The 71,493-nt window shown below is 47.9% G+C and overlaps 1 protein-coding gene across 3 annotated transcripts; it reads left to right on the top strand.

Annotated features, from left to right (window-relative positions):
* Positions 1-26,799: 26,799 nt before the first annotated feature.
* Positions 26,800-49,287, top strand: MARCO (macrophage receptor with collagenous structure). Of its 3 annotated transcripts, none has more exons than XM_043525699.1 (18): positions 26,800-27,030; positions 28,208-28,309; positions 29,672-29,902; positions 30,834-30,869; positions 33,716-33,787; positions 33,883-33,915; positions 34,595-34,669; positions 34,754-34,798; positions 36,003-36,047; positions 36,402-36,500; positions 37,515-37,604; positions 37,746-37,784; positions 40,119-40,190; positions 40,288-40,341; positions 41,143-41,250; positions 44,632-44,667; positions 45,762-45,944; positions 48,058-49,182. In XM_043525699.1, the coding sequence occupies exons 1-18, from the start codon at positions 26,916-26,918 to the stop codon at positions 48,186-48,188; spliced, it is 1,566 nt and encodes a 521-aa protein (XP_043381634.1). In that variant the 5' UTR covers positions 26,800-26,915; the 3' UTR covers positions 48,189-49,182. The 3 variants fall into 3 exon arrangements, with proteins under 3 accessions (XP_043381634.1, XP_043381632.1, XP_043381633.1); XM_043525697.1 differs by having other exon boundaries at positions 26,811-27,030; positions 37,515-37,622; positions 48,058-49,287; XM_043525698.1 differs by having other exon boundaries at positions 26,818-27,030; positions 37,740-37,784.
* The last annotated feature ends 22,206 nt before the right edge of the window (positions 49,288-71,493 follow it).

The following is a 71,493-nucleotide window of genomic DNA, read 5'->3' as shown; positions in this document are numbered from 1 at the left end:
GCAGGGGCAAGGTTGGAACAAGGTAGGAGTGGGAGCTATTGCAGCTGTGGGCGAATGGTTTGAACAGCCGCTGAGCTGCTGCTGCTGGATTTAAGAGCCGGTCTGCTGACTCTTCCCACCAGTCAGGTGGTGTAGCTAATCAGGCAGCTTACTACAGGCCAGCTGTGTTTGTTGGGTTGCCCAGAGACTGACTCTGCTGCAGGCCCTAATTCCTGACAGGTATCTCTGGGTGACCTCCTAGAGTGTGGCTGGTGGGACTGCCCACCTCTTGTCTCCCCTGCCTTGTGCTCCAGGAGGTGAAGGACACCCTGTCTCCTCCCTCTCTTGAATATCTCCTCTGAGGAGGAAACTCAATAAGGAGGTTTTCTACTATTGTGGAGCCATTGTCTGTTCCCGGGTCATTCCATGTCTCCAGGCAGAGGTCCTCCGGACAGTGTCCATGGATTCTTTGGGCTCCTTAGCAGAGCAGTGACCATTGTCCAGGGGTCTCTGCTCAGTGTCCCCATCACATTCCCTTGTTTCACACCTTGGATCCCATTTCTGTTTTATCACTGGTTGACCCCTTGTTTAGCTGATTCATCGCTCTGTGGGCCTCCCGCATTTGAAGGAGTGAGTCTTTTTTTGTGGTGGACCCCATCCACCCATCCAAGATTTCAGATAGGCTGGTGAAAGCATTACGGCACAGGTCCTGCATCCCTGAAGTCAACAGGAGCTCTGCATCAGTGCCCTCATTCAGCAGAGCACTTGAGTATGGAGCTAAATTTAAGCATTGAGTAATCCCATCCCGATTCAGCAAAACACTTCAGCGCATGCTTAACCTTAATTGTCTGAACTGACTTCAGTGCGACATAAGCACCCTGCTTCAGTGCTTTGTGGAATAGGGATGGGATTATTAAAGTGCATAAAATTAAGCACTTGTTTAAGTGCTTTGCTGAGTGGAAGTTCAAGGGCCCAAGAGTTGAGATGCAGATCACCTCCAGAAGGATGCTGAGTGGGAGCAAAGGCAGCTCAGTGGCTCGCAGGATTGGGCCCTAAAAGAGGAAGAAAAGAAAATGCCCTAAGATGCACATTGAAATGATTTGTCATTGAGTATATTTGTGGACAAATTCAATGTTGTCAGTAATTTTCATCCTGACTCAACTGCTCACAATTGTTACCCTGCGTTACTCAAGTTGTTTATCTATGGGGCAGCATTTTGCTGGAGAAGTGAATGGAATTGCATTGCAGTCACATAGAGCAGCTAGTTAATCAGACCACAGATGTCCAGTCAGTTTGAAGTCACCAAAGATAATAGGGGTAACAGTTGGGCAAAAGCAGCAAAGCCATGTGCATTTTCACATTGGTAAAGTGGTACCTTTTTTATTTTAAGACTGTGATAGAAAAATTACAGTCAGCATCAGTAAAGAAAGTGTGCCCGACCTGGCATTTTATTTCTAGATAGCTTAGGAGATGAAAGCATTCACCTGTGACTGGTTTATTACTGTCCCCAGCCACCCCAAAATGAAACATCACATACAGCAGTTTCTTCTTTATTGCTTTACTATTGCACTCACTTGTGTGTTGTGAAATGCTGGAACTAACGTCAGCGGCAAGGGCTGGGTTTTCCTTGCCATGCAGCTACAAAGCCAGCCTGTAAAGTTTATTGACTCGGGAAACTTAAAGACACTTTAACGGAGCTCTCCCCAGTCCCCACACATACTGTGTATTGCCGCAGAGAAGGAACAGTTTTCATGGATGTGTTGGTCATAAAGTCCTAAATGACCTGGGTCCTGCCTGCCTTAGAGACCAACTCTCTTCCCATGACATATTGCCTCAGTAGCCAGCGGGGGTGCTCTTGCTAGATCTCCTTTGTTATCAAAGAGACCAGGGCTGCCATAAGGGGTTCTCTGTGACAACTTTGGATGCTACCCGCTGCATCCAAAATAGCCCACATTTGACCTTCCAGGAATGCTGTTAAATTCTTTGACCCAGGCTTTTGAGGAAGGATGAGGGTAAGTTCCTGCGAAGGACGGGGGCTAAAGGGCTTCTCCATTTTGATTAATCGGCTGTCTGAGGTAAATTGGCTTATTGACTGCTGCTTGCTAGTGGGGTTCGTTTATCTGTATAATAGTATTTATTCCCACTGCGTGCTTATGGTTGGTGTTATAAGTTTAATTATCGTTAGGATGCTCAGAGCTTCTCTATGGACTTTTATTAAATCTACAGTAAATTAGATAAATAAATGCATATGCATCCTCCACTAAAATTAAGCTTCTACAACTGAGTCTGACTCGATGTGCTCCCACTTTACTAGAAAACATTTTGAACTCTTTAATTTTCTTAAAGTAAAAAAGACATCAGGAGGTAAATTTTCTAAGAACCAAGCATGGAGTTATGTGACAAATGCACTCAGCATTCATAGGATTTATGTGGATAACTCCCTCCATGCTACAGTGGGAAATCCAGCCCGGAAAGCATATTTCCTTTCAAATGCCACTCTAATCCTATTTTCAGCCTTTATTTTATTAACTCCATATTATTTATTGTGCCGCATCCCTGCTGGAGTAGAAGCTATATGATATCTACATTTGACCATACTGTAAGGGTGTCTTTACCCCCAGTCTTGTTTTTATTTCCTTTTCTCTGAGGAAATCACTTCAGTTTTATTAGCTCTCTGCTGATCAGTATTGGTGTTATTGCATTGCAGTAGCATCCATAGTCCCCAAGCAGGGTCCGAGCCTTTGTACTATAGACTGTACAAACACGCTGTAAGAGACAGGATGTGTGCTCTAAAGGCCCGCACATACACAGTGCAATGTCACTGCACACCTGCAACATCTCCACACAGACATCACGGCACTGAGCAGGCCCATTGTGACGCTGTGTCTTTTTCATGCAGTAGAGATACAATGCTCCGCAAACCATCCTAGACTGATGAATGGCACCTTCCTTCCCACGCTTACAGATTTTATAGAGAATTATTAGCTTGTGATTTACATCTCTTTGATTTATATGATAGAAAATTATGGGATTGGATAGTTCAGGGGCCTGAAGGCTTTTACCTCGGCCATTTCAAAACCAGCCCAAGTGGTCCACAGTGGCTGAAAGGTCTTACTAGTGTTTAGTGTATCATTTGCAGTGAATCATTTATTCAGTGAATTCAGCCTCTTTTTCAGCTCACGGAATACCCTCAAGCTGATAGCAAGCTGTTATTTGAAGATTTTGGGAGTATGTTTTTACTCCAGTAATTGGTGAGAAACAGTTCCCCGTGAGTTTTCAGATACCTGAGACCTGTAATATAAGATGAGCTGCTTAGTTGTGACTGGCCACGTACGTCACATGATATTACTTCTGTTCCCTGGCTGGGTGAGATTCAGGGCCTATAATAAGGACTGAAGAAGCCATGATGGTTTTGAATCTCTCGGGGAAAGGCAGCAGTTTAGGGAGACAGAACTGATAAGCCAGATTGGGGAATTTCAGCAATTTTTAAACCTTTTTCTGTCTGGATTCCTTCTCCCGCTGGCCCCTAAGGAATTCCCCAGCACACAAGCCAGCTGCATAGGATGTTCACTGAGGCCAGGATTTATGCAATAGTATAAGTGCCCTAAAGATAAGAGGCCACACAGTGTGGATTAGCCAGGTAACATGCGAATACTGTGGGCAGGTATCAGGGCCAGTGCAAATGGCACCATGCTCTCCACTCAGCACTCTCAGCCTGAACACGGCTGCTCAGAAACAACCTGGGCTAGGGCACCATGGTACCCTACTGTGTCCTGAGGGCAAGGACAGGCGGTGACATGCTCCCCTTTTAGATGGATCCCAGGCAAAGAAGAGACATGCAGGGGTGGGGAAAAGGTGTAAATATTGTCCTACCTCCTCTGTGCTGCACCGGCCAACAGAATTGGCTGGATGTAGAAGGACAGCACATGCCGCATCCCCTTAAAAGGAGGAGCAGCAGCTGGACTCCTTGTGCCTTCCCAGTGTGTTGCTTCTCCATCCTGCCTCCAGCTCAGGACAGCGTCTTGATGGCACAACAGAGCCCTTTGTCTGGGGGAGGAAGAATGGGACAATGGGAGAGTGAGCTAGTGACTAACAAGACCAAGCTGCTCCAGGTTTTTGATGTCACCTGATAATTCTCCTCTTGTTATTGGACTAAATCTTTCTATTGGCATGTAGCCTTCAAGTGCTGCCTGCTGGCAAGCGCCCAGGCCCCACGTCCAGGCCTGTTTCCAGAACATTGATTGGGAGTCATTAGAGAGACAAAAGAGTGGCTGATGGACGTTGATGAGAGGGGAAGAGAAAATTATCTCATGTCTGGCCTGGGAAGAATTATAACTGAGTTTGCTTCTGAAGGATAAGAAAACGGGTTTGCAAAAGGAAAAAGATAGTTATGTGCTGAATATAGCTGAGGTAATGCCAAATGCTAATTGAGACTTAACTGCCACAGCCTGTCTCTACAGGAGTATATCTACAACATCTCTATTTACAGCGGGGCACCAATTCTTTGATACATGCCACCAGAATAGCTGCCAGGCACAAACAGATCACATTAGATTGGGCAAATAGGCGACTTTTATTCTCTGCTATATTAAGCAGAGGTGAGCGGGACACTGGGTTTTCCAGTTTGTGAGAAATGCTGTGATTCTGAAAAACCGTTCATTCTAAAATGGAACAAAACTAAAAAAAAATAAATTGAAATGTCCCACAAAGTCAAATTCTCAATATTTGTTTGTTTGGGGGGTCACTCAAAATGTTTTGTTTTGATCAAATTAAAACATTTTGTTTCAATTTCACCCTTTAAAAATGTTTTTACATAAAGGAAAACCAATGAGTTTCATTTAAAAAAACTCAAAACTTCATTCTGAAAATGTCAAAATAGGATATTTCAATATTCCTGAAATGCTTTGAGTCATTTTTTTCTAAACAAAATGTTGTCAATCTGCAAGTTTTTCTAAATGTATGAATTTCAGTGAAAAGCAATTTGACAAAATTTTTCCAACCTACTCTAATAAGAAACATTTCATTATTGCGTAATATAAACTCTGTGCCAGCCTAGAGCCACTGTTGTACTATTTGACTAGACACGTTTGTTTCTACTTATTTTTTATTTTATTAATCTTGTCCTAGTTTCTGTAAAATTGCCAGTAAAATATAGTTTTGTTTAAGAGCACTTACACCGGGTCCCAAAATCATTTGGGACATTTATGGGCCCGTGTCTGAAAGAGAGGAACTGAACCTGGACATGAGGAGTAGGCTTGGGTATTGTAAGGATGTGTTTAATTACAGTGAGTTATTCAGCAACTAGTTGTCTGTGGGCGCTTTCCAAGCAAAGTGTACTCTGTTTTAAACCAAAGAGATAAAACTAGAACATGAGCTCTACGGAACTGCTTTAAGAGTGTCCACAGAAGGGTTTGCACTGCTTTAACAAAACCAGTTTAAAAATCAGTGGAAACCTAGACAAATCTTCAGATTAGACTCAGTACTAATCCCCATTAGGAGGTCTTGAGTCACTGGATAGCTCTCGAGAGCAAATGGACAGCAAAAGGGACCATGGAGGTGTGGCATTAAAGCATTTAAGTGGCCTCTAATCTAGTGTCTCAGGTTGTGTGTGCAATCGAGGTACACAAAATGAGTGCACACTTTTGAAAATTTGAGTGCAAATCTTTATAATGGGCTGAGCTAAAACCCTAGTTCTAATGTCTCACTCAGCCTTCCCCAGAATGCATGAGCGTTTGAAATCTAGATCAGGGTCTAAGTTTTGTGACTTGAGCCTTACATATGGTGTTTTTGGGGGGGAAGTATATCTCCTGTGAGTGATTTGGCTTTACTGTCCATACAGAAAGAAAGTCTTTTATTCTCTGTGTTTAGACAGCCAGTCTGACATTGACTATATGTCTGGCACATACATTTATTGACATGTTGACATCTCTTTTTATTTTGCCTGCAGTAGGGCTACTCCAACAGTCTGAAATCACTATAACAGAACATTTAAATGCTCTAAGTTATAGAAGGGGGAAGGCAGATCAAAATCACTTTTTTCCCCGAAAGTGGGACCACATCTTACAGGATTATCTGATTTCTCATCTCTACACATTTCTTGGCAGAGATTCACTCCAAGCAAATCTCAATCTATCCACTGAAAATCAATCCATTTGTAATGGGAATAGCATGATTTCATAAGCAGATTCTTCCAAGCCTGAGATTTAAAGGCATTATTGCAGCCAAAGTCCTGTAATGATTAACACCCGTTGCGCTGGTCATACTCCCTCAACTACACACCAGTGAAAACTGCTTACTGGCCTGCTAGGCTTCTCTGCAATTTAATTAAAATAATTAACGAAGCACAAAACAGCAGATAATGGGCATACATGATAGTTGTCTGTCTAATAATTGATCATTAATACATACTTACAGCCTGGCCCTGAATTCCTTGCAAACCCACTTGGGGTGTGGATGCAAAAGTGGTAAGAGTTGAGCTTTTGGCATTGTATCCAATTGACTGCATTGATCCAGATATTCCATTTATTAGGGGCGGGACTTGCGTGTATGTTGAACTTCAAGCACACGAGTGCTCCTATTGATTGCAGTGTTTAAATGCTTGGCTGGCTCAGGGAGTTCACTGTGGTGCAGAGGGTGCTGGCCCCTCTGCACCATTTAGGTGCTACAATGGGCTGACTGAGGGGATGTAGACAGAGCAAGTGCAAACAAGATGCCTCTTGCACCCAATGCGGACTGCAAATGAGGACTATGCAATGGTGCTGAATAGGCTGGTGTGGAGATGACTTTGCAGGGGGTCAGGGAAGAGCTCGCAGGAACCACCACAGCTACGTGAATCTAGTGGCCCAATCCCCCTCGTCACACATAAGGGATGCAGAGAGCAAGCCACCAGGGACACCCGGTTCAGGAGAGTGTGAATTCTGCCCCCACACTGAGTCCCTTGCACCAAGCCAGAGCACTTGGGGTTTGTGTGCGAAGAGGTGACTTACACTTAAAGGAGTTCTGCTTCACCAAGGAACTGATCTAAAGTCCACTGAAGACAGTGGAAAGTCTCCCATTGACATCCATGGACTTTGGATCAGGCCCTGAATCCTTGGGGCTGCACGTGATTTGGAAAGGTTAAACACTGTGCAGTGCAGGTGTTTACATCTGCTAAGCTAATTTAAACACAATGGTGAATATAAATCAGCTACTTCCATGTCGGATTTCTCAATCCCATCAAAAGCACTGTACTGAATCACAAATATCAGACTCCAGTTAATAAAGGTAAATAATGACAGTCAGATCTTATTATTTTATGGGGCTAGAGTTAAATATTTGACCAATAATGAAAACATGATTCCCCACCCCAATTTCTTTAATGTGTCTTTTTAAGTCTTGTTTTCTTTGTTAGAACAGAGGGACTTTATTTGGGTTCTTTTTTAAGCTGTCAGCCCCTGTGTGTTGAACCACGTTTTTACTTTATTTATTTCTGAATTACTTCAGTACTCGGAGCTGCAGCCCTGGACCTGGGCCCCATTATGTGAGGTGCTGTCCAAACACAGCACAAAAAGATGGTCCCTGCTCCAGAGATCTTACCATCTAAATTATAATCAACTCAGCAACGAACATAGGTTGGCTTGGCCAAAGGTGCCTAAGGGAATTATAACCAATGGGTGTTGGGCACCTGCCTTCCTTGGGTACTTTTGAACGTCCCAGCCTTCAGGGCTCTACATAAGTTCCTCTATTTAAGATTGGCTTTATTTCCATTCACAGAAATCAAGTTTTATACAGAGGGATGTAATTATAGAAGGTGCAGGGCTGCATTGCAAATTATCTTTCATTCATTGCTGGCAGGTTAATCAGAACAACAGGAATCTGACAGAGAGAAAGGTGCAGGATGGGGGAATTATACATTGATTAGCTAGCTGCAGGCAGAAAATGGAAGATACCAGCTGGCAAAGATAGGCCCAGGTGGAAATGTCCAAGTCTGACTAGTACAATTAATTACCTTTCTCTAGCTAGTTACCGGACCTGCTAGTCGCAAGATTCAGCATAATTCATTCAGTTGAGAAAGGTCAGCAAGAAAATCAAAATGTGTATATTGAAATGTGTGACAGAGTGTTGCGAACCAGCTACTGAACTCTCCACTGTAAATCCAGGAAGTCCCGCACCCCTCCTCTGACTGAGGGAAGGAGTGGCTAAGTGCTAGATCAGCCTGAGCTGGGGAGAGCCAAAGAGCCTGTTAACTGCAAGAATAGAAGAGGCATGCAGGCGGGAAGTGGCAGGACAAGGGTGCAACTAGGGCCTTGGGGAGATCTCTGCCCTCTGTGATGATTGTCTGACTCTGTAAGTAGAATTGCTGCCCGGAACTGTAAGAGGGTGGTGACTGATAAAACACAAATAAAGTACACAGCAGTGGCTACAAATCAGAGGTGTCAGCGCCTTTGGTGCAGTAAGTCAGGAGGAGCAGAGGGCCCAGGCCCTATTACAACATGTCATTTAGTTGCCAACTCCCCGCCCCGCAACCCCACGGTACAAATTCCTTCCTGCTGTTAAATCAGCTGAGCCAGTGTCTATCCTGCTTAGAGGGGCACCAGAGTATATGCTTTACAGCACATTATATATTTTTGCTTCCTTTTCTGGGTTGAAAGGAAGGAGCCGTCATGAGTGCTCTGAAAGAAGCTGCTGTGTGCGGATGCCATACGTGATTTACTTCTTTATTAGAAAAGCGAGAGGCTTTGTGAATGCTTGTCTACTCCACCAGCTCAGGCACTTAGAATGCTTTCTGCCCACACACACAAGTGGTCCAGACAGCTCCCTAGCATGCACAGTGCTGCTAGATCTAGAGTAGCTCTGAGTGAGTCTTGTTAATGTCAGAATGTCCACTTCTAACCATTTCAGTGCTGGGGCCAAGAGAAAGCCCCAATGTTGCAGCAGCACCTGCTGAATTGGTTCTCCTGGTGCTGACCGTTCAGCAAGCACTTTAGACTAGAGCCCTCTGGATTCTGTGCCCTCCCCTGGAAGCAGTTCTCCAGCAAGTTCCTTCCCCAGACATAATGCTCTGCTGCCACCTCAGGTAACTACAGCTCGCATCTTTCTGTGAGGATGCTGTGGTGGTGTGCAAGCTACCTGAAACTTTCAGATTCCCAGCTGTGTTTCTATAACCAAGCTCTTCTACAGTCATGTTGCCAGCTGGCCCTAAATGGATGCTCGGGCTCTTCTGAGGACCTGGGGTGATGAGATGAAGTGAGATGAGCTCAAGGATCTTGAACACTGATGTTTTTAAAAGTATGCAGGCATGTAGCTGAGAGCAGAGTAAATTGAACTACCAAGCAGTGCTAGCTCTAAATCAAGAGCCTCAAAGTGATGGATGATGACTGGATGTCTGGGGTAGGATGTTGCATCTGCCTCTTCTGCACATTCTGAGCCCTAAGGCAACCATTTGGAGTGACACCTGGTAGTGTGATGGTGTGTCTGGAGGAAAGGAGGAGGCTTGCTGCTTTGAGCAGGACAAGGACGGGGAGCTCCTAGGCTCTGTGAACCTGGCCTTGAACTCTGTCACCAACAGGGACGGAGAAGAAGGATCTTCCACATAAGGTACAGTGCTGTCCGTGTAGTGATTTCACAGTGAGTGTCTTGAATCAGCTCTATACCCCACAGAGATCAAAATAGGTTTCTTCCCTCATTCAGATGTTCTTTTCCATAGGCCTACAGTACAGCCTTTCCCCACCAGTCACTGGCTGTGCTCCCCCTGCTCCCAAAGTGGCACTTGACCAGTGAGGGTTGCTAACCAACAGGCACCCAGGTTGGTCCTGATTGAGACAACATTCTCTGATGGAACTCCTTCTGCCACATCTTCCAGTCTCAACAGCCTTTCCACTGACTTGCCAGCATTTCCATCACAAACTGGGCTCCCTGAGCACAGCTCGAAGGTGTGCTTCGTATTGGGGTAAGTGCAGAAAATGGTCAATCCCCAGAGGCAGGGTGTCCTCCAGTGTTGATCTGATCTCCCAGAATTCTATTCTGGTCCCATAGAATGTTGCAGGATCTCCCATAAACCCCCAATTCAGGAAGCTGCGTCAGGAATAGAGGGTGAGGTATCTCAACTGACCCACAAGGCATTTGTCCTGGAGCATTTGGAGAGCATGCAGCGACTGGCTGGCTGTGCTGAACTGTGTTACACAAATTAGACTGGTTAGTGTGGAGCAGACCGTACTACCATACTAAGTGGTGCCATAGTCTAAATGCTTATATGTAACATTTAACCTAGGCACAATGTAGTCTTCTACTGGGAGATTTCTGACAGTAGAAGGCTCTTCAGTCTAGAAGACAAAGGCATTAACAAGATCAAATGGGCTGGAAGATGAAACTGAACAAACTCAGATGGACCTTTATAGTGTTGTATTTAAAACCCCATATAACTCCAATGGCCTGATTTCAGTAAGTTGTGAAGAGCAATTCAATGAATGAAAATGTGCTAAGATTTCTTCCAGCAACGGATTATTACAGAGTTGCAAGAAAAGTGCAAGTTAACATGTTGTAACCGGGCAATGACTCACCAGCGGCGCCTCCTGCTGGTCATCTCTGGGAATTAGCGTTCCAGCCTCCGGAGTGCCCTCTTCAGGCCGGTGTCTCGCCTTGCTGCTGGCTCCCGTGTCCCTCCCAGGACACCAGTGCCCCTTTCACTGGGTGCTGCCCCCTGGCAGTACCCCACAGTTTTGGGTCTCCCCCTTCCAGGGGAACCCCCCACCCACTATCCCTACCTCGCCTCAGTCATAGGCTCCTGCCAGTCACCAGCTAGCCCCCGCACACTGGGGCAGACTGCAGTACGAGCCACTCATCACAGGCAAGGTTGGGTTTGGACCTGCTGCCTCTATCTAACCTTGGGCTGTCCCCTGCAATGCCAGTACCTATTGGACCTAATACTAGGCCGCAGCCTAGGACTTTCCTGGCTGGAGCTCCCCAGCCCCTTCCCCAATCTAGGTATTCTGCTTAGGTCCCTACAGCCAGGTCCCTCCCTCTCAGAAGCTAGAGAGAGTGCTTTTCTGCTCCTGGCTTCCCTGGCTTTTATAAGGCCCGCTGGGTCGGGCCCCCAGCTGCGGCTGCTCTGCCAATCAGCCCAGCTCTTCCCCTGCCCCAGCCCTCTCCCAGGGCTATCTTAAACCCCTCTGGGCCCGAGCGGGTGTCCACCCCACTACACATGTACAAAAGTGTGTGCTGACACTGGTAAAGTCACACTGAGCATTACCATTTCTCAGCAATTAGATTGAGCAAGATCTGTCCAGAATGTCTGTCATTGCCAAAAAACAAAAAATGTTCTGCCAGATGAGAAAGGAGAACTGAAAGGTCATGTAAAGCAGATTGAAACTGCCAGCTTTTGAGATGACCAGTGACACCATGATCCTATAAGTATCAGACCCCTACAGGAGCAGAATGGGAGAATGCCCCATGACCTGCAAGGGGAAAGAGCAGGAAAAACCATTAGCATTGATGGCAGGATAGGAAATTCAAGGCACGGTCCTCAGATGTGCCCATTATCTGATGGGTGCAGCTGAGAAGGGGAGCCACTTTCATTTCCCCAGTCCTGAAGCTGGATTGGTCCTTGGCCTAGGTTACAGCTCGCTGCTTTAAGTTATACCCCTGTTGCAAATGGTCCCAAGTCAGTCAAGGCTGGGGATCGCTGGCAGCGAGAAGCTGCATGAATGCACAGCTTTGAGGAATGCTAGTGTTTTCAGGTTCCAGTCAAGCCAAGGGTGAGCCTTCTTTCTGAGAGGGAGTCAGCCTGAACCAGCTTGCGTATCGCCAGATGCCTGAGATGTAAGGCCAAGCCTCACTGTAAAAATGGAAGGTGCATTTTCAGACAATAAAAGGCAGCTACGTGCTTTGTTCAGAATGAGAGCTGAACCCAGAGTATTATTAGCCTGTTTGAGTGTGCTTGTGGCATACACATAAGAGTGATCTGGTTTCTGCTAAATGGGTGAAGGGGCATAATTTGGGGGACAGTTTGAATTGTGGCACTGGTTTTTGCTCTCAGTAGGAAGCCACAAGACAGTGGGGTCTGAGGCATGTTCTTTGAATTCCCAGCAGTCAGTAACCGTGCACACTCGGTTTTTTATACTGTCCTTTGTACATAGGTGTAAAGCATTTACTATGTATGGACCATGGCCTGCCACTGGATGAAATATTTCAACTTTGTTCATGCACATATCTGCTCCATCTGCTTGCCAGACAAGTGACGTGGGACTGGGGTGGCCAGAGGTTCCTGGTGGTTCAAGTTGAAATGTTTGCCAGCAGCATTCAGGATGTGGAAGTGAGGCTGGTGGCTCTCGAGAGCAGCACTTCAGGCCAGGATCCTTACGAGGACAAGTTGGTGTGTGGTGCCATCCATGAAGCAGAAGACCATGGGTTAGATTCTTATCTTAGTCACATCAGTGTAAATCCGGAAGTCTGATTTAGGAACCTGACACTTGCGGGTCTTCCTGAATAATCCAATAGTGCTTAGGGCAAACTGCTGAGCTTCTTTATGAAATGCAAAGGGGCAGCAGTTCGAACAGCCAAGTTAAACATGACACAGTTAGGGATCAGCTTACTTCTCCTCTCCAGCTCAGACCTCCTGTGTGCGGAGCACCATGAAGATGCATCATGCCAGCTGTAATTATGTTGTTTCCACTAGACCATTAGAAGCGCTAGCCCATTTTGAATGTGGCTGATTTTTATAGAGCTTATGGTTTTGTATATCTCATGATCCTATTTCCAACTTGGCTTTTAGACCCGGGAAATGTTTGGGCTCAGATATTACTTGTGTAGGGAACAAGTGTGCGTTCAGATGGGGGGGACCAGATGATGTATAGGATCTTTAGAGAACAATGTTGCTTGTCAGAGGTACCTCTTTTCTTACAGAGCATGTTTTTTCTCTTTGAGGATGGCCCTCTTAGGCCACCTGGACCATTTTACTGGGCCAAGGGGGCCTCCCTGGTGTTAATTCACCTCAAAGAGCAGGTCTGAGTCTCTAAAATACTTTGCAGGTGGTTCCTTGAATTCATGATGCAGCTGGGCCTAGAGATGGGTTGGAGAGGAGCAGGTTCTGGTGGCACACAAATTAACGTAATTCACCACAGAAAAGAAATCTGGTTTCAATCTCTACACAACAAAGCTAGGGAGGAGAAATGTCAGCCCTCCAGCATCTGTGCTTTTATTGCTTTAGCACAAGTGCTTCTTCATGGGTCCCAGGGGAGTCGCCAGCTGCATGCTGCTGCCCACAGCTGTGGAACCTGTATGCACACACGCAAACTTTCAGGATGTGCCTTGTTCCATTTCTCGTGTTGCACAGCAGTGGCAGGCTCGCTCTCTGTCTCCCATACACACACACACCTCCCTCCTGCAGCTGCTGACACCACTAATGGACTCCATGCTGACTCCTGGCTCCCTTTGGGGAATAAGAGAATCTGCATCCTGGGCAGGGGAAGAAGAGACGAGCAAAGCAATGTGTTCATTTCATAGCTATTCCCCTGAGAAAAGTAAAGCTGGTGGTCTCAAAGGGAAGCAGGGAGAGTGGTGCCAGTCCATAATCAGCCCAAGGATATTCAACGCAAACGATCCCTCCCTTGGGCATTGAGACGTTCTTTGGAGTAAGGTATTGCATTGTAAAGGGGCCTTGCCTGCTGCAAATATCTCCTGCTGACACACCTCCCCAATTCCAGGGAAGTTGCCAGGCCTTATTATAAAAAATGGGCCCAAACAGGAAAATTTGGATCTGGATTTTGAAAACTCAGAGTCTGAAGATATTTGAGTCCAAGTGTTTTGTGTTAACACAAGGGCCAGCACTGACACACTGGTGTTCAGATCCAGGGCTTTGGCTCAGCCTAGTCTTTTCAGTCTCCCCGCATGTGAATGTCTCTGCAGGGCCTTTAATGATTTCTTTCCCTCCTATCTGGACCCTTCTTTTTCTGCTGTATTGCTTTTGAGATGGGGTACCCAGAACTGAACACAGTAGACAGTGTAGTCTAGTGAACGTGGTGTTCAACTGGGAGCCCCGAGACCTGATTGATAGTATTCCTAGCTCTGACAGTGACTGGCTGTGGACCATGGACAAATCACTTAGGACCCGATTCAATGCCCATTGTACTCAACAGGCTCCCAGTGACTTCACTGGACATTGCATTGGGCCCCTAGTCTCTCAGTTACTCATGTGCCTACATGCTTTCAGGATCAGGCCCCATGTTTGTAAAATTGAAGACCTGACACATGTAAGAACTGTTTGATACTCATTTCAATAAAGAAAAATTTTTTTAAAAAGGGAGCGAGACAGGAAACACACTAATTAGGTGAATCAGAGGATAAATAAGCCAATTTATCAACAATCTTGTAGCTACACTATTGAAGTTCAGGCTGAAAGTCTGTTTGCTGTAAAGTTATTAGCATCCAATCAGTTATCCAGTCAGCTCCATCACCTCCTATTTTCTATAAAACTCTCATTTCCCACTCTTATGGCCTTCTGTGTTTTAGGACAGGTTTGCACTAGAAACCTTTGCCGATAAAACAGGGTCACTTAGGCAAACTTTTTGCACCATTTTTATACCAGCCAAAGCTCTAGTGTAGACACCACTATATTGGCATAAAAGTACTTTTGTTGGTGTAGCTTATTTCACTCAGGGAACCAGTGTAAACCATACTGGTAAAATAACTTTTTTTTTTTTTCTGGTATAAACTGAGATTACACTAGGATAGTTTGCAAGTATAGCAAGAGTAGCAAACCTTTTCTGGTGTAGATGGGCCTTAGCTCCCAATCCTGACTGGAAGTTGAAAGTCAGAAGGCAAAGGAGTTAAAAGTAAACCCAATACCCCCCCCCGCCCCCCACCCCCCACACTAGAGCACATCATTTGCGTAAAACTAAGGCCAGATTCAGCCCCCTTTGCTATCTTACCTTAGGGTGTTATACTGCCATCCATCACCATAGTATCTTAGCATTTCTCACTTTGAGTTGCACCTTATTCTTCGAGTAATTGCACTGAAACGAATGAGATTACTCAGTGAGAGGAGCAGAATATTGTGTGTAAATATTGTAAAGCCAGTGCCAGGGTCTGACTTTTGAAAAGGCCTGGAAGCAAATCACACTTAAGCTTTTCAGGTTTCTGGATGCAATTATCCTGGTCAGAAAGCTGTGCGGAAGCTGTAGTGCGGGGGCACCTTGCTTATCGAGCGTCTTAGAGAAGTTTAAAGAAGAGTTGGTTGTCAGACCAAAGCCTAGCAGAGCAGTGCATTAACAGGGAAATGCAGGCATGGGGTTGCTGTCAGGAAGCAGGTAACATTACTGAACTAGAGGGGCTCACACTTTGTGGCTTCCATTAGGCCAAACTCATTGCACGCACCAGGGGCTCCTTGCATTCCTCCATTCCCTGCCCCCTTCCCCCCCCAAGTTCCAGGTGTACCACCCTTCCAAGTCCCTCTATTTCAGGGACCCCCCTGCAATCCCCTCTCACTCCTCTCCATGCCAGGGGTTCTGTATCCTCCTCTCCCACATCCACCACATGCAGTGCCGGGTTTACAATGGCTCCAGTGGCTCCATGGAGCCGGGCCCATGCTCAGAAGGGGCCCCGGCTTGCTCCACTTGGACTGCACCCCAAGACCCCACTGGATCCCCCCGCCCACCCCTTGCTCCTCTCAGCCCCCTGGCCGGACCCCAGTGCACCTCTGGCTCCAGGCAGTCTCTGCTTCCCGCCACCTGAGAGGCCCCACCTGTCTCTCTGGAGCTGAGCCACCTGGGACTGGTGCAGAAGCCTGGCCAGTCTCAGCCAAGTGTGTGTGTGAGGGGGAGACAGTGTGGGGGGCTTGGCTGGGCCCCTCCAGGCAACAGCATCTTGAGTGACCCCAGCCGGGGCAGGTTCTGGCCACTCCCGGGGGACCGGAGCGATTCCCGGCCCTGGGACCAGCCTTGGCTGCGCTGCTGGCTCAGCCTGGCAAACAGAGTTGCCTCCCAGCAGGGCCAGTGAAATGCAGCCGGGAGGCAGGGCTTGTGGGAGTGGGTCTGTGGGGACTCTGGGAGGGTGATGGGCTGTGAAGGGGTGGGGAGGATCTGTGTGTGTTGGGGCACTAGGAATTGGGTGTTCTGTGGGGGATGCTGGGCAGTTGTGGTGGTGGGGCTGTGGGCCAGGATGGTGTTGTGCAGGGTGCTGTGCATTTGTGGGTGGGTCTGGGCGGGTGCTGGGCATAGTGGATCCCGGGGGCCTCCAGCCATAGGGAGTCGGGGGATGTTGGGCTGGGGGGGCGGTGTGGTATGGCATGGGCCTGCCCCTTCAGGGAAGGGACACACTGGCAGCACAGGGCTGGGAAGGCCACTGTGCGTCTGGCAACTCCTGGTTTGTAAATAGTGCCCTCGCATTGGGCAGCGCGGGAGTTATACTTTTAGCCTTCACAACATCTCCTGGCACTGAGTTCCACAGTGTGCATTGTGCATTGTGCGAAGAAGTACTTCCTTCCATTTGTTTTCAACCAGCTGTCTATTAATTTCATTGTCTGACCCCTGTTCTTGTGTCATGTGAAGGGGAAATAACACTTCCCTATTCACTTTCTCCACCCCAGTCATAATTTATAAACCTCTACCATATCCCACCTTAGTTGTCTCTTTTCCAAGATGAACGGTCTCAGTGGGTTTAATCTCTCCTCATATGGAAGCTATTCCATACACCTAATCATTTTTGTTGTCCTTTTCTGTACTTTTTCAAATTCTAATATATCTTTTTTGAGATGGGGCAACCAGAACTGCACCCATTATTCAAAGTGCGGGTGTACCAAGGATTTATATAGTGGCATTATGATATTTTCTGTCTTATTGTCTCACCCTTTGCATCCAATGAAGTGAGCTGTAGCTCACGAAAGCTTATGCTCAAATAAATTTGCTAGTCTCTAAGGTGCCACTTTCTAAGGAGAAAAGTCCTCCTTTTCTTTTTTGTGGATACAGACTAACATGGCTGCTACTCTGAAACCTTTCCTAATGGTTCCTAATATTCTGTTCGTGTTTTTTGACTGTCGCTGAAAATTGAGCCAATGTTTTCAGAGAACTATCCACAATGACCCCAACATCTCTTTCTTAAGTGGTAACAGATAATTTAGACCCCATCATTTTGTATGTATAGTTGGGATTGCATTTTCCAGTGTACATTACTTTGCACTTATCAACTCTGAATTTCATCTGCCATTTGTTGCCCAGTCACCCGATTTTGTCACATCTCTTTGTAACTCTTTGAATTCTGCTTTGGGCTTAACTATCTTGAGTAATTTTGTATTGTCCACCAACTTTGCCACCTCACTCTTTATGCCCTTTTCCAGATCATGTATGAATACATTGAACAGCACTGGCCCCAGTACAGATCCTTTGGGGAAGCTGCTATTTACCTCTCTCCACTGTGAAAACTGACCATTTATTCCTACCCTTTATTTCCCCCTATCTTTTAAACAGTTACTGACCCATGAGAGAACCTTCCCTCTTCTCCTATGACTGCTTACTTTGCTTAAGAGCCTTTGGTGTGGGACCTTTATCAATGGCTTTCTGGAAGTCCAAGTACACTATATCAACTGGATCACCCTTGTCAACATATTTGTTTACACCCTCAAAGAATTCTAATAGACTGGAGAAACATGATTTCCCTTTACAAAGGCTCTTATATATGTGTAAAGAAGTTCATTCCCTTCTGTTGTAAACTCCTCCTTGAGGGGCTATACAGGCAAATGTCACATTGGACACCTCAGGAGCAGGGCAGCTGAGTGGGGCTGTGGTTGGCTAGTTCTGAGTGAGAGCTTGACTTTGTGACCCTTCGTTCTGACATGAGCTGGGAGAATCTTAATGGTAGGCCAGCTGGCAAATATCTGAAGCCAACAATAGTGATTTGGTGAGATGGCTGAAGTAGGGAGCCCAACTACATGGGCCCAGTGTTCCCTCTAATTTTTCCCACCCGTATGCGGAAAGAATTTTGTTATGTGCACCAATATGGAGGTGCTGTGTGATACATCACCTTCACATTGGTGCACATAACAAAATTCATGTGGTGGGTGTGGGGCCGAGGGGTTCGGAGTGTGGGAGGGGGCTCAGAGCTGGGGCAGAGAGTTGGGTGCCGGGGGTGAGGGCTCCGGCTGTGGGTGCGGGCTGTGGGGTGGGGCCTGGGATGAGGGGTTTGGGGTGCAGGAGGGTGCTCTGGGGCTATGGCAGGGAGAGAGGACTCCTCCCAGCTCTCCCTGGGCTGGGGGGGAGAGGTGCCTTGCCCCCGCCGTGGGAGCTCTGGGGCTGCAGGATTGGCGCCCTTCACCCGGCCCCCAGCAGGAACACTCCGGAGTCAGGCCGCACCACACCACCCCGGCCGTGCCTGGGCCTGAACCTGCTGCGGCTGGGTGCGAGGACTGCTCCGGCCGTGCCGTGCCTGGGCCCAGTTCGGCTGCGGGAGGTCTGGGCCGCAGGCTCACTGACTTGGGGCCTGGGGGAGGGGCACCCTGGAAGGAGCCTCCAGAGGTCATCAAGTCCAGCCCCCTGTGCTGAGGCAGGGCAAAGAAAACCTAGACCATCTCTCATAGATGTTGTCTAACCTGCTCTTAAAAACCTCCAGTGATGGGGATTCCACAACCTCCCTTGGAAATCCATTCCAGGACTTAACTATCCTTATAGTTAGAAAGTTTCCCCTAATATTTAACCTAAATTTCTCTTACTGCCAATTAAGCTGATTACTTCTTGCCTTAGCTTCAGTGGACATGGGGAACAAGTGATCACAGTCCTGTTTATAACAACTCTTAACATATCAGGTCCCTCCTCAGTCGTCTTTTCTCAAGACTAAACGTGCCCAGTTTTTTTAACCTTCCCTCATAGGTCATTTGTGTTGCTCTCCTCTGGACTGTTGCCATATCTGTCTCTGTCCACATCTTTCTTAAAGTGACACAGTGTTCCAGCTGAGGCCTCATCAGGACCTAGAAGAGTTGGACAATTACCTCCCATGTCTTACATATGATCTTCTTCAGGCATCCCAGAGTGATATTAGCCTTTTTTGCAACTGCATCATGTTGACTCATATTCAATTTGTGATTCACTCTAACCCCCAGATCCTTTTCAACAGTACTACCACCTAGCCAGTTATTCTCCATTTTGCAGTTGTGCATTTGATTTTGTTTCCTAAATGAAATACTTCGCACTTGTCTTTATTTAATGTAATCTTATTAATTTTAGACTAGTTCTACCGTTGGTCTAGGACATTTTGAATTCTAATCCTGTCCTCCAAAGTGCTTGCATCCCTCCCAGCTTGGTGTCATCAGCAAATGTTATTCACATACTCTCCGCTCCATTATCGAATCCATTAATGAAAATGTTGAATAGTACCGGACCCCGGACTGACCCCTGCAGCACCCCACTAGATACATCCTCCTAGTCTGACAATGAGCCATTGATAACTACTCTTTGAGTACGCTCTTTCAACCAGTTATGTACCCATCTTATGATAGTTTCATCTAGACCACATTTCCCTAGTTTGCTTATGAGAATGTCATGTGGGTGAAGTCCCTGGAGTCAGTCCGTTCAGATCAGTAAAACTTCACTGGCATGACAAGCTACGCAAGTGCTGACAAAGTATAAGGACTTTCTCAGGCCTGTCAGGTGTTGGTATGACCCACCAAGGATAAAGGCGGGCTGTCAGCTCCTTCTGAGAGGGTGGCTTCCCTGCTTGTCTGGCTACACTGACCCCTGGCTGGAATGAAAATGATGTCCAGCTGGTGGAGGTGGCAGGTGGTGAATGAGAACAGCAGCAGTTGCTGGCGCTGAGAGAGAGCCCCTGTCTTTAAGGCCTCCCTGTTCTTCTGGAAGGGATGTGCCCAAGGATTGAAGATGGTGAGCATCACAAATGGGTCCCTTTGCTTACCGTAAATGAAAGGAATCACGGGTGTAGCCATTCATCCTCCTCCTGCCCATACAATGTGCTGGAAGCTGCTCTTCTATTAATAATCACATTGCTTTAGCAAGCCCTCCACCCAGCCGCACACCCTGCTTCGGAATTCATGTTTTCCCCTTATTTAGTAACCCTGTTGCACAATCAAAGTCAATCAGTTGGTACAGCCAGAGATAGCACAGCAGGATCCAAAGCATCACAGAAGGAGAGGAGCCAGCAGCTACAGTGAATGTGCAGCAGAGGCTAAGGAAGCAAATCCAATAAATGATCGCTCGTTCATCCTTACTGTGATCGAAATGTATATTAGAACCCGGTGAAAGATTCTTCATGAAACATTTTGTCATTTGTTTTGGTTTACACCCTGTTAGAATCATGTCATGAAATTTCCAAATTTTGATGACTTATATTGTAAAAGCTACTTTATAGACAAACTCGCATCCGAGAAAACCACTTTTGCCAGAAAATTGGCACTTATGAGTGATGGAACGGGGCCGGGTGCCTGCTTCCGAAAGTCACACACGCTAGTGAGTTGGTATACTGGATTAAACACAGGTGGTGTTGAATTGTAGTCTCTATATATCCATGGCATTTTCCTGGTTTGCATTACTGCAGTATCTGAGCACCTTACAATCTTTAATATGTTTATTCTCACAACCAGAGTGACCAGATCGCAAGAATAAAATACCAGGACACATGGGGAGGGGGGTATTCCCAACTGGAGCTGTGGGGAAGAGGGGGGCGCACAGCCCTAGGAAGCTGTGAGGGGGGTGTACAGTCCCTTCTGCAGCCCTCGCCACAAGCCATGGGATGGGCTCATGGCCCTAACTCCAACCCCCTGGCAGAAGCCACAGGGCAGGGGCACGGGGCCCAAAGGCAGCAATTAGGGGGGCAGGGGAGGGCAGGAGCCTCCCTCCACCCTCCCCCAGAGTTTCGTACAGGAGGTGTAGAAGCTCCCAAGTGGAGCTCTTAACTACAACCCAGCATCAGTGTGAAATGTAAGTTCTGCGGAGGAGAGGTGCTCCTGGGGCAGGGAGTCAGTATTTGGTTTACAAACAGAGGCAGAGTGATTAAGATAAAAAAGGGCTGGTGATTAAATTAAAGATATGGAAGTTTAGCCTGTAAAAGAGGAATCCCTCTGTGGAGGGGGGAGAGGGAGGAGGGGTTGTTTTAGGGCATGGCTACACTTGCAGATGTAGAGTGCTGGGAGTTAAACCAGCCTTCGGAGACCGCAGCAGGGAAAACACTGTGCCGATTGTTTACTCTCTCAGCTGGAAGAGCGCTGGTGTGGAAACATTAGCAGCTCTTGCAATGCCACAGAGAGCAGTGCATTGTGGTAGCTATCCCAGCATTCAAGTGGCTGCAACGTGCTTTTTCAAATGCAGGGGTGGGGTGGAGTGTGACAGGGAGGGTGTTGTGTGTATGTGTGGGGGGGGAGAGAATGGGTTTTTGGGGGGCTGAGAGTGTGTCAGCGTGGTGTCTTGTAAGCTCAGACCTGCCTCCCCTCCGCCTCGCTCTCACATACTCAGAGCAAGCAACATTCCACACTAATGGTTGCTTTGTCCTGGAGCAGATAAGCAGCCGGCTGTCAGAAACGGAGCTTTGAAAGGGGATATCCGCGTTCCTACAGCCGATTCCAAAACAATGACAAGAGTGGCCACTCGGCTTAAGGGGATTATGGGACATTTCCGGAGGCCAATCAAAGCGCAGTAATGCAACACCTCATTCACACTGACACTGGGGCATTTCAGCTGAGACGCAACGAGCGTTATGCTTCTTGTGGAGGTGGATTACCAGGAGTGCTCCAGCTGCAGAGTCCAGGCGCTCTGAGTGCCTTGCCAGTGTGGACGGGTCAGAAGTTAGGGTGCCTGGGGCTGCTTTAATGCGTTCTGACTTGCAAGTGTAGCCAAGCCCTAAGAGAGAACACAGGAGACTCAGGAAAAAATACAGCAAAGCCCTGAGCCTAGGTTACATTCAGAAAAGGGCGAGATTTGGAGATATAGGTGAAAAGAAGGGGGTCAAACCCAGGGCAGGGCTAGCAGTGTATAGAGAAGTTCCCACTGTGGTACTTATGTGGCCCCATCACCATAGTATATGAGACTGCACCTCACAATGTCTTACCTGTTTCTCCTCCCAGGAGTACTGCAAAATCTCATCAGGTAGTTGGGAATCCTGTAGTAATGTCTATCTTCTAGTCCCATTTTTGACTTAAATGTGCTTATGTTTTAAAACATATTGTTAAATAGCTTGTTATCCGATAATGAGTTGTAATGCTCTTGAATAATGGAAGGCGTAAGCATTTACCATTCGTTTGCTTTCAGGATCCACTTTTGTAATGCTGATTCGATGAGACCTGTTGTAATTTGAATTTGAAAAATAGGAAGTTTTGTGATTCTCAGCAGACGCAGCCTTTAGCAAATCACTTTCTTATTATGTTTCTCTTTCACTGTCATCGCAATTGCAAGGTTTGATCAGCATTCTCCTTCATATAAAGATCCGTTTGTGCCCTGTGGCCCTTCTCTTAATGTCATTTCTTATTTAAGTAATTACTTAAACGCCTGATGCTGCTCCCATCAGGCTAAACTTTCACAAAGTAATGTACTAATGCATTAGTACTAGCAGAGATGATGTGGACTTCCTTGGAGTGGTTTGGGTGAAGTTCAGTATGTAATTAGAATGCCTCAGCAGTTTCATATTTGCTGATAAGAGTTGTCCTTTTGTAGGTAACCAGGAGCCCTGTTTACCTAACTTAGCTCTCAACACAGATCCACCTGGTCTACACAAAATAATTTTACACTGATGCTGCTACCATCAGTTCACTGGTGGGGGACTGACTCTAAATAAGGCTTCCACAGCTGGACACATTTTTATCACCATGTTAATTAACCCTCGGTTCTGCATTGTAGAGGGGAGGGAGGAAAGGGAGCAAAGAGCCTGCCCCAGTGTATCACAAAGGAAGGAAGCAGCCACTCTATAGCACAGCCTGGAAGACTACACAGACCCCTCATAAATGCAACTGGGTGGTGGATCTGGGAGGTTGGGAGGACAGAGCCAGACAGCAGCAGCTCTTCTTGCCATGGGACTTGACAGATGATCAGTATGAGAGTGACTGCTGGCCTGACAACCATTAACTCCTCTGCATCTTCCCCTTCAGAGCAAAGATGGAGAGCAAGCAAGGTAGACACCCACGAGGAGATGTCAGAGAAACAGACCCAGATTTTTGTCTGGGTAGAAGAAGACAGGTCTGGAGTAGAGAGAGAAATCTGTGAGTTGTCAGCACAGAGTTTGTATGCCCTGCATTGTTTCTGTGAGGAACTTTCATTTCCCTGCCATAAAAGTGACAGAGCAGACTGATCGAGCTGGGAGAGGAGGATGGAAATGCAGCACATCTGGGGCCAGGGCCATGTTACAGTTCCACCCGCAACTCTGCAGGGCCAGTGGGGCCATGTGCTTCCCCGCTCAACCCATGAAGAGCCCAGTGCAGAGTCCTGGGGAAGGACCAGGATGGCTGAGACTGCCATAGAGGCCTCTTAGTCCCACATTCTGCGCGAGAAGGGGTGAGATCTTTGTATGGAGAGGAGTCTCCACCTATGGACCTAGAGGGTATGTTCCAGCCCTGAGCTGAATGGGTGTAAATCCAGGGGGACTTCACTGAAGACAATGAAGCTGCCCCAGTGTGAAAGAGGTGTAAATGAGGGGACATTCAGGTTGTGTCTGCACATACATGCGTGGGTGTAAATATACATTACCAGGGCAACAATGAAAGAACAAAAGGAAAAGTACCTCGTAAAGTCAGGTGGAAGTCACTGCCTTGCTTATTGGTCTTTCAGAAATAACATTCACACTGGAGAATTGCACCTCAAACCCTAGATTGCTGGAGTAAATTGACTGGGCGTGTCAAACCTGGGACCTGATTCCCTGCACCATTATACCACTTGCACACCAGGGTAACTGTTGGAATTAAAGTCACATGCACTGGTGTGTCTGAGAGGATAAATTGGGCCCCAAAGCTCTTTTTTGGGGTGGGAAGCACAAAAATCTATTGGTTCGGTTTCACCCCGATCTTTAAAAAATACAGGTCATTGAAAACTGCAGTAACAAGCTGCTGCTGATTCTTTTAAGTGAAATGTGTTTGCCTGCATGCATGTTTATAAGACTTTTCAATGTGAATTAGCCACCAGTCCACATGGCTTTCCTAAAAACCTCTTTGGCAACAAAAAGTGCACGCATGTTTATCATATGGCTTCACACAGCAAACACTGATACCATCCAACTGAAGCAAGTTAATCACTAACCTTTTTCTCTGTACAATGTTCTGCTATTCTCCACATTAGAACTATGGAGGGGCATCCTTTCCAGTGGTGTGATGCCCAGCTAAGGCACAGATTTGCAGGGACAGGGCTGAGCTGCAAAATTTAGGTCTGGATTTCAAACTCCCTTCAAATTTTAGGGGGAGTGGCTCTGTGCTTTTGTTTAGGCCCATTATAAAGACACATGCTTGCAGCAAAATTTGGATTCTGAATATCCACCCCTCCAAAGTCTGGTGGAGTTAGTATCTGGGGTTCTGGCCCATGCATAGCTGAGGTTTAGTCAAGTAATTTTAAAAGTTTACTATTTACATAACAATTTCAGCCAGTTGGATCCCAGATATAATAAGAATCATTGCACCTACCAATGAAATCCATTCCTGTGAGCTACAAGGGCAACAGCTGAGAGCCAGCCAGCACATGGCGCCATCTCCAACAGTAAAAGGAGGGGCAAAGTGTGGGCAAACCCCTTCTCTTAGGCAAAGTCCCATGAGCTCTTTCATGTCCATGCAGAGCAGAGAGGACCTTGGCTTTTATGGACTTAATATCAGAGGGGTAGTTGTGTTAGCCTGTATCCACAAAAACAACGAGGAGTCCGGTGGCATCTTAAAGACAAACAGATTTATTTGGGCATAAGCTTTTGTGGGTAAAAAACCCACTTCTTCAGATGCATGGAGTGAAAATTACAGATACAGGCATAAATATGTATTGGCACATGAAGAGAAGGGAGTTTGAAGAGAAGGGAGTTACAGTAACTCCCTTCTCTTCATGTGCCAATATATAGTTATGCCTGTATCTGTAATTTTCACTCCATGCCTCTGAAGAAATGGGTTTTTTACCCACAAAAGCTTATGCCTAAATATATCTGTTCGTCTTTAAGATGCCACCAGACTCCTCATTGTTTTTATGGACTTATCACATACACACCAAGTAAACTGTCTGGTGTTCAGTTTTTCTACTTCTGAAAAGAGGCAGCTTGTTCTAATACCTGAGCCTGGCTGAGGATGCCAGGAGCTGGCAGCATGTTCTAATCCCTGGCCTGGCTGAGGATGCCAGGAGCTGGCAGCATGTTCTAATCCCTGGCCTGGCTGAGGATGCCAGGAGCTGGCAGCATTTCTAATACCTGGCCTGGCTCTCCCAATGACCTTCATATGCAAACTCAGCCAAGTTATTTCACTGGGCCAAAATCAATCCTGGAGTAAGTGGCAGCCCTTTAAGTTTCGGGGCCAAAATGTCAAATTCAGTGGTGATGAGAACAGCGGTGAAGTGACGTGAAGGTGTAAGTGGTCCAAGCAATGGGGGTAAGTGGTAAAGTGACATGATTTGAACCAATCTGCCATTCAGTGGTTTTGGCAAATGAATTCAATTTCCTTGCTGAGGAGGGGGAATGCATGTAGCAAGAAAAAGCAACGAAGGCCATGTCTACATTTACAGTAGCACTTGGAGTACAGACACTGCAAGCCCCAGTAGCACTAGTAGTGTAGATGGTGAGGCAGTGCTTCCTTAGATATATACCCTACCGGCTCTCCATGTGCCCAGGCTCGATACGTGCCCAAGCAGTGCCTCCCATGGCTACACTGTTAATTTTAGACTGTAGACTGCTATTTTTAGCAGCGTAGCGCCCTGCTGCCAGAGCCTTTCCCCGCCATGATGAAAGGTTCTGGCAGTGGGGAAAGGCTCTGGCAGGTCCCCACTGCTGGAGCCTTTCCCACCTGCAGGGAGGAGCTGCCTGCCCGCTACCAGAGCCTTTCACCACCTCATGTAGCTACACACCATAGTGTAGATGCAGCCTGCTTTTCACTGCAGCATGTAGCTACATGTACCCTATATGCTCCTGCAAGTGTAGACAAGGCCTAAAAGGAGGGTGTAAGAGAAATCGGCCCTGCCAGCTTTTTGTACGTACTCCTTTTACTTGAAATCCACCCCAGTGATCTTCAGGTCCCCTGCTCTGACCTGCTTTGTTTTAGGGTATGTCTACACTGAAAATAAATACACTCGAGTTAAAATAGCAGTGAAGACACAGCAACTCAGCTTTTAACTCAGGTTAGCAGCTTGCGTTCAACCCCAATCTCCTCTATAGGCTTATAGTCCAGCGTCTAACCTTGAAGGAGTTAAAAGGTGAATTGTGATTTCTTCACTGCTATTTTAACCTGAGTTAGCTAACCCAAGGTCAGAACACATCTTTTATTTGCAGTGTAGACATACCCTTACATGTTCCTGTTAGTGCCTTCCCCCAGTCACTCTCATTTTGCGCACTTACTAAATGTAATTTCAGTGCAAGCTACACTATTGTGTTAACATTCAACATTTAGCCTTCTGTCCCTAAGGAACGATCCTGAAGTCTGTGTTCAACCAAACATCATATGGATTTCAGTGGGAGTTTTACCTGCATACGGGCTGGCCACTTTGGCTTCAAATGCTGCAAAGTGCTAAGCAACTCTTAGCGGTGTTGAGCATTCATTATTCTTATTGAGTTCACCTTGCAGGATCAAACTGCAGGGTCTATCCAGATTGTGTTCTAATATAAGCACAAGGGAGAAGCTAAACATCTTAGTTATAGGATTTTTGAGGAACTGATCAAATTACCACATCAAAAGTATCTGGCAAGTCTAGAAAAATCGAGTTAATCAGAATGCACAGCAGATGGCATAAATTCAGCAGATGAAGTGGAAAGTTCCATATTTCCTCAGTGTCTGTAATCGGACAGGACTCTAGGTTAACTATAAAAAATTCACCATGGAAAATCCAAAGAGTTACGCTGAAGATGAAATTTCGAGTGATAGCAAAATGTTCACCATGTCAGACAAGATTAGGTTTGCTTCATCTGCTACCACCACATTTGAACTACATGGTAAAGTACTTTATTGCTTAATTAAATTGATTGATAAGTGTTTAGGCTGATCTATGAAGAAAATAGCTGATCTATTTGCATTTCATATGCAATGCCTTTTTACTGTGACTTTTGCTCCTAAATGTATCTGAACATTAATGAAGAGATGTATCTGGGACACATCTCTTCCAGCCAAAAATGCTGAGGAGATAATCTCGGGCAAACACTAACCATTTTTTCTTCCAGTGGTTTTTAAATAACCTAAATACATTTCCATTGTGTAAAATTTCAATGCCTAAAATATTTCAGATATTCAAATCACCAAAAGCTGACTGAAAATGTAAATTTATGAATTGCAATATAAAAACACTGTTGCTGACTCAAAACAGTTCTATTGTAACATTAATGAAGATGATGCTCTTTTTAATCGTTATGACTCAGCATCATACACTTTGCAAAACTCAATTAAGGGCACCTGGCATGGGCCACTGTCAGAAGACAAGATCCTGGGCTAGATGGACCTTTGGTCTAACCCAGTATGGCCGTTCTTATGTTCTAAGTTTGCCTTGACTTACAGCCTGTACAGTCCTAGCACTCACTGCATGAAACTCTTGTTTCACTAAGAGTTTGTAGATTTTTGACAGGATCATGTGCTTCTGGATCTTTCAGTGTGTGCATATGGGGACAGAAGAGCTGTTTTGAAGAACAATTCTTTGAAAGTTTGATTTTTAAAAAAAAAAATATTGTAGCTTCTAAGTGAAAGCTTTCGAATTATAGCCCTTTCACAGGAATTCCTCCCCTTTTAGTACCAACAGAGTGCTCCTACTGTAACTCTGTGTACAGTGCCTTCTATCACAGGAATCTTCCTGATCTTATGTTCTTATGCTGCCAGAGCCTTTCCCCACCACAGTGAAAGACTTTAGCAGCGGGGAAAGACTCCAGGAGCTCCTCACTGCCAGACCCTTTTCCTGCTACTTCCCCGGTGCCGGAGCTTTTCACTGTTGCATGTAGCTACACAGCGTAGTGTGCACGCAGCTTGCTTTTCCCAGCAGAGTGTAGCTACATGTACCCCACATACCCCTGCAAGTGTAGATAAGGCACGGGTTTCAAGAATGTTACAAATACTTTATTTGCACAGAATTGGCCAAAGAAATGTGTGATTTGAAAGGATGTTTGTCTTGTTTCTGCTGGACTTTAGAACCGCAAAGCAAGAAGAAGCCTTCTGCATGCTGTGTTTGGACTGCACTGGCAATCTACTTAATGACGCTAACTATAGGCCTGGGACTATTGGCGCTAAAAGGTAATTTTCCTAAATAACCATTTACTGTAGCCTTGAAATCCTTGTAATGGTTGGCAACGTGTTTGTGCCTGATGCTTTTGCAATACGCCATCCTAGAGGGCTTCATGCCTCAATAGGATGAGCCTACTGTACATGCCAGGGGCTCTTTGCATCCCTCCAGTCGCTGCCTCAGCAAGCTCCTGTGTGTCACCCTTCCACCCCTCTATTTCAGGGACTCCCTGCAACCCCCGTTCCCCTCTCCCCTTTGCCAGGAGCTCTGTGGGTTCCCCATTTCCCTCTTCCTCAAGTGTCCCCCATTCTCCCATCATGCCAGGGGCTCTGTGTGCCCCCATACCACTATTCCTCATTCTCCTCTTCATTCTCCCCTTCCCCACTATGGCAAGGGCTCCGTGTGCCCCCCATTCCCTCTGTCAGGGGGCTCTTTGAGTCCCTCATGCGTCCCTCCTCCACCATTGTCTCACATTCCAGAGTGCTTTGTGTGTCCCCCATTCCTCACTTCCCCCTCCTTCCCACCATTCTCATATCTTTTCTTTCTGCCTGGGAGAGTCCCCCTTCGCTCAGCCAGTTAAGATACTGTGATGCTCGGTGCATTATAAATAGACATCCTGGTAGAGTATTTAAACATTATCCAGCTAAGATCCAAGAGCAATCAATATCACTCCTATAAATGGTTGTTATGCCCATCTGTCACTCAGGGCTGGTTCTGAAAGCTTACACACAGAAAGGGTGGGGAGAGTTTTGTGCACGCTCTCTCCTCATGCCAGGAAGCTGATCTCAGTGTTCCAGGGGTGTGAGAGATGCGTGCCATGAAGAGCAGAGGAGGATAAGTACGCTTTCCTTCAGTTCCTCAGAGAAACTTTTGGAGGACAAGTACATGATCCTGAGCACTCTAAGAATTAAGGCTCCCTCTGTTAGAAACTGTTTTTTTCCCCAGATGCATATTAGATATGTTGCTGTCATATCTGGTCACGTAGCCAGGCATATGTGGCACCTGGATACAATAATGAAGGGCATACTAAAAATGCCTGCATAAGTAGATGAGAGCCAATGGCTATGTCTACACTATAAATTAGGGGTGTATTCCCCTGCTTAATGTACTCTCATTGAGCTAGCGTGAGTATAAATAGCAGTGTAGCCAGATTAGCATGGCTGAGGCATGCCCAGTACGGAGGCATGGCTGAGCTGTGCCCAGTACAAATGCCCCGGTTTCAGGTAACATTCTACCTGTCATGCAGGAAAGAAGTGTCTGTTTTACAGGAACTCAGGGCCAGTCAATAGAAATTGCCCTATATAGCCGGAATTTCCCAGGATGATAGAAGGAGCTTGAGAATATTTATTCCATGATGCCTTCCATTTTCCCAGTGTTTAACATGCAGGAGGAAATACGCAAAATCCAAAGAGAAGACAGCTCATATATACCAGAGGAACTGGTCAGCCCCTTCTACAATGAAACTCTTCCAGAAAGCACCTTTTATAGAAAGAACACTAGAGGTGAAGAAACATTGATTGGAAGCTTAGAAGAGGAAATCAACACCATTAGGGTCAGCAACCACAATTTATTGATGAGGATGAACAATATCACACTGGCTGCAGGTATCTCTCTGCTTCACCTTATCTTTTTGACTGTCATATTTTGTACATAATCTGAAAGCCTGATGGTGCTGTACAAGGAGTACAAGAATCAAAGCCTTCTTTAAATAGAAAATGCACAATTCAGTGGTCCCTGTGGGAAACTCCAGCTTTCTTCTCTAAGATTGAAGGGTGGTGGCCAGATCCTCAGCTCATCTAAATGGTGTAGCTTCATTAACTTGACACATTATTATGGATGGTCCGGTGGTTAGGGCACTAGCCTTAGGACATGAGAGACCTGGATTCAGTTCAGTGCTCTGCCACAGCCTTTCTGCATGATCTTGGGCAAGTCACTTAGCCTCTGTGTGCCTCAGTTCCCCATGTGTAAAATGGGGGTGACAGTCCCGCCCTGCCTCCCAGAGGATGTGGTGAAGATAAATACGTTAAAGATTGCAAAGTGCAGTGCTTTGAAATCTACCAAGGAAAAGCACGATGTGAGAGATAGCCACTGCTATGAAAATATAATAAATACTTAAGGAGCAACCAGGAACAGGGCTCCATTGTATAAACACAGAGTAGTAAACAGTGGCTGCCACAGAAAATGAATGGAGTTATGATGATCTGTACCAGCTGAGGATCTGGCCCGAAGAATTGGATAAGATTGTGCATAGGGTGGCAGTATGGAGCCCAGGCTGGCATATCCCTTCGGGGTCCCACTTTATTGCAGCTAGAGTTTATTTCCTGGGCTGGAATGGGCGTGGGCTCCCTGTACCCAGTCCCCCCACCCAGGACACCCACACAATGTTGCTCAGACTTTTTTCAGGCCTCTCTAGGACTTCTAGTCTTCCTGCAGGGAGGATGACATTTTCAACTCAGAGCTAAATTTGTTAACATACTGTTCAGTCAATGATTGAGTGCTGACTGTTTAAAAATGCACATCAAATATCTATTTCAGGGCAACTTGGAATCAAAGGAGAACCTGGTCCTCCAGGTAAGTAAATATTTAAGCAATGAACAGCTTCCCCTCTCTTTCATTCCCCCTCCCTTCCCCTGTTCTGTACAGAATCGGAAGTTAGATTTTGGAACCCTATTCAATAAGTCATTTGGGCCCCACTCCTGCAAAGACGTAATTCTACCCTGCATAATTTTACGCACGTGAGTGGTCCCATTGAAGTCAAGCTCCTCCCACACCCCCTTGCATGGCCTGCTGGGAGTCTGGCTTTGGTGCAGGGTGTAGTCCCTGTTCTCTGGATACTCCCCATTCTGAGTAAGTGGGTGGGGAGAAGCAGGGAGCTAGTAGAATCACAACTCCGTCTCCCCTCTCCGCTGCTGCTCACTAGCCAGGGTAGCTGGGGAGAAGTAAGTTGTATTTTATCAAGAGCTTTATCAGTAACTTACTTTCCCCCTTGAATCTGGATGGGACCAAGGGAGGAACTGATGGGAACCGGGTGGGAGCCACAACTGCAGAGAAGTTTCACAGCACCTTTTACTCAGGGTTGAGCCTACAGGCTCAATCTAGTCCACAACGAGTAATACAATATGTCAGTTTTCCTACATGATTAAGGTGTGATCCTACAAAGTGCTGAGCAGCTCCCACATGGCACTAGGGGCCTCAGCCTTTCATAGGATTGCACCCCAAATTGTGGCACTTGTTCTTGCAATAGAATAGCTGCGTAAGGTCCTCGTGCATTTCCCATTGAAAACAATGGAAATACATCCACTGACTTCAGTGGGAGTTGGATTGGGCCCACTGACTTGATGGTGGTGGTGGGGGGTTTGCACATGCTCAGGATCAAGCCCTAAAACTCCCCAGATGTGAAGGTTACTTCTCCTAGATGGATTCACATGCCATTTTAAGAGACACCCAGCTTCCCTTTTCTGACACTGACTTTCTGTTCCTCAATCTCCCCAAGACTTATACTTCAAACTGGTGTCCAACTAGTGCAGGGGTCGGCAACCTATGGCACGTGTGCCAAAGACGGCCTGCGAGCCGATTTTGAATGGCACGCTGCTGCCTGCCGGGTCCCAGCCGCCGGCCCCGCTCAGCACGCTGCCGAACCCAGGCTAGGACCCCGGCAGGCAGCAGCGTGCCATTAAAAATCCTGCCTGCCCCAGTCCGCTCTTCTCCACCCCCCCCCCCCGTGGGGGCAGGGTGAAGAAGCTTAGTCCCCTCCCTCGCCTTTTCCCCCAGCATGCTGGGTTCCTGCCCCTCCTCCTCTCCCTCCCAGCGGCCAATCAGCTGATGGCCCCTGTGAGGGAGGGGGAGAAGCGGAGCCGCAGTGTGCTCGCTGCTCCGGGGGGGAGGTGGAGAAGAGGTGGGGACAGGGCCTTGGGGAAGGGGGTGGAATCAGGGCATATCCCCTCCAGCCCCCTGCCGTGAGCCGCTCTGGGCAGGGGGCTGGGACCACCCCCACGACCCTAGCCCACACCCCCAGCCCTCTGCCCTGACCCCTGCACGCCCCCATGACCCCAGCCCTGACTCCAGCACCCCCCACACATACCCAGCCCCCCACATCCCATGCCCTGACTCCTGCACCCACCTCACATGCCCCCAGCCCTCTGCCCTGACTCCTGCACCCTCCTCACACACCCACAGCCCCCTGCCCTGACTCCTGCACCCCCCACACCCCATGCCCTGACTCTTGCACCCCCCCCATTTCCACCCCCACCCAGAGCACCAAACGGGAGCGCCTTCACCCCCCCGCCCCATTCCCACCTGCACGCCTTGCACCAAATGGGAGCTTCCCAGGTAAGCACTCCACACCCAAACCTCCTGCCCCAACCCTGAGCCCCCTCCCTCATTCTATCTCCTGGCCAGACCCTTCACCCCAACCCCCAGCCTGCTCCTTCACCCCCAGCCCTGTGCTCAGTGCACTCCCACCCTCAGCTCAGTGCAGAGAGAGAGGAAGAGAATGGGCTAGAACCAGGGAGAAGGTAGGTACCCACTGTATGTGGGCAGGGCTGGGATCCCAGACCAGCAGCGAGCTGAGAGGGGCTGGCAGCCGGGACCCTGGCTGGCAGGAGCCAGCGGACGGAACCCCAGACCGGCAGTGGGCTGAGTGGCAGCGGGCTGAGCCGCTCAGCCCGCTGCTAGTCTGGGGTTCTGGCTGCCGGCTCCTTGCCAGGGGTCCCAGCCGCAGGCCCTGCTCAGCCTGCTGCCGGCCTAGGTGAATGGAACCCCAGGCTGGCAACGGGCTGAGCGGGCCAGCGGCGTAAGATCAGCATTTTAATTTAATTTTAAATGAAGCTTCTTAAACATTTTGAAAACCTTGTTTACTTTACATATGACAATAGTTTAGTTATATATTATAGACTTATAGAGAGAGACCTTCTAAAAAACGTAAAAATGTATGACTGGCACTCAAAACCGTAAATTAAAGTGAATAAATGAAGACTCGGCCCACCACTTCTGAAAGGTTGCCAACCCCCGAACTAGTGCATACAATTTCAGTCTTTTTTCTTAGCCACGTTATCTCAGCCTGCCTGAAATGAAGGCTTTATTCTGTTCAATTGAGGTGCCAAGGGGGAGAAAGGAAGTCAAGGTGAAAAGTATTTCAAGTTTTCAAGTGCTTACTCCTCCTGTTTTTTACTCTATCACCCAAAGGATGTTGGTTACATGCTGAAATATACACAAGGCCAGATTCTTATTGGGTGTAAATTAGCATAATTCAATTGCACTCAATGGAGCTATGTCATCTTACACCCATCTGAGGATCTGGTCCTAGTTACGGTCAAATCCTGGTCCCATTACAACCAATGGACATTTTATTATTCAATTCAGTGAGCCACAGCCCTTAGTTTACACTTGTTCATTATGCCATCAAATCCATCTTCTAGGAGGAAAAGGTGAGAAGGGAGACATGGGTCTACGAGGACCAGCTGGAAGCAAAGGAGAACCAGGGTCAAAGGGTAAGCAAATAACATAAAACTCAGAGAGGGGTGGGGACATATTTAACAATGTAGACAAGCAGAAGAGAACAAAAGTGGATGTATTTGTATTTTAGGTATTGGATTTCCTGGGGAGAAAGGAGAGAAGGGTAAGTCATGGAAATGAACCCTCCCTTGCATCATAAGAACAAATAGAAATAAAAACGCCCTGATTCTCAGACTTCCCATTGGCACTTCGATTTTGGTGCCTAAATATGGATTGAGATACCCAATGTTAAGCACTTTGGATGTGAGCATTTTGGCCACTGTTTTTAAACCTGAAATGTTTTTTAAGCACATGCTTCCCACTGCAAACTCGGAGAGATGTGAACGCATCCAGTGGCTGATTAGCCCCTGGGCCAATGGGGCCCATGCCCCAGGGCCCTGGCCAATTGGGGCAACTGTAAAAATGGGCACCCCCTCGCACCCAACCTGTACCACCCACTCAGCACTCCTGCCAGGGAGTGGGGGAAGCCCCCTGACCCAACCCTGCTCCCTGGCAGGAGTGCAGGGGGGGAATGAGCCACTTGCTCTGGCCCAGGGCCCCACAGAACTGTAATCTGCCTCTGAACACATCCCACTCATTGTTGAGGAATGTCCTTTATAACCCCTGTGATATTCTCTGACTTTCACCCCATTCACTTATAGAAAACAAGTAGATAGGTGTGATGAGCTTCCGTAGCTGCAGGTTTTGTGTGTGTCTTGCAGTTAGTTTACTTGTTTGGGAGCTGTGGTTTCAGTCTTCACAAAAGAATTGATGTTAATTTTTTTTGTCAATTCAATTTCAAGGTAATCCTGGAGAAGAGGGTGCTGGAGGTGCTCAGAAAGGAGAGAAAGGTTCATCTGGAAAGGATGGAACTCCAGGTACGGAGTTACTTACCTTTACAGCCCTGTACAAATGTTATCGTCCATAATGCTCAATCCACATATTTCCTTTGATATTTTTAGGGATACCCGGAAGAGTAGGAGCTCCAGGTGCCAAGGGAGAAGCAGGTAAGGAAGGATTAGTAGCAGCATCTCCTAACAAGTAAATGAAGAGCTAAGCAAAGAACTGAATACCCAAAGTTCAGTAAAACCAGAACACGCAGCAGCAATCAGAGTGATTTACGTGGGTTTTTTATGGGTCATAACTAGTAACTGGAGGGTAACTTACCTTTCTGTCTCAAAGATGACATTCCTACTGATAGAGCCACACTGATACAACATAATTTGATCAGCCACTGCTCTATAAGATTCACACTAAAATGTGTATGTTGTAATGAACATACAATCCAGTTGTCCTGTGTGTCCTGTTCCTGGAGACCCAGTCTTCCGGCCAGTTTCTGGTCTCATTTACAAGAGGATAAATTGGGAGTAACTCTACTAACGTGTATGCATTTATTCCCAATTTTTCACTCGTGTAAATGAGATTGGAATGTGGCCTTTCATTAGGACTAAATCCTGGAGCTATTGCACAGCCCAAATGGCTGGGCTATGGTACATGCTGGGGAAGGAATTATCCCTCAGGCTGTGCTGTGCATTCACAACAGTTATAGTCCCCTAGCCAATGCCCTCATTCTCCATTTAGGACCATGTCAAACCATGGATTGACCAGGTTCTCCCTCATCCCTCCCTTCTCCCCAAGGCTCCTAGCTGGGGAGCAGAATGTTCACGCACATCAGATTTTCCTGACATGCAGGGAGACTGCGACCCCCAGCTTGGGGACCGCAAGCTTTCTGCCCTGGAATCACACCAGTCTCACTAGGTAAGGGCCCCCACAGCCAATCAGGCAGCAAGTCAGCTCTGCTGCTCCCCTTATCTCATCCATCCATGGTGCTTGTCTATGTTTATGCTAAGCAAGCATTTTAAACATCGAGCATCCGTGTCTTCCTTGCTGTGCAGCATGACTTACAACAATGAAATACAACTTCAGGCCAAATCCTGCAGTTCACTGCCTATACATTTCAGAGCCTTTTCAGGGAAAAATTCCCACTGACATCAGTCTTTGAGCAAGGACAGCAGGATTTGGCTCATAGACAGTTGGACCAGTTTCACAGCTTGTGTAAATCAGCAAAGCTCCATTTATGTCAGTGGAGTGACTGTCCATTTACATCCGCTGAGAATCTGGCCCAATACCTGTGGATTGCATAGGCTCAAAAATATCTACCTTTCCTGTCCATTAATCGTTATTATTAATATGTATGTATTGGAATTTCAGGAATAGAAGGACCAAAGGGGACAAAAGGAGACCAAGGAGTCCAAGGTAATGCATTTCCTTCATTGCGTTGCTACTATGGATTTTGCTCTCATTCATACCTGTGTAAATCAGGAATAACTCCATTGAAGTTAACAGAAATAAACCAAAGTAAAACCAATGGATGAGAATAGAATCCAGCGGACAGTACTGAATTTACACAGATAGACCCAAATTTGGCCCTCAGTGACAGATACCTATGTCAAAATAGCTGCACTGCCATCTTCGGAGTCACTCTGGATCTACAATGAGAGCAAAATTTGACTCTTATATTAGTATTGCATTTTGTAGTGTGTGCGTGATGGGTCTTTCATGGGATGTTCAAAGCAACAAAGCATCAGAAGTTTGGTATTTTTCATCCAGGCTTAAGAGGACCATCGGGTGAAGATGGAAGTAAAGGGGACAGTGGCCTCGCTGGTCCAAAAGGTGAACCAGGAATGAAAGGAGATAGGGGACCTACAGGTAAGGCAATTTGCTTATTTTTACCTACGCAGTTTTAACAATTTCACATGCCTTCCTAGTTAAGTCTTTTCCGTTTACAGTGTAAAATGTATTGTTACTCCATGAGTTGTTTCCACAAAGATTCAGACATCTCTGACCATGGGGTTACCAGTCTATAAAGGGATTGGATGAATGAGGTTATTTGCCTTATTTGTTTCTTGCTATGCCAGTGCACCAAGAAGGGTGGTTCTCCAGAAATGCTGACTCAGAGCAATGAGCTTTTATATTCTCTTTTAGGATATGTACGTGTAATGAAAGAAGCAGGTACTTAATTATCAGCACATCCCTGATTATAGCAGTGGTGTTTATAGAAGGATTTATATGGTATAAACGAATACAATACAATTTAAATGCACAATCATGTGCAGGTTTGGTTGGTTAGAGTGATGGTAAAGCCTGCCTCTGAGTGGTTTATATCCCATATAAGCCAGAGTTTTGTGTAAGTTAAACAGAAGAATTATGCAGTGCCTCTCGCCTGTGTAACTTGCATTACATTGGTATTCATCAGCCACATCTGAGATGTGGACAGGGAGAATGAGCCGAAAACAGGATGGAAAGTGGAAACATGTTGTGGAAGTGGTCCATATGAGCCGAGAATGATGATTATACACAGAACATTTGGAAATGTAACATTACTGCTCTGCTGGTGTACATCAGTGAGGTTCCATTTATTTCACAGAATTCCACTGATTTGCACCAGCTGAGGGTCTGGCTCATGAATGGCAAAACGGATCTTAAAAAATTCTAGGAATCTTAGGAAAATCCTGGAACAGAAAAGGGAAGGAGGGAATTGCAATCCCTTCTGAAACATTTTATTGCATTCTGTCATAAGTATCTTGATTACCAACTGCAAATGTCAGAGATCTAGAAATGCAAACCCAGGGCCAGATGCTGATGCTGTTAGAGCCAATGGGAGAGAGACACAGATTGACTCCAATCCTTTGATTTATACACATTCATTGTATTGTTAAATAGGTCTTCGAGGAAGTAAAGGTGAAGTGGGTGAGAAGGGAGAGATGGGCCCCAGAGGACCAATTGGTGCTCCTGGAAACAAGGGAGATGCAGGTCAGTCAGATTTAAACGGTAAGTTAATAAGGCAAAAAGCCAAATCTGGCTGGGGGTTGGTGGAGGCGAGGGGAGATGCCATGTTTAATAATTTGTACAAATATCACTAACGCTAACACCAATATTGTATTGTATGTACAGCGGGTGCACCAGGACTTCCAGGACAGAAAGGAGAGGCAGGTAAGCCAGGCAAAAAGAAAAGTTTCTCATATTGGTATGACACTGATCTCCCTTAAAGGTACATTTCATTAAAAAGGGGCAGCTGGTGTAAATCGGCTCTGATTTAATTGAAGTCAGTTAACAGCCACAGTGGATTGGCCCTGAAAGTCTAATTTAAAAGAAAATCAAACCCACTGTGATTGTAACTGAGAAATGTCCATTTGTCTCAATTACCAAGGAAGAATATTATAAACACAACATCTGCCCTCCCTCCAATCCCGCAGCAAGCTACAGATTCAAGGCCTGTTGTCTCACGTACACCACTGGACTCAAAGAGTAATTCCACTGAACTCAGTCGAGTTACACTGGTGTAAAACTGCTGTAAATGGGTGTAAGTGAAAGGAGAAGTAGGATCTTTTGTTCTATATTTTTCATAGATTTTTAAAGTCAGGAGAGCCCAGTACGACCATCTTGTCTGCCCTCCTGCATATCATAGGCAATCACAGTCCAGGGCAACTGCACCTCTGTCTCCCCTCGGTGGTTCAGCAAGGGCATCCACTCTCTGGCTTCAGTTCCCCAGTCATTGCCTTTCTGGGCGGAGACCTGCATCTTTCTCCCTTCTGACTCTGGTATTTCCAGTCTGCACACTTCCTTGCCTTCACCGTGTATTTCCCATCACAGACTGGTTGGCCAAGAACACTTGCTTGCTTTTTCTTGAGAGACTGATGATAGAATGATTGTCGATAGTTATAAGTTACCATGCAGCACTTCCTATGCACGCCCACTTTATTCTTAAGGGATAACGCATTGCAGAGAAAACATATTAAAACAATAAAAGAACCTACGCACATGCTAATAAGTTTAACAGAATTAACCCCAACCCTAACATGGATTCTGCAGGGCCAGTCCTTCCAACCCTACCCGAAAGATTGGGGCCTGCTGTGGATTAGAGGTCCAGTCCATTTACTGGATCAGGAAAAAGGCCCTGCGCCAGTTTAAAAGCAGGCTATTTATTCAAAAATCCTTCCTTTGTCTGTCAGTCCCTGGAGAATCTAGGTTGAACAAGTATACACGTATCTCTCCAGGGGTGGTGGGGTTCTTTACAACCTGAGTGAATTTGTGTAATCACCCCCAACTGTATGAAAATACATACAATTACACAGTAACACATGCACCATTGCATGTTTAACACAAGGAATGTCAAAGATTTTAAAACTAATTCAATAAGGTTTAACTTCATTCAATAAAGTTCATTTACGATATTGCAGGAAATTGTCAGTCTGTTACACCAGTCCCAGAATTTCACCCAGTAAGTCCCTTTCTAATCCTCTAAGGCCTGGTTCACCATTGTATTACTCCACTTTCACACCAGTTTCACTCTACTGAGGCAACACCAGTGTCAAACTGGAATAATGCAGTGATGAATCAGGACCCTTTTGTCTAATTCTAAATTCATATGGTGTCTCCCCTGCTTCACGGCCTGACTCATCATGTCATTTAGATATGAAGATATTGGTACTGAGTATCCTCTGAGCATCAGTTTCACACTAGAGTAATTCCATGGAGTTGCTCCTGATTTAGCCCAGTGTAAATGAAAGGTGAATCTGTCCCATAGTAACCTGGAAAAATTGCAACACAGGTAATTGCTTTCTGTCTATGAACATTTCCCCTGCAGGTGCATATGGATGGAGTGTTCTTCACCCCTTATGGAAAAGTCCTAGTAGAAGCTGCTATCCTTTCTCTGGGCTTTGTGAACTATCCTACAGAATTATATCCCTTCTCTAAAATTCTGTGGGATGACTTAGAAAATCTATAGAAAATTTCTTCTTTTCTGTTAACATCTATAGATTTTTAGAGCAATTTATATAGAAGCTTATTAAATTTCCATAGAGCCCTAATTTGTGTGTGTGTGTGTGTGTGTGTGTGTGTTTACAGGGCCATATTCTGTGTGTACAGGGCCATATTCTCCTTTTGGCTCTATACACATCACTCCCTTTGAAGTCAATGTGAACCATTTGTATGCATCCCAGGGCAGAATTTGACCTAAATTTTGGAAAGTGCTTTGGGATCCTTCAGATTGAAATGCTGTGTGGACCTGATTCTCCACTGCCTTTCACTTTGTATGCTCATTTACACAGTGCAAAGTTGGTTATAAAATTATACCACTAGTGAAAGTGAGTGGAGAATTCCAACATGGACGCGGTTTACATCCACTCTGCTCTCACTCTGCACAGGAATAGATGACTACACAAGGTGTGGGGCAGTAGAGGATCAGCCCCTGGAGCAATGTTATGTTACTTTGGGTCCTTTATAGTTCTTTGTACTTCACTTTTGTTGTTGTTGTTCATCTTTAAGGCCTGAATGGAGAAGTTGGTGCCCCGGGACTTCCTGGTTTAAATGGCATTCCTGGTCAGAGAGGGGAGAAGGGTACGTAGCTACCAGCATTTTTAATTTAGTAAAATAATACCCTGCTAAGTATTTGTTACCCATGTACCCTTTTTTTCCCCCTTTTTTTAAACATCAGGAATCCCAGGAGAGAGGGGACCTAAAGGTGAAAAGGGACAGAGAGGAGAAGCAGGTAAAGGAAAACAAGACACGTCCAGCATCAGCAACACAAGTTATTCAAATAGGGGGATGCACTGGAATGAACGCACAGCTCAAGCCAGGAGGCAGGATGCTCAATCCCATGCGTGACAGACTCATGCAGTGTGGACCTACAGTAGTGGGCATGGAGCTCTGCCAAGCTGCCATGGCAGGATACTTATTTCTGTAGCTGTGCCCAGGGTCCTTAGAGGCACCTGTTGATATAACTTAAGAACATAAAGTGCAGCAGGTTAAGATAACCCACCCCAAATCTCCTTCCGCTGACATTAACGGAGCTACTGTGACTTACCCCAGGGGTGTATCTGGCACCTAGGGTCAATTTAGGTATGTTATCATAAAAGATCCACTTATCCTCTAAGCCTTGGATCTGAAAACCCAATCTTCCTAGGTGAATAAGTTCTTATTTTTATATATTGTATGTGCCTTATCCACTTCATTAACCATTAGCTGGAGAACGAACGTGCCTTCCCATCTGCATGAATTGAAAAGTAGACTATAAATGTAAGCTTGAGGGAGCTTAAAAGTGTGATAATATCTATTTTACTTATTTATTTTGGTTTTGATGATCTTTGATGGCATTCCAGGACCAAAGGGAGAACAGGGAGATTCGGGTAAAGCACTTGCTGTATTAAATTATGCAAAGAGATGATTACACAATAGGGTACTTTCCATGGAATGTTTCACTGACTTCTGAAGGTGATTGCATGTAATACTTGTCATGCTCTTTTCTTCAGAAATTGCCAAAGGCATCAGCTCTCTGATATTTTCCACCTAGGGGTTAGAGGCCTACCTGGTGAAAAGGGAAGTAGGTGGAATTCTGGCTCTCCAGGTCCAAAAGGTGAACCAGGAATGAAAGGAGCCAAAGGAGACATGGGACCTAGAGGTAAGACTATCTATCAAGGTTTCTGATGAGTAGTTGGTATGTTTTGCACTGTGTGTGTGTATTATGGAATTGCAGTAGTTGTTCCATGGTTAAGGTTACTGCTAGCTTTCCATTATAAACCTGATTTTCAACCCCACTACCAAGTTCCCACACACAGAAACCAATCTTCCTGACATTTTGGGTGCTACATCTCATCCTATAGTATCATCTTTCTGGAAACTTTGGTAAAAATTATGCAAAGGATTTTAAAGTCATGGGGCCAGATACTCTGGTCCTGGCCACCTTTATGTCCCCCCAGTTGCCAGTGCAGTTCATTACATTTCATTTTTGTTCCCTTGTATTATTTCAGCAGAGACACCGTGCAAGTCTCCTCTGTAAGTTTTTAGAAATTAATAATTCAACAATATCTATTTATCTGCCTGCAATGAAGAGTGAAAATAAAGGGAAGCAATTGTAATAAGGAAAGGGAAAGATTGACTGACTGGAAAAAACATTTAAAAACTGATCAGTAAAGTTAGGTGTCATTATGCGACCGGCCCGTAGACACCCATAACTTGGAGGACCAGCAATTGTGCCAGCATTGCAATGGTAGTATTTTGGCAAAAATGCCCAGTTCTTGAACAATTCCTGTGTGACTCTGTATTGGACACAAACACGTTTTCTTTTAATGTCACTCATCTACGTCGTCTTGTTTCATAAATTTGCCTCTTGAACAAGTGCATTTCAGTGCAGCCATTACAAGGAAAATTTCATTCACTGCTTGCATCTGAGTTGAGATATTTCTTTCGGACACTACATTAAGGCGGGTTTCAGAGTGGTAGCCATGTTAGTCTGTATCAGCAAAAAGAACGAGGAGGCCTTGTGGCACCTTAAAGACTAACAAATTTATTTGAGCATGAGCTTTCGTGGGCTGAAACCCACTTCATCGGATGCATGCAGTGGAAAATACAGTAGGAAGATAGATATATACACACAGAGAACATGAAAACATGGGTGTTGCCATACCCACTATAACGAAAGTGATCAATTAAGGTGGGCTATTATCAGCAGGAGAAAAAAAACTTTTATCATGATAATCAGGATGGCCCATTTCCAACAGTTGACAAGAAGGTGAGAGGAACAGTGGGGGGGTGGGGTGGGGAAATAAACATGGGGAAATAGTTTTACTTTGTGTAATGACCCATCCACTCCCAGTCTTTATTCAAGCCTAATTTAACGGCGTCCAGTTTGCAAATTAATTCCAATTCTGCAGTCTCTTGTTGGAGTCTGTTTTTGAAGTTTTTTTGTTGTAATATTGCAACTGGCCCAAAAAGGGGGACTACCCTGCGCCCTGTGAAGTAAATTACGCCCACAAGCCAAGGAGCAAAGGGGAAGCCTGAGGAGGAGAGTCACAATTCCTCCCTGGGCTGTTTCTGGGGTAGTCCAGCTACACTCTTACCTTACACCGGGCAAGCTGTAAAGGCACAGTCCAGCCCTTATTTATTCTGGTGGCTCCAGCACCAGTGCAGCTACTAGTGGTTTTTTTATCAATAACTCTCGCTTTGCACAGGACTGAAATATATTTTCCTCCTTGGGTGAAGCTCCGAGGTCCCCAGTTGCCCCAAAGTGGCCGAGACAGCATCTTACAAGGCCCAGAAGTAACAACGCAGAACATCAACATGAGCAGATAGCCCTATAGTGAGACATCACTCCACTTCACTGTGACACTAACCAGTCCCTGCCCACAACCACTCCTAGATGGAGGCTGCATCTTTGCTGATGAACTAGCTATAAAGTCAGGTTTCACAGTAGCAGCCGTGTTAGTCTGTATTTGCAAAAAGAAAAGGAGGACTTGTGGCACCTTAGAGACTAACCAATTTATTTGAGCATAAGCTTTCGTGAGCTACAATCCGATGAAGTGAGCTGTAGCTCATGAAAGCTTATGCTCAAATAAATTGGTTAGTCTCTAAGGTGCCACTAGTACTCCTTTTCTTTTAGATATAACATGGCCCCCATCCAACCAGCCTTACACATGCAAAACTCCCACTGAACTCAACTTGATTTGGCCCCAATCAGAACAGGGAGACTGGATCGTACGTTAAGAATTGATTTCTGAATTCACTCCAGACACGTATTTGAAATCTGCTTTAGGCCACACCCGACTCAGATGCCGATATGCAGCCTGGTAGTTTTAGATTTCTCCTGCATCTAACTCTGGTTAATGATGCGGAAAACACACCTACCAGATTACAAAATAGGTTGTGTATGTCTATTTATATAGTTATACTTTTTTAAAAGGAAGAGTTGTATATTTAGTGCTTTTAGCAAAAGAAAAAGGATGTGGGAAGCTTTTTTTTTCAGTACATTTGGGATCCCTTTGTGCATTCCAACTAAACTATCCTTTAAGAGGGCCCAAGTGGCACTGTGGTGTCAAAAGACCCCGCTCCTATTCTTGAGGCTGCCACTGACTTCTTGTTTGACTTTGGATAAAAATCACTTAGACCCAAATCCTCAAAGGTATTTAGGTGCCTAAGTCCCACCTTTCACTGAGAATTAGATGCCTAAACACCTTTGAGGATCTGGACCTTTCCCTCTCTTTGCCTCAGTTTCCCCATGTATAAAAGGAAGGTAATAAACCTTTATTCGTGTAGGGTTTTTTTAATTAAGACACTGAGATCCTTAAAGCATTTTGCAATCTTTGGATGGAAGGCACTGTAGAAGTGCATATAATTATTATGAATGTTCATTGTTATTGGGTTTTTTTAATTGTAATATGGTAGCGCCTGGTGATGTGAACTGAGATTGCGACCCCATTGTGCGAGGTTCTGTGCAAACACATAGTGAGAGACAGTGCCTGATAGCAAAGAGCTGGTCAAATTAATTGCTGTAGGCCATTTGACCATAAAATAGAGAAAGGGCCTTTTATATTTTGCAAAGAACATAAGCAGCTGGAGGTTGTTTGTAAATGTATTTTTAAAAAACAAGGTTTTTAAAATGTATACTCTGTAGCTGTTTTTATAACATTTAAGATACATATTATATGCATGGCAGTACCAGAAAAATACTGTCCACTTAATATAGCAGGATTCTGCACACTGACGTATATACACCATCACGGGACCTTTTCACCAGTGTTGTGCATTGCAAATACTCTGCAGTGCGTAATACTCCTGCTGCTTTTAACATGCTGCTATCATGAGTTCCAAAGCTGTCCCAGGGGCTTAACCACATCAGGAGTTTAATTCCAGGAGTATATTTCAAATTCTAAAAGTGTGAGGGGGCTGGAGTTTTGTTTGAACATTTGCATTCATCTCCGATCAACACCAGCTTAAGACATAATGGTAATCATTATACTTTACCTTGAAAGCCTGTCTAATGATTGTTTTTTTTAATTTGGAACAGGACTGCCAGGGACCAAAGGTGACAGGGCTGAACCAGGTACTAGACATTTATCTCGTCTCCATAGCTTGCCCTGTAACACCAGCACAATATAGGACCCAGTATATATCCAGGACACATGCTTAACTTTGACTATTTGCATAGTCCCAATGATGTCAACAGAACCTCCCACGTGCATAAAGTGAAGCAAGTGTTTAAGTGCCTGCCGGATCAGGGCTGTCATGCTTCTGAATTAATTGCACCTCTGAGCCCTCCCAGGGTCTGTTCAAGGAGGCCTTTCACCATCACCAATCTCTGGGCAGGGACCTGCATCACTCTTCCTGCGGAGCAGGGTTGTTTGGTTGTAACCCACCTCCCTGCACTGCCCTTGCTTATCCCAGCAGGTCTGACTAATGTCCAGCTTCTGCGCTTTGTTTTCTCTCCAAGGGCTATGAATGGCATGCGCCAGTGGTTATGAGTAACCAACAGCTCTCTCAGAGCCTTACAGAAACAATGTATAAAACAATGAAAGGTCTAAACGCATAATTAAGCTTACCAGTGTTCCCCCGTGACATCTATGGAGACCCTGCATGTTCCAGTCCTTCCACGGGGTTTGATACGCCACCCCCTTTTTGGACAAAAGGGTCGTGCCCATTTGTTGCCTCAAAATGAAAGCCTGTCTCTTTATACCCCAGTCTCCTAGGTCTCTTGAACACACTCTGAACCAGTATATGCAAACCACCACAGAGACTGGTACTTCTCTGGAACTGTTTACTGGTCCCAGGGACGGCAGTAATCACACCCCACTGTTTTTAGTTCCTGGAGGAGCTGCAGTAACCCTCCCCACTGGAGTAGAATACAATCCCGAGCCCACAATAATACATATAACCTGTACGAATAACAGGCGTAAAACTGATTCAAGAGTCTCAAGCTAGACCTGTGTTCATCATATCTATCACAGGGTCCTGAACTGATCTGATTTTTGCTACAACAGCATCCTCGTTTCCCATGTAGCCATGTTCATTTAGGTGTGGCCGTTCGTTTGTGTTATTGGGTTTAGCACCTTATTCTTCTGTGTCATTTTTCTTATGCAAACGTCTTATTTTCTGTGTGTGTAATTGATGCAATTATTTCATAACCTTCTAATCCATCAGGGGAACGCTACTCCCACCCCAATATAAGGCTCAATGGGACAGCTAGGGAGGGCCGTGTCGAAATTAGGTACCAAGAGAAGTGGGGAACAATATGTGATGATGCCTGGGATGAGAGAGATGGAACCGTGGTCTGCAAAATGCTGGGATATAGCCACGCAGTTCGCACCATGACGGCACCCCCAGGTAAGTTAATAACTAATCACCCAAATCACCAATTACATTCCTGATCCCAAATTGTGATCTGTGATTTTATATAGTGTGGTTGGTGTTTGGTGCAAGATTCAGCCTTTACAGGGGCAGTATTCATGGCCTCCTGGCACCCAAGCCACTTTCAGCCAGGCATTCAGATACAGAGCTGGAATTTTTTCAGTCCAGGGTGCCACACTTTTTTGGTGCTGCTCTTATTGCACGGGAAGTCCTAAAATTCTTTCCAAGTGCAGGATCACAGTCTAAGGTTGTACAAAATATATAGTTTCTTGATTGCAAATACTGAGATACTTGCATTCATATGTGAGCTGCATGGACTTTGCAGATATGCTTCCTCAGAGGATAACTCTAGAATTTCCATTCGTCCTTTTATCTCCCTCCCACTTGCTATTTCTATTTCCTGATTGTCAAAATACCCACCCATCCCACTGGCCTCTGAAAGAGAAATTATGATGGTCCAGACCAGAGGCAACCCATGCCTGCCGATGGGGAAGAGGGGGGGCCGAGTCAGGGCAGCCGGCTTCAGCAGTGTTACAGAGCATGCTCAGTCTGTGTGAGCATGCTCAGTACAAGCCAAGCACAAATCTCGAGGTGACCCTGCCTCCACCCCCACACATCCCCTCTTGTCCGGACCCTGCCACTCTTACCGAGACAAAACTCATACTGAAGCAAATGGGTGTTCTGCTAAAGTAAAGAGGGCAGTATCATAACCTATAGAATAATCACCCAGCAATCAAGAACTTACAGAACAGTTATATGGAAGTGTTATGGCACAACTGGGCACAAGCCATTCAGATATAGGGATAATCAACAGAAGCAAGGTTTTTAGAGATTTCTGTGTTAAATAGGATTGCTGGGATTAGTGCACATATCCCCGCTTGAGACTATCACTGAGGTGAATCATTATAATTAAAATGAAAACCCTTCTATCCTCTACCCACCCTCAAGTTTTACCCACAACCTGAACTCACTCAACTTTTCCAAAGTTCACAAAAGTTCACTCAATGGTGTTTCCTCTCTGATCTCTCAATTCCATGTGCCCCTGCACTTCCTTCTTCTAGCCAAAGCTGGAAGCAGAAGTGCCACAATAGTACTAGAAAGTCTGCTCTTGCAAAATTTCCAGCCCAGTTTTGCAGACCCAGAGGGTAGTGATCATTTGGATGAAACCATCTAACCTAAATCTGTGCACTGTCTTAGTTATGCCCTATATTAGTGGCAAGTGTAATTCTCTGCAGAGGGGTACTCAAAGGCCTCTTAAGTAAGTGTTACCCTTTCCATTTGGAAGTGACCATGGGCAATATATGAAGCAAAGTGCATGAGATTCAAGCTGAGAGACCACCTCCAACATGTCAGATGACAACTTTGATTGCAATCCAGCCAGCTCCTTCCCCTCCTGTGTTTTGTTTCAGGAGTTCATTATGTATTCCCTTGGGGGGAGTTTGCCGGGGGACCTTGTTCTATTTTTCACTGGTAACAAAAGACAGAATTGTGACCTGCTCTTACCAGGACACACACGGTGGTAAAGGTGCACCAGGGAAGGCTTCTTCCTCACTCCGCGCTGTGAGCCGCAATGGACATAACCTGTACAAAGAGCCCTTTCCTTCCATCTGAGTTAGCTGCACTGCAGGTCACTGAGCACTGGGAAGAGCAGCCTTTGCAGGCCCACTGTTCCCATTCACCTGTAGATGGGTGGAGGGAGGGCCGGGAAAAGGTGGAGCTTTGACTCCACCCTCCAGTGCGCCAGCCTGCAATGCCAAGCTGCTGTTAGAGGGGAAATCAGCTGCCCCCAGTAAAAGGCTGCAATCCGTTACTTTCTCTTGGGAGCCGTGGCAAAGTAGGGAGGGGAAATGTGACTGTCACAGTTCCTTCCCAGGCCTCCTCCTGGGGTGACACAGGTACCCGCTCCCGACACAGAGCTGTGCCTTGAGGCTCAGTCTAGCCCTAAGGGAAGTGTGAAACCTAAAGAATGTCGTCTTTGTGATTCACATTACAGATTTCTTTGGGTGACTGTATATGTCTGTTTCCCATGCTCTACAGTGACTTATTTTGCTTTTTATTTATTTTTTTTAACCACTCACCCCCCAAAAAGGTTCTGGTCAGATTTGGCTTGATAATGTGGAGTGCAGTGGAACGGAATCCTCCATTTTGAACTGTGAAAAAAACAAATGGGGGGAACACAACTGCAGCCACAATGAAGATGCTGGTGTGGAATGTGCCTAAGATGGTGTCGAAATGGGCATGATACACTGCTGTCTGGCATAAGATGTCTTAATTCCACAAGTTCCAACAGACTGCGCTGCTGTTGTCCATGGCTGGGACTTGCTTCTTTCTTTCGGTGTTTGTAAAACTGTTGGTTTCTTTAGCTATTTTAAAAATATGCATCAATGAGGCAAGTAATTGTTCCTTAAATCTTTAATAACCAGTAAGGCCAAAAGTAAACCAGGAAATCCAGTTGCCACAAAACAATTAGAGACAGAAAAGGAATGAAATACCCAACTCACTCAAATACTCGTAAATCTTTGGGTAACCTGGCCGGTCTGGTATCCAGCAATCATGTATTCTGCACAGGGTGGAAGGATAGTGGAAGTTAAAGCATAGGAGTAGGAGACCTATGCCCTGCACTCTTCCTAGCTCTTCCCTGGACCTCCTTCATGACCGTGGCCAAGTCACTAAGGCCCAGATCCTTAAAGGTGAGGAGTTAGGCACATGAATACCTTTGAGGATCTGGGCCTTAACCTCTCTGTTTCTCAGTTTCACAGCCTCCCAATCTATTAACAGAGGTAATGATACTTACCTCTCAGGAGTATTATGAAGATTGGTTCATAGTCAAAAGTTCTTTTAGATCCTCAGACATAAGGCTCTATGGAAATATAGAAATATATACAAATATAAAGCAGGAGCATGCATTAGCAACAGTAATATTCTGTCAGGAAGTCACTGATGATTGAGTGTAAAGCTTGCAGAGTTAACTGTCCTATATGTAGATACATAATGGCTTCCACCCTTTACTGTCTGTTATACACAACCATGTCTGATGCATTGATTTTTATTTGTACTGAGCATTTTCTCTCTTTTTAAGGATCCACAACACACCCCTGCACCATACATTTACATATTGTAAAGTGGTGGATGAACAGTAGCACATACAGAGCTGTGTACAGTATATCTTGCTTACAGGAATGTTACTTTAAAATAAGAAATAAGTTTACCAAAACCCTTTTCCTGTGCTTTGATATTATTGTGCAACCCTGGCTACATTTGTTTCCCTTAGATGACTGTGGAATTTTCTTCTATGTAATAATACAGTGTCACACACAAAGTGAAATGTGTCTGAGCCATGCCACAAAGTTTTAGGACTGGTTCGCACTACATGGTTAGGCAGCTTATGTCATCCTAATTATGTCAATGTCTACACTACAGCCTTCCTCCCACCAGTGTAAATGCCCTACTACACCGACATCATAAATCCCCCTCCACAAGAGGCGTAAGGCTTATGTCGGTGTAGTTAGGGTGATGCAGTGTCTGTGTAGACACTGCATTCCTTACATTGGCTGTTGGCTGTCATGTTAATTTCATGGCAGGAGCTGTGAAATTGACAAGAAAGCCGGGCAGCTAAAGGCCCCCGTGCCCCTGAAGAGCTTGGTGGTTGGACCCTGCTCCCAGCTGGGAGTCAGGGCAAGAAGCCCTGTGCAGCCACCCCTCCCAGCTCCCGATGGGGAATGGGAAGTTGTGGGGGAGCCCGCCGGGAACTGGTGGGGTAGCCGGACTCCCAGCAGGGAGTTGACAGCAGAGCTTAGAGACCAGGCTCTCAGCTCCCCACACTGCCTCTCTTAGGTCAGGGGAAGTGCTCCTGGTGAGGACGCGCACCACTGACCCAAGGAGAGTAGTGTGGACATGAACCACCTCAGTAATTACTGCAGTGGCTGTAAGTCAACCTAATATAGGTTGACTTACGTTTCTCGTGTAGGCATCCCCTGAGAGAGATCACATCACAGAGGAGGAGTGGTTTCTGAGGCAAAGGGGTGTTGTCCCCCCTGAACTCGTGTAATAAGATTCTCTGGACCCTGATTCTTAAGCAGGCTCAAGTGCAGTAAGTGTCACCCGTAAGTGATCTGAATACACAACTCATTTCAAACTCAGAGAGTAGATAATTGGAGAGAGGGATGAGCCTTATGAAGAGAAGGAAATCTGCTAATGTTTTCCAGTCTCCACTCTGGTTCCTTTCTCTTTAGCGTTGACTGATAGATCCAGTTTCCCTTCTTGGGTCAGATTCAGAGGAGGCAAGGCACATGCATCATCAAAACCAGGAGGCTGAAACCTCATCAGCCACAAGCATTTTTAAAACTTGCTCTAGAAGCAGTGGCACATCCAAATGAGAGCAGTGGCACATCCCGCATTGTCAAGGTTCCTTCCCCACTCTGAACTCTAGGGTACAGATGTGGGGACCCGCATGAAAGACCCCCTAAGCTTATTCTTACCAGCTTAGGTTAAAAACTTCCCCAAGGTACAAACTTTGCCTTGTCCTTGAACCCTATGCTGCCACCACCAAGCGTGTTAACAAAGAACAGGGAAAGAGCCCACTTGGAGACGTCTTCCCCCAAAATATCCTCCCCCCCAAGCCCTACACCCCCTTTCCTGGGGAAGGCTTGATAAAAAATCCTCACCAACTTGTACAGGTGAACACAGACCCAAACCCTTGGATCTTAAGAACAATGAAAAATCAATCAGGTTCATAAAAGAAGAATTTTAATTAAAGAAAAGGTAAAAGAATCACCTCTGTAAAATCAGGATGGTAAATACCTTACAGGGTAATCAGATTCAAAACATAGAGAATCCCTCTAGGCTAAACCTTAAGTTACAAAAAGACGCAAAAATAGGAATATACATTCCATTCAGCACAGCCTATTTTACCAGCCATTAAACAAAAGGAAATCTAACGGATTTCTAGCTAGATTACTTACTAACAGAAGTTCTGAGACTGCATTCCTGATCTGTTCCCAGCAAAAGCATCACACAGACCCTTTGTTTCCCCCCTCCAGCTTTGAAAGTATCTTGTCTCCTCATTGGTCATTTGGTCAGGTGCCAGCGAGGTTATCTTAGCTTCTTAACCCTTTACAGGTGAAAGGGTTTTGCCTCTGGTCAGCAGGGATTTTATAGCACTGTATACAGAAAGGTGGTTACCCTTCCCTTTATTTTTATGACACACATAAATTAAGGGAGTTGGCCTGTCTCACCAGTATGGTAAATAATGCTCCTTGGACTAAAGTAGCTCCTCCTAGGGTTTCCGTTTGCAATCAGTGAATCTGTGTGATATTAGTTCATCCATCATTTTGTAATAGCAAGCCACATGTATCAAGCCTCCCTCACTCTCTGCAATGAAGGAAATTACAAACAGTATCTGTGCTTGTTGCATCAGCCGATACCTCTGTGTCCTTGTGCTTTCTGATTTTGTTAATCGGACATGGGAGAGGAGGTTCCTCAGAATGATCAGGCCAGATCCTGAGATCCTCACTCCATTTTTACTCAGGCCAATTCCCACTGGAGGCACAGGCTCAGTGTACCTCCTGAAGAAATGGCTTTTATAGGGCCCCAGCTGGAGTTTAAAGTTCCTTCTCCAAAGGCTGAATTCTCATTCAGGAGATTCCACAGAGTCCAAGGCCAGAAGGCAGCAGTGTGATTGTCTAGTCTGACCTTCTGTAGAACACGGGCCATAGGGATTGCCTGTATTAAGGTCGGTATCTAGGCTTTGGGACTGCGCTCATCACCATTGTATCCGAGAGGTGTACACGTTTTTAAAACTCTTCACTTTCTGTTCGTAACAGGGCATACAGCTTTTCACATATGCCCATATCCCAGTACACATTTACATGTGTTGTACATGCTTTGTGTTGGGTATGTGGGGTAGCAGTCAAATGCTGTGCCAAAAATAGGGTTAAAACTTTATCTTCAAGGCCTAAGCTCATGGTCTTCAAAGAAGTTCACACAATTAGTAGTTCTGATTATTTATATAGCACCAGTATTGTTCTAGTGGATGCTTTAGAGACAACTGTGGATACAAGGTCTTTGCCCCTGAAAGTTCAGTAGAGATGGGGAGAGAGGCGTAACAAAATCAAAGTGATAAACCCTGCCTTTGTCAAAATGCAGCAAATATTTATTGACAGGCATATGTGATTGAATGATGGTATCCCAACATGAGCTTAACAAACAAAGACAAGTTGGCAAAAACTCCCCTGCCCCAGAAGAGAGGGTGATTTCTAATCAAAAGTTTAGTTCTTGCTTTTCCCACTTGCTCATCTAATTTTTGTTTCTGCTCGTGCAGTTCTTGTTTTCACCACATCAGAACTCAATCTTTAAAAGTTAAGGAAATGTTCAGATCTGGACTTCCCAGTTCATAATATGTGTTATGCAGAATTCAACCCAAGTTCCTGTCTTTATACATGATGCCTCTCTCCTCAGCCTTTTGAAAAGCTGACATTGGTCGGTTTCATATCCCCTGTAAAGTCTTGCTGGGAAGCCCTTTTGCCTCTAAATTCCAGGTGGCAGATAAACTTTTAAAGGAGAAAAGGTCATGTTACTTAGTGGGACCCATGTTTAGAAAAATATAATTACTGCCTTTGTCTATCAAATCTATTGACTGGAAAATAACCACCTCTACTTCCAAGACTTCACCCTGCTTTCTGAATCCTGCCATTTGGTTGGGTATAACATTTGTTGAAGATCTAGTTCTTTTTAATACTCTCAAATTGTTCATGAACCAATCCTTATTTCTATGAATGTCTTAATTGTAAGTAAATGCCTAGTGGTTTATGGGAACAAATTTCAGCCTATGGGTATCATCATCTATTATTGGCTACTCGTGGTGTGTGGTTCTTGATCTGCGTCACAATGCATTATTTCTTCTCCCCAATTGAATGTTTAAACAAGAGAATAACAAGCGACTAATAACAGCAGATAGTGAATAGTTCACTTTGGTCTGAATCTTTAGATTAATCATCCCCAGGCTAAAATGTGCAAAACATTCGGAATTTTCAAACTTTTTCCCAGCTATACAACAGCCATCCAAATACTCACAAACACTGTCTGATATGACACCACAAGTTAACTGTAAACTGAATTCTTGGCTTCCATTGCCCAAAACATTTGCAAATCCATTATCATATTAGGCACCCAGCTCTAGTTGAGTAAGAACCCTATATTCAACTGTGGGCATCCTCCCAGGATGTCCAGCCATCACATTTGGGTAAGTTAAGTGGCCATCTCTGTCTCCGTGATAAGTCCAGCCTCCCAGTGCAGAATATGGACATTCTACTAAATCTCCCACATTTGAAAACTAGGCTTATTGTGTTGAAATTCAGTCACAGTTGCTTATAATGTCCTTGTGTCATGGTGGTCTGTTGCTTCAAGAAGAATTAGGCAAAAGTGTGGCAAATAAGTAGTACACTGGAGAAGGAAACTGATAAAAACAGAACTTTAAAGGAGAGAACTAGATGATCCTGATGGTCACTTTTGACCTTAAAGTCTAGAAGATGCTAACTATTTGAAAAGGGGAAGCCACAGCAAGTGCTGGCCAGGACACAGATCAACCTTGGAAATAATGTCTGTTGTAACTTTGTTTTGGAATTTCATTAACCTAACATTTCTTAAAGTGGGAGTCCACCCTAGCATGGTGCCAGTGCAACCAAAGAAAGCTCTTCTTGATCCAAGTTAATTTTGTGCAATTGTTTCTATTTCACTCACAAGAGAATATTACAATTATGCTATGGCAACACTAGAGAGCTCTCCCGTCGACTTAATTAATCCACCCCAAATGAGCGGTGGTGGCTGTCCACACCAGCGCTTACATTGGTGTAATTCACGTTGCTCAGGGGGGTGGCTCACCCACACCTCTGAGTGATATCAGTTATGCCAACCTAAGCTGTAGTATAGACATAGCCAAAGTATAACAGCAGGAGAGCTCCATGCATATTAACGTCATGGTCACATGGCTGCCACGCACACAAAGTGTACCATACTGCCTTTTTCTTACCAGAGCTGCCACTGGGTTAATATGACACATCTGATTACGCATGAACTCGTTTAAGGCCTTGTCTGCACTGAAAAGTTTTGCTGATTTAACTAGACTGTTAAAGTTACAGCAGCCCTACTATCCCAGAGTGGAGTCAGGTATACTGGTAAAAAAGTGCTTATACCAGTATTGCTCATTCTGCTTTGGGAAGTGAAATATCCCATAAGGCACCTTTCTACTATTACAACCGATATAAGGCATCTGTGACAGGTTCAGTCACAGAGACCCCCTTGGGACTGTCACCTGATGTGCTGGAATTACCTCTGAGCCTGTCTTCCCTGCCAGTTTGGGATTCCAGAACCCAAAGCTGCAGACTTAATTGAAAACAGCTTAGCAAGTACTCCCATCTCCAGCACTAAGACACCCAGCTCCCAAAGGGATCCAAACCCCCAAATAAATCCATTTTACTCTGTATAAAGCTTATACAGGGTAAACTCATGAATTGTCCGCCCTCTATAACACTGATAGAGAGATATGCACAGCTGTTTGCGCCCCCAGCTATTCATCACATACTCCACGTTAATTAATAAACAAGTGATTTTATTAAGTATAAAAAGTAGGATTTAAATGGTTTCAAGTAATAACAGATAGAACAAAGTAAGTCACCAAGTAAAATAAAGCAAAAACATGCAAATCTAAGCCTAATACATTAAGAAACTGAATACAAGTAAATCTCACCCTCAGAGATGTTCCAATAAGCTTCTTTCACAGACTAGACTCCTTCTTAGTCTGGGCCCAATCCTTTCCCCTGGTACAGTCCTTGTTAGTTCCAGCTCAGGTGGTAACAAAGGGGATTTTTCATGACTGAAGCCCCCTTTGTTCTGTTCCACCCCCTTTTATGGCTTTGGCACAAGGCGGGAATCCTTTGTCTGTCTCTAGTTCCCACCTTCCTTCTAAATGGAAAAGCACCAGGTTTAAGATGGATTCCAATAGCAGGTGACGTGATCACTTGTCACTGTAAGACCTCATTCTTCATTACCCACAGACTGGCCCCCATGTCCACAAGAAGGCTTGCAGGTAATGTGACAGGGTCGGGCCAGATTGCTACCGGAGAGTGAGAGAAGGCAGATACATTAGCCCCAGATTAAGCAGGTCCCCTTTGCCTGGGTAAGGTAAAAGGGGCAGTTCCAGAACAATCAGGAATTGCTGGAACCAATTAAGGGAGGCAGGCTAATTAGGACACGTGGCCCCAGTTAAGAAGATGGTAGACTCAATTAAGACAGGCAGACTAATCAGGGCACCTCGTTTAAAAAGGACCTCACTTCAGTCAGTGAGCAGCGCGCAAGGAGTGGGAAGTGAGAGGGTGTGCTGCTGGAGGACTGAGGAGTACAAACGCTATCTGGCATCAGGAGAAAGGTCCTGTGGTGAGGATAAAGGTGTTGGGAGGAGGCCATGGGGAAGTAGCTCAGGGCGTTGTAGCTGTCACACAGGTGTTACAGGAAACACTGTAGACAGCTGTAATCCACAGGGCCCCGGGCTGGAACCCGAAGTAGAGGGCGGGTCCCTATTTGATATAAGAGGAGTTGACCTGGACTGTGGGTCCCACCAGAGGGGAAGGTCTCTGGCCTGTCCCCCCCGACCCACTAGGTGGGTCAGCGGAGATTGTGGGGATTGTTCTCCTCCTGTTCCCCATGCTGGCCAGTGATGAGGTTAGCTGAGTGAACAGCAGGTTTGAGCCACTAGCTAAAGTGGCCAAACTGAGGGCTGCTGTGAATCTCTGAGGTGAGCAAATTGGCTAATAAGCACAGGACCCACCAAGGCAGAGGAGGAACTTTGTCACAGTAAATAAACCATCTACAGCCAGTTATCCTAGTCAATGGGAGCCATCAAGATTCTAAACCACCATTAATGGCCCACACTTTGCATAATTACAATAGGACCTCAGCGTTAACTTCATATTTCTAGTTTCAGATACAAGAATGATACATACATACAAATAGGATGAACATCACTCAGTATCTTAAAGCTTTGTAATGATACTTTACAAGAGACCGTTTGCATAAAGCATATTCCTGTTACATTATATTCACATTCATAAGCATATTTCCATAAACATAAGGAGTGCAACGTCACAGCACCTTTCTGCTATTACAACTGCATCCCCACTAGGGCTTTTAGTGGTATAAATATGTTGTGTGTGTTTGTGCGGGGGTGGAGGGGATCATACCCCTTACTAACATAGTTATACTGGTAAAGCTTGAGTGTAGACCCATCTTAAATCCCTGCATTTGGTGACCTGCTTTTTCCATTCACACCTGACTTCTAAACTGGTGAATATCTCCTGGAAGGGGAAAAAACTAACTGCTCCCCTTAGCCCCTCTTTTGCTAACAGGAGTTTATCACAGGCAAATTTCTTTAATCCAGGCCTTGAGTCACCTACAGGGTCCTTACCCATCTCTGAATGGTTTTGTTAATTTCAGTATAGCAAGCAGGATCTGGCCCTATGTTTGAACTATTTCATTTCTTTATGCCAGAACTTCAAACTTATTTTTAAAATCGTGCTGAAATAATATGTAGGAGAGACGGGAGGACCCTACGATTTGCTAGCCAAAGATCCAAGGAATATAGGATTGGAGATGTGTGGGCAGCTCTGCTTTCACCACATAAGTAAAATGAGTTCAGTGCTTTTAAGTGGCACAGCAGTGAGACATACTTTGCAAACTATCTGTTGGCCAAATCAGACAGTCTCTATGCAAAAGAATAAATGGACACAAATCTGACATCAGGAACCATAACATTCAAAAACCAGTAGGAGAACACTTCAATCTCTCTGGCCACTCAATAACAGACCTAAAAGTGGCAATTCTTCACCAAAAAAACTTCAAAAACAGACTCCAACGTGAAGCTGCAGAACTGGAATTAATCTGCAAACTGGATACCATCAGATTAGGCCTGAATAGAGACTGGGAGTGGTTGGGTCATTACAAAACCTATACTTAACTTCCCCAATACTAATTTCTCCCTACTGGTACTCACACCTTCTTGTCAACTGTCTGTAATGATCCACTCTCTTACCACTTCAAAAGTTATTTTTCCTCCCTTGGTATCCTGCTGTTAATTGATTTATCTCGTTAGACTGACCTCACACTTGGTAAAGCAACCCCCATCCTTTCATGTATTTATACCTGCTCCTGTATTTTCACTCCATGCATCTGATGAAGTGGGTTCTAGCCCACAAAAGCTTATGCCCAAATAAATTTGTTAGTCTCTAAGGTGCCACAAGGACTCCTCGTTCTTTTTACCCTGACTTTCAGTTTCCATTTACAAGAAATGAACCTTTATCTTTCCCAGGTTTACACATCTTAGAACTCCCAGGGACAGTTCTGTTTTTTCCCCTAAAGTGAATTTTGTGTTGCTTTCTAGTTAGATGCACTGAAAGCAGAAGTCCTCTAATTATATCTTGAAGCACATGTATTATTGGCAGCAGAAGTGCAGGGTAAAACTTTCTAAAGTACCCATTAGGACTTGGGTGTTGTTGAAAATCTAACCCCCAAGGATTACAACCTAGTTGTGTGCTTAAATACTCTTGTGATGAATCTACAGATGGTTGAATTGCTAGTTAGGAATAATAGCCATTATGAATTTAGCCCCTTTTCTTGGTTAGCAAAACTTTCTTACACTGATCTTGGGTGGGGGGGGGGTTAATGTATTAATTATTCATAAATATTCACTGGATATTCTGAACAAATGTTAGGAGGCCAGGTCCTTTCAAGGTGTAAATCAGCATAACTCTATCTACTGTGTTATCTTCAGACCATGGGGTTTTTGTAACCTCTTTGCTTTGGCTGTTCATTATTTATCGTTCCTGGTGTGTGGTTGGTCACCCAAGTCATATTGCGCTATTTCTGCTTCCTGATTGGATGGACTGAAATATTTTAAACAAGAGAAAAATGAGCAGTTACTAATGCACTTTCTGGTATGTTGTCATGCAAGTAACCATTGTGCTAAAACTTGTGAAAGTTCTGTGATTCCCCAATGCTTTCACAAATAACTGGTTGGTCAATATTGGGGAATAACCAATATATCCCCTCCCAAATCAGAGCCAACCAAATTGGAGGGTTGGGGGAGGGAAATATTTGCATATCCGTTTTTTACTATTAAAGGAAGCTCTCAGAGGGACCGGACACCTCTCAGTCCATTCAGTCCTTGCCCTCTCACCTGAGACTGTCAACAAGCTTCATCTGCTAGCCAGCGCACATTTACACTTCAACCCACTCTCTGTTCTCGTGTTGTACTGCACTTTGTCAAGCACTGATTTCAGTAACTGTCCGTTGGCACTCCCATAGCTCCTGCTTGTAGAGCCCTGGGAATGTGAGATTCCCTGATATATTAGCCTCATCTGATGGGCTAACACCATATGTCCTGTTCCCTGCTAGCTGTTCTGAATCGGCTAAAATGAGCATACATGCAGTGTAGTACTTTACAGACACATACAGGCCCTGTCCCCTGCCCCACAGGTCTTATAATCAAAATCAGGCAAATAGATGATACACAAAGAAGCGAGGCAGCCGAGGACAGCATGAGCATGGCAAGTGAGATTTTTACACTATATATTAATTCTTTTGTTAGACTGATCTGGGGCTTTTATTGTTCAGTTTTTTTTAATTCCATTTCCTCTAAAGTGTGTGTCATTTCAGTTCACACATAGAAATTATAAACACTAACGAAGGGGCATTTCTGTCTGTTAAACTAAAGTGGCATGTATTATCTGAATGCTTTCTATTTGTGCGTGCAACTTTAGAGTAACTGTGTCAAAAAATAAATAATGACCAACTCATTCTGCAGTGCCAGACGGGACAGGCCAATTCTAATACGCAAAGTACATGAAAACTGGAAGGACCACGCTGAATGAGTCACAGTCGTCATCTGATTTTGTAAGTACTACTTAGCCAGGCGACCAGGGAAGTGAACTGTCCGTTGTAACCCTTCCTAACATAGAGGGGCTGACCCTGCTTTCAAGAGCTCAGGATCAGATTTACAATATTTGAGTCTTCATCCGAAATACTATGAAGCTTATGTTCATGAAACCAGGGAAAAATCTTAAGGGGCAATGAGAAGAAGAAAAAAAAAACCTTCACCCTCACTGGCAGTATGTGCTTAGCTGAGCAGCATTTCTGGTCTGAAGGGTTATTCAGGTCCACTAAAATAATCTCCCTGATGGCTGGATTCACAAATCCTAATCCTGGACCCCTGTAAATCTGACCCAAGTTCCCAGCATGCTTGAATTGTGGGGAATTCAAAGTAGCATGCAGCCCCCAGAAGAGAGGGCTTTATAATTCTATTTCACCAGGAACAGCCTCCCAAAGAAGACTGATCACTTGGGATATTTAAAACTAGACTGAAAAAAAAAAGAAAAAGAAAAAGACGAGTAACCCTACAACAGAGAAGACACCTGCAGTAGCAAGGAGTTGGGCTAGATGATCTCCAAGGTCTATTCTAGCACTAGTCTGTGGGTAAGAACCTCGGCTAGTGTAAATCAATATATGCTGATTTTAGCCTGGTGAGGATCTGACCCCATGAAACTGCACCATGGGCTGTTTTATCAAATTCGTGCTGAGACACTGGGCTAAACTCGCTAGTGATGTAAGAAGGTCCAGCTCTCTGAATTAAATCCAGTGTGACAAAGTTCCTGCTCTACCTTGGTGGGTCTTGTGTTTATTGGCGGATTTGCTCGCCTTGGAGCTTCACGGCCGCTCTCAGCTTGGCCGTTTTTCTGAACCCACAGTTCAGGTCGACTCCTGTGTCTGACCAGGAGTTGGGAGGATTTGGGGGGAACCCGGGCCCGCCCTCTACTCCCGGTTCCAGCCCAGGGCCCTGTGGAATGCAGCTGTCTAGAGTGCCTCCTGGAACAGCTGTGCAACAGCTGCAACTCCCTGGGCTACTTCCCCATGGCCTCCTCCCAACACCTTCTTTATCCTCACTATAGGACCTTCCTCCTGGTGTCTGATAATGCTTGTACACCTCAGTCCTCCAACAGTCCACGATCTCACTCTCAGCTCCTAGTGCCTCTTGCTCCCAGCTCCTCACCTGCACACCACAAACTGAAGTGAGCTCCTTTTTAAAGCCCAGGTGCCCTGATTAGCCTTAATTGATTCTAGCAGCTTCTTGATTGGCTGCAGGTGTTCTAATCAGCCTGTCTTAATTGTCTCCAGAAGGTTCCTGATTGTTCTGGAACCTTCCCTGTTAGGAGGTGGAATCGTTCTTCGCTCGCTCCTCAGCTATCTGCTTTCTATTCTTTCCTAAAGCCCCCTGGCCTGGATTTTTCTCACTTTTCGACCCTGCCTTAGTCCCCCCCCCACCCCCCGACCGGGCCAGACGCTCTTTTGTTTTGTTTTGATTTTCTGCCGTTTTTCTTGCTGCCGTTTGAGTGCTGGTCGGCTGCCAGCTTGCCGCCAGCACCCCCCGCCCCCCACGCCTGCTCTTGGGCGCAGCTATTTGCCTCAGCTGAAATCCCCGGAGGAGGGGGGGAAGATTGCCGACCCACTACCCGGAGGGGGGAGTGGAAGCCCCCAGACCCAGCCGTTTTGCTGTCAGCTTCTTATCTCTGCAATATTCTCGGCCAGCCAGAAGCCTTGGTACACAGCCAACACAGCTGGAGAAGAAGATTTAGAAGACAGGAGAAATCACCCAGGGAAGCTACAAATCATCGTGGAGGGGGCCGTAAGACTGAGTAATTTTTTGAATTATACTCTCGTGGGGGGGAGTTTGACTGTGGTTTAATTGCGTCTGTGGTGGCATAGGGGGTGTGGCACGGAGCTGCCCCCCGATCCATCGGTGCCCCCCCCAATATTATTACAACTGTCACGGCCCCCCCACCGTCCGTCCCTGCTGGCAACCTGCCATCTGCCTTCGGATCCAGCTGTTTGCTTTGAACTTTGCCTTTCGGACCAGACATAACAGCCGACCAAACGAGACTCTTTGGACAAACGTGCGTGGGTCCACACACACCCCCCCCCGGACTGTTTACCCACAGCTTGCCCCTATCACCGAACCCCGATTTTTGTTTTTCCCCCCTTCCAGTCCAACCCATTTGGCACCCCCCCCCACCTGCAGCCCAGCAGGGAGGAGCGGTTAATCTGCTTCCCCCTCCCCCCTCCTCCTTCCGGTGTCTCCCCGTCTCTCCCTGCTCACAATGGCGGGGAATGAGAGGGCAAGGTCCCTCTAACAATATCAGTTGTCCCTCCCCCACCTACCCCCCTGCCCAACCCCAAAGCCTCCCCCCACCACCACTATTGTCAAAACACCTGCCACCGCCCCTGCTGGGGCACCGGGAGCAGGAGGCACTGGGGCGATTACTGCTGCTGCTACGTCCACCGCCCCCCAGTTTCTAGGAACCCCCCCCCCCAGTTGGCCGGAAAGGCCAGGGCGGGAAGAAAGGAAAGGGCCCCGCTAAAACCACTAGGCTCTCCATGGCAGGGGCTGCCCCCACCACTGTGGCCTTGTCATCGACCATGGCGTCCCTCCCTGCTGTTCCCTTCACCAGCTCTGTGACTGTCCCTCCCCCGGCCCCCAGGACGTATGCCCGGGCGGTGGCAGGCTCCCCCCTGCCTGCCGCCTCATCATCTCGCCCACCCACTGCCTCCGCTACCACCACCAGCGGCCGGGGCCCCTTCCCCACCTTGACCAGGAGGCAACGGACACCGTGCCTCCTGGTGCCCGCCTCGCCCCACGTGGAGACATATGTGCAGGCGTTGGCGAATGTGGTAGGACCCACGGCTATTGTGGCGGCCTCCAAGATGTATGGGAAGGTTGTTTTTTTCTTAGCTATGGAGGCTGCCGCCCAGGAGGCAGTGGAGAGGGGCCTGGTGGTGGGGGGGGTGTTTGTTCCCCTAGAACCGCTAGAAGACCTGGGCGTTCGCCTCGTCCTCACCTCCGTTCCTCCCTTTTTACCTAATGCTGCCCTGTTACCCGCTCTCTCCACCCTGGGGAAACTTGTCTCTGTCATCAGCCCTCTCCCGTTGGGCTGCAAGGACCCCACCCTCCGTCACGTCCTTTTGTTCCGCCGGCAAGTGCAGCTTCTACCGCCGGCGGCGGCACGTGATGGAGAGGCGCTCGAGGGGTCCTTCCTCGTCCCTTACCAAGGAGCCCACTATTGGGTCTTTTACTCCACCGGAGAGGCCCGGTGCTACCTCTGCCGCTCAGCGGGGCATGTCCACAGAGACTGCCCTTTGGCCCGGGGGGGGAGGGGCACCCGAGACCCCCGAGACCCGGCAGGACATCGGCCCTGTCGTTGCCGATGCCCCTGGCCACCCAGCACCTGAAACCAACCCTCCTCCTACTCGACCCGTCCGGGCCCAAGAAACACCTTCCCTACAACGCACAGGCGAGCAAGGGAGTCCCACCCTTGCTATTACCAATCCGGCAGAGCCTATGGAGGAGGGTGTGGCAAAGATATTACCGGGTATAGGAGAGGGCCCGCCCCAAGGAGAACCCCCCGCCCCTCATGCTGCCTCACCGTTACCCCCCCAAACCCCTGAACCATCGCCTCCACCCCCCGACACGACCCCTGCTAACCAGCCCCCAGACGACGCTATGGAGGGCTGGACCCTAGTCCAGGGGAAGCGAGGCAAGCGGAAGGCTCGAGCTCCACTGCACCCATCCGATGCGGAAGCCCCCCGGAAGACCAGGAAGGGAGGCACTGATATTGAGCCTTCCACTACGGCCACGAGTGAGATCCATCCGCTGGTGTCGGGAGGGGAAGACAGACTGGCATTGGAGGGCAGAATTCCCCCTCCACGGGAGACCCTCCCCTCCGAGACCCCTGAGGAAACTCCTTCTGCCCAGATACCACCCGAACCCCCCGCGAACCCCGAAGCGACCGTTGAGGCGGGCCCTAGAGGAGAGGCCCTCGGGGTAGCAGGAGTTGGACTCTCCTCCGTGTATGCGGAGATTGAGGCCCCAGATTTGACCCCGGTCACCCAGGGAGAGGATGATCTACTGCCGGCTGGCCTCGATCTGGGCAACCTCACCCCAGCCCCTCTTTCCCCATGCTCCCTTCCCCTAATTGCCTTCCCGGGCAAGCACCCTGCAGAAGGTGGTCCACCACCTGATGCCATGGCCGCCAAGACCACCACGGAGCCAGCGCCAGGCGTCACTGGGAGCCCCCTCCCTTACCCCTTAACCCTCGACTCTGCTCAGGAGGCACCTTCATTTAGCTGCTCGCCTCCTGAAGCCCAGAGCCTTACCTCTGCCCCTGCCCCCACCCCTGTCCCTGCCCAATTCACCTCCTCCTGCAATGCTATTGCCGCCCCTGGGGTTATTTTTTTCCCGCCTTTTGCAGATTCCCCCCAGGGAGCAGTCTTTGCACTTTCTAGTCGCGACCCATTAGGAGTTGCAATTTTTCCCCCGCCATCCCCTTCTACCCCAAGGCATGAAATGGATTTAATAACCCCAGCCTGTCAGACGCCCCGTCGGTGGTCTGCACCCTGCCTACCCGCCTTAGCGGACCATGAGGCTGCATTAAGAGCCCCACCAGGGAATACCCCGGAAATCGTAACCCCACCCCCCCCATGAGCTGCGGCATGCACTATGGAAGTTCCTAGAACACACCCGTGGCGCCCGCAGTAGGGTACAGCTGGCTCTTCAGCTATGGGGGGACTTTGATCAAATTCTTCAGGCCACAAGGGTCCTTATAAAGGAGGGCAGGGGGCAAGGAAAGCACGGTGCTGCGGCCTACGAGCGGGCCCGCGGCTTCCGAAAAGATCTACTCATCCACGGGATGGGTCACGGGTTGCTGCGCAACCCACCGGGGACCACAAACACCCCCACCGATAAGAAACCCCCACTCCCCCAGCCCTCCGCATGACGCCTTTCATTATTGCAACCTTGAACACCAGGGGCTGTAGGATGGCTCTCCGCAGGTCCCAGGTGCCCTCTTACCTTCAGGAAGGGGGGCTACTCTGTAGCTTTCCTGCAGGAGACCCATATGGACCCGACCGTCGAGGACAGGTGGCGGCTGGAGTGGGGGGACGGGGTATACTTTAGCCACTTCACGACTTGGCAAGCTGGAGTGGCGACCCTGTTCTCCCCCACCCCACGGCCCAAGGTGCTAGGGGTCACTGAGGCAGTGCCGGGCCACCTGCTGCACCTTCGAGTCCGTATGGAGGGGCTCGTGGTTAATCTTGTTAACATCTACGCCCGGCAAACGAGCCTAAAGCGGCCACAATTCTATCAGCGGGTGTCCGACTTTCTCGGCACCCTGGATTCGCACGAGTGCCTGGTCCTGGGAGGGGACTTTAACACCACCCTCAAGGAACAGGACCACTCAGGGGCAGAGCCGTGCCCAGCCGCCGCGAACATTATCCGAGGAATAGTCGAACATCACTCCCTAGTGGACGTCTGGCGTGACCATCACCCAGATGACACTTCCACGTTCACTTTTGTCTGGGTGGAGGCCCATCGGTCACACCACTCTCGGTTGGACCGTATTTACTTATCCCGTTTCCATCTTTCACAGGCCCACTCCTCCACCATTCGGCCGGCCCCATTCTCCGACCATCATTTAGTCACCATAACGGTCTCCCTCCGTGCAGAGAGACCGGGGCCGGCCTATTGGCACTTTAACAACAGCCTGTTGGAGGACGAGAGCTTCATGACATCCTTCCGGGAGTTTTGGCTGGCCTGGCAAGAGCAGTGGCGTGCCTTTCCCTCGGTGCGGCGATGGTGGGATCTAGGGAAGGTGCGCGCCAAGCTCTTCTGCCGTGACTACACTCGGGGCACCAGCCAACGGAGAAATGCGGCGGTAGAGCAGTTGGAACGGGAGGTCTTAGAGATGGAGAGGCGCCTGGCCGCCAACCCCGAGGACCCGTCCCTCTGCGGAGCGTGCCGGGAGAAGCGGGAGGAGCTCCGGGCCCTTGAGGACCACCGGGCCCGAGGTGCCTTCGTTCGGTCCCGCATCCGCCTCCTTCGGGAGATGGACCGCGGCTCCCGCTTCTTGTATGCCCTGGAGAAAACGAGGGGGGCCAAGAAACACGTCACCTGCCTTCTAGCGGAAGATGGCACCCCCCTCACTGATCCGGAGGAGATGTGTGGGAGGGCCCGTGACTTCTACACAAGCCTTTTCTCCCCGGATCCGACCGATCCTGGCGCTTGCGGGGTGCTCTGGGAGGAACTCCCCACAGTCAGCATGGGCGACCGAGACCGGCTAGAGTTGCCTCTCACCCTGGCCGAGTTCTCGGAAGCCCTCCGCTGCATGCCCACCAATAAATCTCCGGGCATGGACGGGCTGACCGTGGAGTTTTACTGCGCGTTCTGGGACATCCTCGGCCCAGACCTAGTCACTGTCTGGGCTGAGTCCTTGCAGAGCGGGGTCCTCCCTCTGTCGTGCAGGCAAGCGGTGCTCGCCTTGTTTCCGAAAAAGGGGGACCTCTGCGATTTACGAAACTGGCGTCCCGTCTCACTCCTTAGCACGGATTACAAAATCGTAGCGAAAGCAATCTTGCTGCGGCTAGGGTCCATGATGGCGGACGTGATCCACCCAGACCAGACCTATACTGTCCCGGGTCGCAGCATTTTTGACAACCTATTTCTAGTCCGAGACCTTTTGGAACTCGGGCGGAAAGATGGTCTGTCGTTCGCCCTCCTGTCTCTTGATCAGGAGAAGGCGTTCGATAGAGTAGACCATGGGTACCTCCTGAGCACTCTGCAGGCGTTTGGATTCGGACCTCAGTTTGTGAGTTTTCTCCAGGTGCTGTATGCCTCCGTGGAGTGTTTGGTTAGGCTCAACTGGACCCTGACTGAACCGGTCTGCTTCGGGCGAGGAGTGCGGCAGGGGTGCCCCCTCTCGGGCCAGCTGTACGCTCTGGCAATCGAGCCTTTCCTCTATCTCCTCCGCAGGAGGTTGACAGGGTTGGTGCTGCGGGAGCCGGAGCTGCGGCTGGTCCTGTCGGCGTACGCCAATGACGTACTCCTCATGGTCCAGGACCCGGGTGACTTGGCGCAAGTGGAGGCATGCCAGGCCATCTATTCGGCAGCCTCCTCCACCTGAGTCAACTGGGTCAAGAGCTCTGGCTTGGCGGTGGGGGACTGGCGGCAGGTAAGCTCCCTCCCACCCGCGCTTCAGACCATCCGGTGGAGTGTGGGTCCACTGCTCTATCTCGGCGTTTACCTTTCCGCCACGCACCCTTCCCCGCCGGAGAACTGGCAAAATTTAGAGGGCGAGGTGATAGAGCAGATCCGGAAATGGATGGGGCTACTCCGATGTCTCTCCCTTCGGGGGAGAGCACTGGTACTTAACCAACTAGACCTGTCCATGCTCTGGTACCGGCTCAACACCCTGGCCCCGGCCCCGGGTTTCCTGACCCACCTCCGGAGATTGATTCTAGAGTTCTTTTGGTCAGGAATGCACTGGGCCCCTGTTGGAGTTCTTCATTGGCCCCTGAAGGAAGGAGGGCAGGGCCTGAAGTGTCTGTACACTCAGGTCCGCGTTTTCCGCCTCCAGGCCCTACAGAGGCTCTTTTATAGTGCAGGTAGTTCGACGTGGAGCATATTGGCGCACACCTTCCTGCGCCACTTTCAAGGGCTCCGATACGACCGGCAGCTCTTTTATCTTTGTTCGCGAGGTTTTCCACGAGACCTCTCCGGGCTGCCGGTCTTCTACCAGGACCTCCTCTGGACCTGGAAACTGTTTCTTACGACCAGGTCCGTGGCGGCCACCGTGGGAGCAGATCTCCTCACGGAGCCCCTGCTACACAATCCCCAACTCCGTGTGCAGGTGGCGGAGTCCCGCTCGGTGCGCCAGAGGTTGGTCCTGGCGGAAGTCACGAGGGTCGGAGACCTCCTGGACTACGACCGGAGAGACTGGCTGGATCCCCTGATGCTCGCTCGGCGCATGGGGCTCTCCAGCCCTCGTACCCCCCGGCGCGTACTTCAGGAGGTGAAGGCCGCCTTAACCCTCGCTGCTCGGGCTTATGTCAACCGAGCCTTGCGCGAGGGCGCACCCCGCCCATCCTCTACCCCAGGCCCGTCGGACCTTTCCATTGGGCCCCTACCCTACCGATCCCAACAAACCCCTCACCCTTTCACTGCAAGCCGGCTGCACGAACTGCAGCCAGTCAGTTTTCAAATCTGACCACGGAAATATTTATACACACTCACGCTTCACACCCTTCACTCCCACACCCTGGTGTCCCGCCCCGATACAAAGTGGCGGGACCTCCTGCCACCTTTGGAGGGTGAGCAACCTCGGTGGGCCAGCCTGTATTCCACCTTGGTCCCGAGGCCTGTCGGGGACATCAGCTGGCGGCTCCTTCACGGAGCTGTGAGCACGGGCGTGTTTCTGACACGGTTTACCCCCAACCCAGATACTTGCCCTTTTTGTAATGTGAGGGAAACCCTGGCACACGTATATTTAGAGTGTGCCAGATTGCAACCCCTTTTCCGGCTCCTCACAAATATTTTATTGCGCTTTTGGCTTCATTTTTCCCCCCACCTTTTTATCTATACACTCCCCATCCGTGGCCCCACAAAATCGCGGGATCTCCTGGTTAACCTCCTCCTAGCCTTGGCTAAAACAGCCATTTTTAAAACCAGAGAGAGGAGGTTGGCCCATGAAACGTCCTGCGATTGTAGGGCCTTTTTCCGATCCTCTATACATTCACGTATCCGGGCGGAGTTCCTCTGGGCGGCGTCCACCGACTCCCTTGACGCCTTCGAGGAGCGGTGGGTGCTGTCTGGCGTTCTCTGCTCGGTGACCCCGTCCGGTTCCCTCCGTCTGACCCTTTGATTGAGGGGAAGAGCGAGAGACACCAGCCCCAGCCGTTGCCGCTGTGGATACCATCATTACTGTCATCTAGGAGGGGTCCTATAATACATGGGTGTCTACCCCCTCACCCCCAAACCGCCCACCCCGCAGCCATGCCCATCTTGCCGGGCACTCTCAGGAGAGGGATGATCGGTGACACTGGGCGCTGCACTAGGTAACTCGAGGGGGTGGAAAACCACGAGTGTCGAGGAAGCCCCCCCCGCTCTAGGCCACCAGGTAACTCAGGAGGGTGGAAGACCATGAGTGTCGAGGAAGCCCCCCCGCTCTAGGCCACCGGGTAACTCAGGAGGGTGGAAGACCACGAGTGTCGAGGAAGCCCCCCCACTCTGGGCCCAGGCTAGCCTGAACACTTCTCCCTCCTGAAAGCTGCTGTGTTATACCTTCTGTTTGCGTTGTTTTGTTGCATAGTTTGTTTTGTTTTCTTGGTAATTCTTTGCAAGTGTTACAATAAAATTCTTTTCTGTTTCAAAAAAAAAAAAAAAACCTTCCCTGTAACCTTACCCACGGAAAAGGGACCTACTTAGCCTGCTCTCCTGCTGCTGCCCTCTGGTCTGGGCTTTCCTTGCTTTTTGCCCCTGCTTTCGGCTTCCCCCCCCCGACTGGGCCAGACGCTCTCCCCCCTTTCTTTTCTTTTTGTTGTTTTTTTTTCTTTCTCTGCTGTTGCTAGAGTGCTGGCCGGCTGCTGGCCGGCTGTTAGCCCCCTCTCCCCCCCCCCCCCCCGGCCTGCCCTCGGACACTGCTGCCACTCCAGCTGAAACCCCCCCTGAGAGAGGGGGGGCCTGCCGGCCCACTTCCCCAGAGGGGGGAGTGGAAGGACCCAGCCCCAGCCCCAGCCGCTTGCTGTTTGTCTGCGGACCCGTCTCCGGTCGAGAGGACTCTTATCACTTGCTCCGGCATTTCTGGAATGCAAAAAAGAAAGCCCGGAACAGAGAAAAAGCCGTCCACCGGAGGAACACCACCCGGGGAATCTACAAATCGCCGTGGAGAGGGCCTAAGACTGAGTAACTTTCTAACTGTGTTCTCGTGTGGGGGGAGGCCTTGACTGTGTCTTAACTGTGTTTGTAGGGACACAGGGGGTGTGGCACGGAGCTGCCCCCCGATCCATCTGTGTCCTTCCAACCCCCACACTACGATCTTCACCCCCCCACTCCACCACCTTTGCTGGCTGTCTAAGATCTGCCTCTGGACTCAGCTGCTCGCCATGATTCCACCGCGTGGGCCAGAAGCACCAGCCAACCAAACAGGACTCTCTGGACAAGCGTATGGTGGTTCATGTGCCCCCCCCCCGAATTGTCCACCCCACAGCTTGTCCCTTTCTATCTGACCCCAACTCCTGTCAATCACCTGCCACCGCCCCCGCTGGGGCATCGGCAATGGAGGACACCGGGGTGACCTCCACCGCTGCCATGCCCATCGCCTCCCCAGACTCTAGGGAAGCCCCCCCAGCTGGCGGGAAAGGCCAGGGCAAGAAGAAGGGGAAGGGCCCCGCTAAAACCACGGGGCCCTCCATGGCAGGGGCCACCCCCACTGCTGCAGCCCCACCACCGACCACGGCATCCTCCCCCGCTGCCCCCTCCACCAGCTCTGCAGATGCCCCTCCCTCAGCCTCCAGGATGTATGCCCAGGCGGCGGCAGCCCCCCCCCGCCGCCTCGTCATCTCTCCCGCCCACCGCCTCTGCCACCATCAATAGCGGCCGGGGCCCCTTTCCCACCATGACAAGGAAGCACGGTGTCCAATGCCTCCTGGTGCCTGCCTCGCCCCACATGGAGACCTACGTGCGGGTGTTGGCAAGGGTGGTGGGGCCCTCGGCCAATGTGGCGGCCTCCAAAATGTATGGGAAGGTCGTTTGCCGCCCAGGAAGCGGTGGAGAGGGGCCTGGCGGTGGGGGGGGTGTTTGTCCCCCTAGAGCCGCTAGAGGACCTGGGCGTCCACCTGGTCCTGACCTCTGTCCCTCCTTTTCTCCCAATGCTGTCCTGTTACCCGCCCTTTCCACCCTGGGGAAACCTGTTTCTGTTATCAGCCCTCTCCTGTTGGGCTGCAAGGACCCCACCCTCCGTCACATCTTTTCCTTCCGCCAGCAAGTGCAACTTTTACTGCTCTTGGCGGCGCATGACGGAGTGGCACTCAAAGGGTCCTTCCTAATCCCCCACCAGGGGACCCGTTACCGGGTGTACTTTTCCACGGGGGAAGCCCGGTGCTACCTCTGCCGGGCGTCGAGGCACATCCAGAGGGACTGCCCCTTAGCCCGGCAAGGAGGGACACCTGGGATCCCCGAGACCCGGCAGGACATCGGTCCCATCATTGCCGACGCCCCTGGCCGCCCGGTACCCAAACCGCCCCCCCCCCTTCGGACCACCACTACTCCTGCTCAGGACCCAGGGGCACCTCCCCTACAATGCCCAGACGAGCGGGAGAGCCCCGCCCTCGCTGCTGACAATCTCGCAGGGCCTATGGAGGAGGGTGTGGCAAAGATACCACCAGGCATGGGAGAGAGCCTGCCCCAGGGAGAATCCTCCCTCCCTTATACTGCCCCACCGTTCCCCCCACAAGTCCCTGAGCCATCGCCTTTACCCCCTGACACGACCCCTGCTAACCAGCCCCCAGATGATGCCATAGAGGGCTGGGCCCTAGTCCAGGGGAAGCGAGGCAAGCGGAAGGCTTGCGCTCCGCCTCATCTACCCGAGGCGGAGGCCCCCCGGAAGACCAGGAAGGGGGGCACCGATGCCGAACCTTCCGCTTTGCCCACGAGTGCGTCCCATCCACTGGTGTCAGCCGGGAAAGACGTGGCAGCACCAGTGGGTAGTGTCTCCCCTCCACGGGAGACCCTCCCCTCCGAGACCCTCGAGGAAGCCCCTTCTGTCCTGACGCTACCCGAAGCCCCCGTGAACCCCGAGGCAACCGTCATGGCGGGTGCCAGCGGGGAGAACCCCGGGGCGGCGGAAAGTGTCCTCTCCTCCATGTTCGAGGATATCGAGGCCTTAGATCTGACCCCGGTCGCCCAGGGGGAGGACGACCTTTTGCCAGCAAATCTCGATCTGGGCGACCTCACTCCACCCCTCTTTTCCCCATGCTCCCTCCCCTTAACTGCTGCTTCCGCTCCCACCTCTGAGGAGCCCCTGAGGAGCCGGCGCCACGCAGCCGGGGCACGAGTCGCCAGGGGCACCCCCCGTTGGTGTGGAGCAATTGACTTCCTTCCCGGGCGGGGGCCCTACAGAAGATAATCCACCTCCTGATGCTGTGGCCGCTAAATCCACCACAGAGCGTGTGCCCAGTGTCACTGAGAGCTCCCTCCCACCCCCTTAACCCTTGAGCCTGATCGGGAGGTGCCACCATCCAGCTGCTTGCCTGCCGAAACCCAGAACCTAGCCTCTGCCCCTGCCCCTGCCCCTACCCCTACCCCTATCCAATTTACCTCCTGCAATATCATTGCCACCCCCGGGGCTGTCTCCTTCCCTTTCCCAACTGATGACCCCCAGGGAGCGGCCTTTGTGTTCTCCTGCCCTGACCCATTAGGAGCTGCTATTTTCCCTCCACCGCCCCCTATCGCCCCAGAGCTTGAGACGAGCCTAGAAGCTGCAGCCCATCAGGCACCCCGTCGGGGGTCCGCACCCTGCTTGTCCGTTTTAGTGGACCACAGGGCTGCACCGAGGGCCCTGCCTGGGAACAACCGGGAAACCGTAACCCCACCCCCCCATGA

This window comes from Chelonia mydas, chromosome 11 (genome assembly GCF_015237465.2).
Source record: "Chelonia mydas isolate rCheMyd1 chromosome 11, rCheMyd1.pri.v2, whole genome shotgun sequence".
NCBI classification, from domain to species: domain Eukaryota; kingdom Metazoa; phylum Chordata; order Testudines; family Cheloniidae; genus Chelonia; species Chelonia mydas.
Note: the sequence above shows the minus strand (reverse complement) of the source record. Positions and strands in the feature narration are given on the sequence as shown.

Coding starts and splice junctions, on each gene's coding strand:
- MARCO (XM_043525697.1), top strand. CDS start 26,916: ATGGAAAATCCAAAGAGTTACGCTGAAGATGAAATTTCGAGTGATAGC. Junction 34,670..34,753: donor TGGAAAGGATGGAACTCCAG/GTACGGAGTTAC, acceptor TGATATTTTTAG/GGATACCCGGAAGAGTAGGA. Junction 36,048..36,401: donor AGGAGACCAAGGAGTCCAAG/GTAATGCATTTC, acceptor TTTTTCATCCAG/GCTTAAGAGGACCATCGGGT.